At 46.7% G+C, this 71,839-nt stretch overlaps 3 long non-coding RNA genes across 4 annotated transcripts in view; all 3 read left to right on the top strand.

The window, feature by feature from the left end:
• LOC141938704 (uncharacterized) overlaps nucleotides 1-3,814 on the top strand; it is a 10,313-nt gene extending 6,499 nt beyond the window's left edge. The window contains exons 4-5 of one of the 2 annotated variants that reach the window (XR_012627373.1): nucleotides 1,980-2,176; nucleotides 3,781-3,814. This is a non-coding gene — a long non-coding RNA (uncharacterized LOC141938704). Of the gene's footprint in view, nucleotides 1-1,979; nucleotides 2,743-3,780 lie in introns of those variants that run through there. The other variant, XR_012627372.1, reaches the window with a different exon arrangement.
• A 26,560-nt stretch (nucleotides 3,815-30,374) lies between these two features.
• On the top strand, nucleotides 30,375-33,211 carry LOC141938706 (uncharacterized). Its single transcript, XR_012627375.1, has 2 exons — nucleotides 30,375-30,918; nucleotides 31,239-33,211. It is a non-coding gene; the product is annotated as an uncharacterized LOC141938706 (long non-coding RNA).
• Nucleotides 33,212-52,173: 18,962 nt separating this feature from the next.
• LOC141938705 (uncharacterized) lies at nucleotides 52,174-67,049 on the top strand. The gene is made up of 3 exons (XR_012627374.1): nucleotides 52,174-52,700; nucleotides 61,103-61,218; nucleotides 66,197-67,049. It is a non-coding gene; the product is annotated as an uncharacterized LOC141938705 (long non-coding RNA).
• The last annotated feature ends 4,790 nt before the right edge of the window (nucleotides 67,050-71,839 follow it).

Below are 71,839 nucleotides of genomic sequence, written 5' to 3'. Positions count from 1 at the left end.
GTACAGAGCACTACATTAGTGCAAAGTATTTAAATGTAGAACTATGTCTTCTTCCTTTTTCCTTATGCCAGTCTGTGCTGTGACTGAAATCAGTCTGCTTACAATCAAATTTAATAGGGGCAGAGAATATTTTTTTTATGTTTTAACCACAGACTTTCTCATTCAGTGAAAGTAGGGTTCCAGCCTATTTCTCTCTGCAGGAAATTCATATATATATATATTTTTTAATGTTTTAATTGATTAGGTAGTTTTTGCTACTCCTATGAAAACAGTCATGATGTGTCTATCCAGTGCTGTTTGCATTTGCTTCAAAATATGGGAATTAATCCATGCTAAAAATTACTTGGTTTATGTGTGCGTTGTTTAGTTTATATGTTCTGGGAGGATCTAAGGACTGAAAACTGGCAATAATAAGGAGGTCATAAATCAGGCAGCTTTTCTTGGTTTAGGATTTTAGGTCAGGCGTATCAATTCCAGCTTATGCTAGATTGCAGCTGTGCTTGTGAATGGAGACTAGATCATGTCATGTAATTTGTGGGGATTTTCTCACTTGCAATCCATGACCACTGATGCCTCATAACCACTGCAGCAGGGGTAGCTGTACCTTCCTGTCTGGTTTGTGTGCTTGTTCTCTTTCTTTTTTTCTTTCTTTTTTTTTTTTTTTTTTTTTTTCCTTCTAAGAGGAAATGAAATTAAGATAGATGTCTCCTTTGGTATTTTAAGTAAATTTTATAAAGGGAGGAAACGCAAATCAGTTGGTGCTTGCCACATATAGAGCAGTCAGACAAAAAGTATGAGGGGTTGATGTCTTAGCACTATCAGTTCTGTTTTCAGTGGATATACAGAGGTTTTGTAAACAAAAAAGGTATCTCTGTCTCCTGTTGTACAGGAGTTACACAATGCTTTTGTTTTCTTTTCCCGTGTGTGAAATGTCTGGCACCAAAGTAACTCCGAGGCTTCTTTATCTGACTTCTCTGTCAAAATTAAGGATAAATACAGCAAATTTGATTAGCAGTGTTCATGAGATCAAGGAGTCTGTTTTACCATTCTGGGTTAAAAAGAATGATAAATGTGTATAATTAGGACTTTATGTGTGTCAAAATAATGCTTTGGTCCCAAGGTGTTCAGTCATACGTTGTGAGATAATAGAACATCATCTATGCTCTGTGGTACTTGGCATATATGTTTCTTAGACCCTTTCAGGTTAATCATTGATTCAAAGAACTTGTTTCAATGACCCAGATGGTCTCTTTGAGTCTTAAATTCCCATTAGACCAAGTGTGTGTATTAGTTATGTTTTATTGCAAGAAAACAAAGATTTTGGTGACACTAAGGTTCCTGCAGTGAAATGCAAGTTGCCTTCTGTGTGGGAGAGATCCTGGAAGTTCCTTTCTATTGTTTTGGGTTTTTTTCACAGTGTATCTAATGAAAAGACAGAAGTCTGTGTAGTTCTGTTTTTCTTTTTTTGTGTGTACATAGATTGTATTGACCTTGTGAAAACCTGAAAGCACTAAATTGGCCTCTTGAACAAAATGAAATGCATTTCACAGAACAGACTATTCCCTGTAGTATTTATTCTGAAAGGTCACCAGTCACAGAAACATCAGAGGATGTAACTATGGCAAACCAACCCAATGTTAGCATAATGTTTGGTTATTTCCCTTCTTTGTTACTAGGTAATTGGAGCCTTTAGGAACACATTTGTCATTTATAGCACAGCCCCTTCCTACACAAGACTCTGATTCTTTGCAAACATGGATAAAAAAGGTATTTTTAAAAAGATTAGCATTTGAGTTTTATTGTCTGTGGTTTCAGCTTAATTTCACAAGGACATATTAAATGTTGTTCAGCATCAAAAACCTAAGCAAATGTTTGTTTTATCTATCAGAAAGCAAAGTCATGTTGTTCAAGTACTAAAGTCTTAACTCTAGATTAGTTGTGGTGTTTGGACTTAACTCTGTGCTTAAATGCTCTTTCAGACATACACTTCCCTGCTACTGAAGGTGATTGAGGAGCAAAACCAAAGGTGTGGTGTGTTTCTGTTTTGCACCGATTCCCATCAGTGGACTAGTTTGGAAGAAGGAAAATAGAAGCTCTGTGACCTTTCTAGCCTCTGATGGACACTGTGTGTTCCCTCCTGGGTTAGAGGAGTAAGCCAGTTTTGTCTGGTTTGGAGGTATGTATGTCTAGCTAGAATAGTTCAGAGAGATGCTTTTTTTCCCTCTTCCACATACAGACATAGAAAGTCTGGTTCCCTGTTGTAATAAAACATATATGGTATTTGTTATTCAAATCTCAAGGGGAAAAAGAAGTTGTAGTCAGGATGTTGTGGCAGAACAGTTTTGTAATTCTCTTATGTAAATAAGAAATAAGATATATGTATATAGTTTCTATTGTTAAAATCAGTTGTTAGAAGGGAGCTAAAATGGCCCCCATCTCCAAGCCACTACAAAAACACTTGTGCTGAGTCATCCCCCCTTCTGTGACGGAAACCTGAGAAAAGCCCGCAAAAACAGGAGAAAAGCCCGGGAAACTTGTTTACAACTTTGCAGACCCCTCAGGGTACGCCCATCATGAATATGGATGAAGCCTACACTATAAAGGGACTCAGTGCTGTCCTGTAAGGTGTGTGTCTTGGTAGAGCAGAGACTCCCGGCACACCCAGCGCTGTTTTGCTCACTCGCCGCTTGCTAATAAAATTTTATTCATCACTAAAAATTGAGAAGTGGTTATTTCCCACTAAATTACAATTAATCAATAACACCTGTTCTTATCTGATTCATAATCATTAATATCCATGGGAATTTCGTGTCAGCATTTAAACTCTGGGAATACAGACCAACGCAAGTGAAAAACCTCCATGCAGCTGAGTACTGATAGGAGAACCAGTTTCTCCTCCTCTTCAGATGTGGTAGTGCTGAATAAGGAAGAGCGAGTCTTTTGTAATTGTCAGCCATTCTGTTACTGTCTTTCAAAGTGCTTGTTTTGAAGCTGTTACTTCCCTCCTGATGGCATTATGAAGGTCCATATAAAAATGCTGAGTTGGAAAAAAAGTGAAGACATTCAGCCGAGCAAAACCAGTAGTTTACATACATGAGGGTAATTGTCTGTGGGGGAGCAGTCAGGAACAAAGGCTTTTCTCTACCAAGTTCTCTCTACCAAATGCTCTGTCACTTGTTACAATCATTTTTATGATGATGAACAGTAATTCTCAATCTCTGGGTTGTTAACTTGCCTGTTTTTCAATTACATTTTGTATATTTAAGTTTGATAGTTAAAGATAAGCAGCAGTACACTGAGCCAAATACTTAGGTACAAGGTAGACTGGATGGGAGCAAAGGACAGTGTATTTGAAATGAGATTTTTAGCTTTTTTACATACCTAATAGTTTGAATCAATTACCTGGCTTTTCCTTTTTTACAAACTCTCTGCAGAATAGAACTTATGGCATGGAAAAGAGATGATTCACCTCTTAACACCTACTTTATCTTCACTGGCTTGTAATCCTAAGCAATAATCAAGGACTAGATTCTAAATGTTTACTAATTTGTGGAGTTTATTTGAAATGTCTGAACTAAGGCACTGAAGGTTTTTGTTTCCTACCAAAGATGGGCAACCAACAGCTCTGCCAGGGATCAGTTAAAGTTGTGGAGAGTAAATGCACCTGCAAATTAAGTTGTGATTGTCTAGTTGGACACAGAGAAACAGAGGTATCGGCAGGAAAAGCTTTAGAAGGAAAAGGTTCTTGCTGTTTTGTGACTGCTGCATGCTTTTTTTCAGTTGGGATGAAAGACGGCAACCACAATCTCTAACCACATCTCAGCACTGCCAGAGAATAACTGTAGAAACCACTTGGGCCACGACAAAGTCTGGCCGCAGGGATGGGCAGGCTGGTAAGACCAGGATACACCTGTGTACTCTTCTGACTGTTATTCCCTAGTCTTGGCTATTGTTGTTATGTTCTAGTCCAGACAGCTTTTTCCAGGTAGCGTTCATACCTCCTTTCCTGGACATTCAGCTTGGCACTTGGGCCAGGAGATCTATCTATGCCCTATTTGTCATCAGTGAAGTGAAAGAACATGCCTCCTGAGGGCTGTTCAGACTGCCAAAGCTAAACTCCCGCTTAGACAGGAGTGCCTTTCTCCATCTTTCTCATCCTTGATGAAAGTGAAGGGGAGATGAGCTTCAACTCTGTGCAGGGGAACCGGGCTTTTTATTAAATCAACAGGTTTTGTTTAAGTGTCACAGAAGGCATAATTGAAAGGAGCCTGCACTGGGAGGTGGGTGGGGAGAAAAGGAAAGGAACTGATGGTCTCAATATAATCTTTCTTGGCCTCAATCTGTCAAAGATTTAGGCATATGACTAAATTTATGCCCTTCACTTCCTCTATCATCTGCAATCAGTTTCCCCTCTCAGATGCGTTAGTGTTGGGGGAAAGCAGAATTCTCGTGCTAGCTAGCTGTTGTCATAGTAAGGCTTAGCTTTCCTGTGATGGCACTGATAATACTAGAGCACTTTGGGTCCCTTTCTAAGTACTTTGTCATTGCATTTTCCAGATAAGAATTCTACACAGTTTTAGAGCTGGTTTTGTCCCGTTTGATTTACACATTTATCATATGTCATTATATAGTTATGTTTGACTGTTAGTCTTCTAGTCCTGCAATTTAAAGGGAGAAAGAGCATTAAAACATATTTCAAACAGGTGTCTACCTAAGGCTAGTTGTTTTTAGTACGTTTTTTTCCCAGTTCTGAAAAGAAATTAGGAAGAAATACTGAACTCCTAGATGTGGTTCTTTCCTTTTGATACATGTGATATGTGAATATACCTAAGCCAACAGTATCTGATTTTTTGCAAGAAATGCTATTAATATTTTCATGTTACTTTATTAAGCTGTACTGTATTTGCTTTATTTTCAAAGGGGAAAAAATGAATAAGAACTAGTATGACTTTCCTGTAATATAGAAACAGGGTAAACATAGAATAGAAATATAAACAGAAATGGCAGAGTGCCAGCAACCCCTTGAACATAAATCTGCCAGCAGCTGTGCCAGAAGTCTGTTTCATTACACTCTTGGCATTGGTTAATAGAGTTTGTGTAAATTGAGAAGATGTGTACATGCTCCTCATTGCTACTTCTCTCCAAAATACGACCAAAGCTTTGTATCTGCATGGCTTTGAATTAGAATAACACCACTGGTGCTCTGTAAGATTTTTTTTTTGGTTCTTGGGTAATGGATTTACCTGTGGACTGCACCTGTTTGGTGCTTATTTTAGCTTAGTCTCAGACCAGGGACATAGGAGGTCCACAGAATGAGGGAGGACGAGCCTAAAAATTTCAGGCCAGGTTGCCTGTGATAACATGCCTGAAAGGGTGTTTTGGTTTGGTTTGGGTTTTGGGTTTTTTTTTCAGTTCCATTGGTTTTGAAACTGTAAGGGCTGGAGCACAGCATATTTGATCCTGTGGCAGAGTATCTTAACCCCAGGGTAGTCATTAGTTTGCTGAAGCTGACTTGTAGAGTTAGAGAATTGCAGCCTGGCTCTCTGTGTTTATAAACAAATAAATAGAGGTGACAAAAAGCTGGGAGTCTGAAGTGCAGGCGGGGATGGAATAATCCAGGAAGTGTTTGCTGTGCAAATGTGTAATACGCAGTGAGTCAGTGTAGCAGACTTGTTCACTGTTCTGAGTCCATTTGTGTCCTGGATTTCTTCAGCGTACTACGTGTTTGTAGTCCTCTTCCCACCAGATTGCTAGTGAAATATATAGGAAAATATTTTAAAATAAGCAAGTAGTTTCCACCTACTCCTGTTCAGAAAAGAAAACAGAAATCCTGAGTAAACGTTAATATTGAAAGAACTGTAAGCATCCTCAATTTTGTTTGCCAATATTGCATCTCTACCTGGATTGTTGTCTTGCAGGTTAGACTGAAAACTGAAGTGGCTCACAGGGTTTATTTATAAAGTTAGGATAAAAGGAAGAGGAAAACTTCACTTTGGTTGCACCAAAGGGTTAGAAATTCAACCTGTAATACATGCCATGACTTCATTGACGGGTGTTGTAGTTCTACCTAGTTCTTGATTTGCAACAACTTATATATATATAAAATATACAGAAATTAATATAAAGGGATGTAGAGTAGACATTAATATACTGAATGTGTATCTGTGGTATAAAGGCAAGAGAGTGCAGTACCTCTTAAAAACAATACCTGCTTTCAGCCAGTTGTGCTGTGATGCATCATCTCATAAATAGTATGGATAAAAAACCAGCAGACAGCAGGTCTGGAGCCAATGGCTCAACTGTGAGAGTAGCAGGATAGTTTATTTCTGCTTTTTGTCCTGTTTTGAAGAGGTGACATTATCACTTCCATCATATCTCTTCTGGATTGTGTTTTCTAAGACATTCCAGATTTTCAAACACTAAGTATAATGTGAGACCTTCACATCACCAATCTAGCTCCAGTGCAGAATATGAGAAGAGCACAGGGTGTCTACATCAGGCAATGAGTTCATGAAATGCTGTACTGTGGTTCTACCTGTGGCTCACAGCTGATGCAGAATAGGGTGAACAATTCATCTGCTCCCAGTTTCAACTTTATTAATGCAAAAGGCTCAGGTCTTTTTGCCCTGAATGCCAAATGGATTGCACTGTAGTTTGCTTGTGCCCAGAACAAGCAATGCTATATACACCTGAGAACATGAGATTACTTCATTTTAAACCCTTACAGATGATCCCGTAATACATCAAACACTCTAGTTTTATTCCCGTTGTCTTAGTTTACATTGCAGAAGAGCTGAAGAATTCTGAAATCAACTGAAGAGGGTATGTAAAACCTTTCATTTCAAAATTCAACAAGTGTAAACAAAAATTATATGTAAAAGGTGATACTTTGCAGTGCAGAAATCAGTTCATGTGATATTCGCCAGTACAAGAGTCTGAAACTGTTTTGATAAAGCAGCACCTTGGTCTGAAACTTGATATTTCCACAACAATACAAAATGTTAGGAAAGTGTTTTCTTCCATTCGTGCTGGAGAGCTTACAAGATCAGGGAAACTTGCTCACTTAGAGGACTCACTCACAAGGACTCATCTGTCCTTGTACATAAAACCTGTCAACTGATTTGGACCATCTTTAATGTTGCTCTGTTTCTTATTTTCTCCAGCATTATTTGATGTGACATTTGTTGTTGTTATGTGCCATTGGTCTACACTGCCCCTGAACTTTTCAGTGACCTGAGCATAATTGTGCAATATTTACAGCAAAATATTAGGGAAATATTTAATTAGAAATAAAAGATTGGAAAGAACCTCAGTAAGGTGTCTAGGCCATGCCTTTTCCTTGCTTTAAGTCAGGATCAGCTCGACCTAGACTGTTCCTCACAGATATTTAATTTTTCCTAAAAATTTGCGGCAATGGACATTTGAGTCTTCCGGTGCAGTCTAATGCTTGTCTAACTTCATTCTAGGAAATGCCTGAAGTCTAAAGTGAATTTCCCTTACTGCAGTTACTGCTTAGGAATTCCTTCTAGTTTCTCAGCAACTGTGATATATCTCCTTTGCTGTTAGCTGTTCCAGATTTGAATATCTCTTCAAATCTTTCATTTCCTAGACTAAAACTTGATGTTTTCATTTAATCCTTTGTTAGTTATTCCAGAAGTTTACTGCCTGAAATTGAGCACAGCACTTGAAACAGGTACTGTATTCCATTGCAGAGCCAGCGGGCTGCTATCCTACCACGAGGGAATGTAAGCGTGCAGTTAAAGGTGACTTCCTTTTGTTGCACTAAGGTAAAAAGTTGCCACCCTTCAGCTGAGATACAGTAACTGCCTATCTGTCTGCTCTGCAGTTGCAGAGAAAAACAGATTTGCAGGAATGATCCCCTGTTCTGCATCGGGTGGGTTGGTTGTGGAGTCAGTTTCTGTGTCAGACATAGAGAAAGGGGCAACCGTTACCAGCTGGGGACAGAGCAGCAAGGATTCCTCATGCCCTGAGAGGTCTGAATTAACAAGGAAAGTTGGCAAAGCGTAACCAGCCAGCTGCCTAGAACTGCTAACAAGTGGTATGAAGGTCCCTGCCAGTCAAGGCAGCGGCCGCCTTGTTTTTAGTTTAAACATAATTCAGTAAGTTAGGGAGTTCTCAAAGAATTTCACAGGTTTGGAAGCACTACAGCTCCTTCTAGCAGTAAACATACATAGCATGCTTGCCTTCCTGCCCTCTTCAGGGCAATCGCGTTTGGGCTAGCAATTACAACAGTTGCTTATGCATTAGGATATGAGGAAAAGGAAAATTTGGAGTGTTTTAATCATCAGAACACTAGTTACTGGTTTTTAGGGAGAAAATTCTACTTGTTCTTTGTTCTCAAACGTGCTTTCTTCGTTTCCCCAGCTTCATGCGCCTGTTTTTCTGTGGCTTGCTCCCAGTTACCTAAATATAATGTTGTGTCCCTAGCCCAGAAGGGGAGAGAATGTCACATTACCTCTTAGGAAGCAGTTGCTTAATACAATGTCCCTTTCTGGAGGCAATTAGAATAGCTCTTCATTCTTTGTAGGTGTTTTTCAGGGGAGGGCCTGTGTCCTGTACTAATTTTAGGTGTAAGGAGGAGAGACGATGTGACCTGGTTTTAGTTTAAGAACAATCATCCATGTAGGGACTGGCAGTTTGTGTGAAGAAATGACCTTCATGTGCAGGGCCAGAATTCAATTACCGCTTCTTTTCAAGTACACGCATGGCACCACAGCACAGCTCACCCGGTTTTATGTCCACTTGATATTTAATATATTTCACGAGGTCAGACGCATTCAAGGTCACACTAGCCCCACTAAGCTGTTGAGGAAACAACGTGACTACGCAGACAAAAACTTGAACGTTGATGCTGATGCCCAAGTAACTTTTTGTGCGGGGTACAAGGCACACCTCGAGTCACAGGAGCGTGCGGGTGGGTGCCCTGAAGCGAAAATGACCCCGCAGCCGGTTACTGGGGCCAGGGGTGCCGGCTGCCGGGGGGACCGTGCGAGTGGGGGCCGCCCCAGCGCCCCCCGCCCCGGCGCGCTCCCGGAGCCCCGCAGGTGCCGGCGGCGGCCGGGAACGCGCATGTTAGCCAGGCGTTGGGGAGGGGGGGGGTCGCCGCCGTGTCCCCGGCGGAGGACGGCGACCGCCCCTCTGCAGCGCGCTGCGGGCAGGACGCCTGCGCCGTGCGCTGCCGGCGGCGGAGGGCGGGCGCCGCATCCCCAGCGCTCGGAGCTGCGGGCACGGGCGCCGGCATGAGCGGAGGCTCCACCGCGCCCAGCCGGAGCTGAGCCGGGAGACAAAGGGGAGAGGTCTGCCGCCATGGGGGAGCCGTTCCGTGCCCAGGCCGCCGCCCCGGCGGGGCCGCCATCGCCCGCCGCCTCCTGCTCGCTGCTCGGCGGGCTGCTGCAGAACGGCTTCCACCCCCCGAGCCAGCCGCTGAGCCACGGCGGCTGCGGGGAGGCGCTGCACCCGCTGCTGCTCCGCCCGGAGCTGCCGCCGCTCAGCCACGGCTCCGTGGCCAAGAAATGCCGGCTGCGCCGGAGGGTGGACTCGGGCCGGCGGCACAGGCCACGTAAGTGATGAGCGCGGCGGGCTCAGCGCGGCAGCACTGCGGGGCGGCCCCCTCCGTGCGGCGCTGCCGCGGCCCGGCCGGGCCGGCGTCGCCATCGGCCCCGCTGTCAGGCGGCCGTGGGTCCTGCCCTGCAGATCGCCGCCCGGCCGGGGCTGGCGGCCACCCGGCTCCCGCGCCGCGGGCGTTCCCCCCCGCCGGTGGCGGCCCGGGCGGGCGGAGCGAGGGCCCCCGGTGCCGGCCAATGCGGCGGCGGCGCCCGGGCACAGCCCCGCTGCCGCGTGGGCCGGGCCCGCCCTGCGCCAATGGGGCGGCGGCGGGCAGGGAGCGGCGGCCCGGCACAAACGCGGGCGGGCGGCGGGCGGCATCTTCGTGCCGTGCTGTGCCGTGTCCCGCGTCGGGCGGCGCCCAGGGTCCTGCCGGCCTCCGCCGCCTCCTGGACGCGCCCATGAAGCTCATAGAGCCCAAGCAGCGCTGTGAGTAGCGCCTGGGCGGGCGGGGGTCGGCCTGGGTGCCGCTGTGCGGCGGGAGGGCGCAGCGGTCTTGGTACAATGCGCCTTCTTCCCCAGAGGCTGGCAGAATTAAGAAAAAAGTAGACCTGGGAGCTGAGTGCAAATCATTCGGACTGAGGCGGGGGGGGGGGGGGGGAGTATATTGCAAACACGATAAATTTGTAATACACTCCTTACGGTCATTGCTTGTGGCTTTGGTTGGTTTGGGAGATGTTCATGAACTGGCTGCTCATGTTTTGTTGCAAGGCTGTGAGTCTCAGACATCCATATTTGTAATGTACTTAATTGTATAAAGTTTGTTGATTAATGGTATGTTTTACTTACTTGATTACAGCTGACTTCTTACATTTAGGTATGGAGCTATTCAATAATTTCATGGTGAAACTCTACAAGTAAAGCAATCCCATGGAATTGGAGTACTCTGTTTCTTTACAGTCTCACTTTGCTAGCCCTTCAAATAAAGCAAACAAATGTTTTCTTCTTTGTTAAAAGTTCAGCATGTTCCAAAAGGGTAATCAAGGATAGTCAGGATCGCAGCTACCTGCTGCCAAAACTTAAAGATGTTTCTTACTCAGTAGGAAGTAGTGTGCATTCAGCTAGTCTGGATTACTACTTTTTTCTTTCTTTTGAAATGAATACTTAAAAAACTTTTCTGTATAAGTCAGAAGAATAGTCAGAAGGAGCCTTGAAGAGCTGCAGCTTTCACAAGGCTACTTATTAGCCAGTGCCTTCTCTGGCGTTTTTAAATGTTTTTGCTGAGCTACACATGCTATTTTACCTTAGAATGTTCTCAGTATTGATTAATCATACATAGTATTTGTAGATATTTAATTTAGTCTTCTACCAAATTTAGCGTATTGGTGACAAAATCATTCTCTGACACAAACTGGTTTTGTAGTCTTTGTCTAGCTTCACACTTTCATTCAGGAACAAAAACTGCAGAACTTGGACTAACTTATGTTTTGATTTGGTGTAACTAAGAAGGGTCAGCACTTGCATATCAAACTCTTCATAATGTTAAAAACTATTTTGAAACAAAGAACGAGGCTTTTATGTATTCATGTAATCACTTGAATAAGAAAGAATGGGGAATTTGGTATTTCCCTCATGTTACCGAAAAACTCGGAATAAAACTTATCAACACCAATTTGATGCAGATAAGCAGACACTTCTTTATTAACGGCCGGGTGCACGGGTGAATCCTTTCACCAACGACGCACACCATGCACCAAAATCATACATCTTATGTGGAAGTACTCATACATATTCATTAAGTATTCATGCATAAACATAACAATTCCTGGAAATCATTATCATACTCTCCTCCTATTTCCGATTCTGCACAGTAGAGTCCAGAAGCACCTGGAAATGGGTCTGGGGTGTAATGTGAGTCGGTGGGTAATGAGTCGGTGGTCGCGATCTCCCCCTGTCGGAGTTACCTATTGCCTGAGGACACTGTTTCTTGGCTTAAACTTACATGTTGCTTCAGCCGATTTCCCCATTTTCCCATTAATTTGGATTCTGACATCTCTCTGCATTCTTTCAGGTTATTAAATACCTTATAAGTAAAATTATCTTGAATCTTAAGCCTGTTATCTATAGTTCTAAATGTTCCTACTAGGTGATTCTGACCAATTCTTTCGGCCTTGGTACAGGGCTGTACAGGGGAGTTCGTAGTAGCCTCGGTTCCTGTATAGAGTGCAAATGCAGCATAGGATTTTTACTAAATATCTCTTATAATTCTATATTCCTATTAAAATTAAACAAATTAATACTAATCTATATTAAATCAATAACATATCAAATCAGTAACATTGGTATACTGCTGTTGGATTGGGGTGTATTTATTTATTTAAAGTCTCATGAACAGCAGCTTGTAGTTGGCACCACCTGTCAGCTTTTCAGTGACCAGTATAAAAGGAGCTGATGGTTTGTTTCTTTGGGTGGAGGTAAGCCTGGGGTGTTTGTCATCTCTGCTGGAATCTGCTCTTAATACCTGTTTAACAGAGCATCTTGTCTCAGGGACTTCTTTTCTAATGCATATTAGGTGATGATTGCTGGGAGTTCTGTGTTGTTACTTCATATCAAACTAGTTGTCAACAAAATCCCTTTGAATATTGGAGCATTTTTAAGAAAGAAAAGAATGTGGTAGAATTTTCTTCAAGCAATTGCAGTAGAAGCCCTAAAAGCATAGATCTAGAACAAAAAAAAAAAAAATTTTGAAAAACATGGCAAAAAATGAAAGGCGAAGCATTGAAGAAGTGGTCATAGGACTCGGAACTGACCTTGTTTTGGTTCTGTTGTTCTGACTTACCAAAAATATTCTGAAAATAAGAATTCAAAACAGTAAGTGGAAACATGCATATACTGATTATCCTTAAAGATTCTGTAAAATGTAGGGAAATTTTATTACAGCTGTGCTCATAGAACAGGAAGAGGAAGATGTATCCTCAGGATATTTTCCTGCAATTTTGGAGCGTTTTTGCCAGACTTCCAACAGTGATGTGATAAAAGCTTCCAGACCTCTCTGTTTGGAAGAGCTCTGTCTTGGGTAATTTTCCTGCCATCCTCAGCATGGGCCAAGGGGAGCTGGGGGGGCTGAAGCTTTGGCAAGAGCATGGTTTTTTTTTTTCCCCCCTGCAACTTTCTCTGTCAAATGGCCCTCAAGAAAAATAGCCTTCGCTTGTGCCTTAGACCCAGAGCCAGCACATGGTTCATCAAATGCATCTGTTATCTAAGTGCAGTGAAAGGTGGGGAAGGAGGGAAGAAAACAGGTGAAAAAAACCAGAGTTTGTTTTTTGTGGGTTTTTTGTTTGTTTGTTTGTGGTGATGTGGGTGTGTTCGGGGTTTTTTTTAATAACTAATTAAGTTCTCTGATTTGATTTCTTCTATGCCCAGGTAGCACCCATGCCAGCAGGAAAGGGTGAGGGGGCGATGAGGCCCCTGGGTGGGAGAGGAGGCCAGAGCCCACCTGGGGAGGCAGGAGGGGTTGAAGTGTCTCACAACTGTTGGCTGGGGGATTTGGCAGGCCTGACAGCAAACAAAAAGGAAAATCAATATTGTGTTTTGTTTCTACCCTTAAGAAAGGAAATATTTTAAAAGGAAAAAAAAATCAAGAAAAACGATGAATGTATTTCTTTCAGTACTGAAAACAAGAACCAGATTCATACTGCCAGATTCGGTCTGCAATCACCCTTCCTTTACTTTTTGAATATTATTGAGGTACACACGTTTATGACTGATGAGCTTTCTTAATGGAAAGCACCATGTCTGGCAGCAGTGTGACAGCCGCAGGGATTTCCAGCTGGTGCCCTGGCTGAGTAGGTAAATGGCTTAGGACGCAGGTTGCACCCCCCTGCAGATGTTGTTCTGAGCCCTCTGCAGTTCCAGACTGCACTGCACTCTTCGTGCTGGTCTTAGAGCCCTTCCCTCAGCTGGCCTCATGTGAAGGATTGCAGCAGAGGAGTGGGAGGCTCCATGGGAATTTCCTTTGCTGAGCCATCAGGGCTGGTCTGACCTGTGCTGTTGTGTTTTAGGGCACTGCCAAGCACAGGAGTGTTCTTCTGCCTGGCTGGGGCATTCCTGCCACGTAGCATTCCCATTTCTTAGTCTGAAGGACTCTGTTTCAACAACCCAGTGAAGTTTTGTAAGATGTATTTAACACTTAGTAAACAAGCCCTTGAGCTGGCTCGTGTTTTTGCAGTTAATTTAGTACTTTACTAAGCGCAGCTACACTGTTGGTTTCTAAATCTGGTGCATTCGGTGTCTTTTTTTGTCCATACAGCACATTTGAGAAGGGTTTTACTAATTGCAGTTCAGTAGTTCAGACCTGTTGTATGTTGAGATCACTCTAATTGCATTCTCAGAGTATGCATAGAGCTTGATGGTGACGCTTATGACTTTATTTCGTTGAAATTGCTACTCCCATCTCATCCATAGAAATGCTTTCTGTCTGAAACACAGCTGCATTATGATTTGCTGTGATAAATGTTAATTGATAAATGAGAGTCAGCGTCTCTTGTTTGAACCTTATTACAGATTCCAAATTAAAACTCAGAAAGCATTTTTCTGGATGCATGAATGGTAAAAGGTATGGGGAAGAATAGGTTTTGGAAAATATGTAGAAGATCCCACAACTGGACAGGCATCATGTTTTTAGCACGGACTGATTCTTGCATTAATCATTAAAGCGAACACTAAAGTGACTCCCGTGCTAATGGATTAAAGCAATGCACTTAACAATATGTATTCCCTGCTCATTGATGTGTGAAAAATCTTTGTTTCCAGCTTTTGTGAATATATTTAGGAAGGAGGTGATTGATGCTCCTGCTACATGCAGTTTTATTGCAACTCAGAGCTGCAGCTGCCTCAAGTTCAGCAAACAGAATCTCCAAGTAAAGATTAAAAGCAGTTTCCGTCTGTGGGAATACAGTATTTCCTGAACTGGGAGAGGTCTGGGTCCCAGTGCTGGTGACCAGATCTCAAAATCATTGCACTTCAGCCAGCAGTGGGAGCTCTCTGGAGCAGATTTCTGTTTGTGTTCATTTATTAGCTAATGTGTGCAGCTTCATTTTGCATGGATGATGTAGCTGATGCATGTGAGGTCCACAGTGCCTCACAGTCAGGTCTTCACATGTTTATCCGCATTAGGAACCTTGTGGTGGGAGTACAAATGCACCATGATCACTTGGAAGACTTACGAAATGACACAGCAGCTCTGATCTGTCAGTCCAGTTCATGATTTCAGTCATTGTCAGTGCAAGATCTGCTGGATTCATACAAAGGTGTATTTCAACACCAGGTTTGTTTAGAAAGGGTAGGAGAGTGAATTTGTACTGATGTATATTCAAACTGTCCTGGCACCAGACTCTTCTGTTGATTTAACTCACCTTAATGCCATAATTCATTAGAACCAACTCCATGGATACGTGTACAGTAAGTGATGCTTTGTACTGAGCAGTGGCAAAGAGCAAGGGTTGTTTTCTGTTTAACACGTGTACAGCACACACAGGTTTGCTAGTCTAATTCTACGTACGTATGGATCTATCTTAAGGTTAATTTTTTTTTTAGATGAACACCTGTAGTTCTGCATAGTGGAGCCTGTTGACTTCAGAAAGTATAATTGCATGTGAAATGTCACACAACCCTTTCCACTTAGTTCTGTTTAAGAATTTTGCAGTAAGCAGGGTGCTTTATCCCAGCCTGTGAGATAGCGATGTTGGTTTGAGTTTAATAGGAGTGTGTTTAGTGTATGTGTTCAGAATGTAATATGTGTGTTTTTGTGGATGTTGACAGTGCTTATGTATTGTATAATGAGCGTTGTCTGTTTTAAAGATTGGATAGAGGATTGCTAGGTTTTAAGAATGAGGGGGAATTGTTTCTGTTACTATTTGGTGCATCAACGTCCCTTCCTTATGCCTCTGCATTGTCTATGTTTCTCTGTTTTTACTCTCTTCATTTATTGTAGAATGTGCTTCTTCCAAAAATTGTGTTCAGAAGACCGCTTAGAATATGGAATTTAATGGCATAGGAATGAAAGACTAATTAAAATGAATGGATTGTGAGGATGTGGGCTTGGGCTGGAGGAGAAGGAATGGGCGTACGTGGCAGGTGAACAAGGAGGCGGTGGGTGATACGGAGCTGTGGATGAGGTTGTGCTGTTCTGATAATGCCTTCTGTGTCCTTACCATTGATCAAACTGCTGTGGATTTTAGAAGGTGACTCAGGCTTTGTTTCTGTGGTCTAGTCTGTACAGATGTACAAGTGCAGTGTTTGGTTAAATTTGTGCCAGCTCCATGTAGGTGCTGGGATCTGTCCATGGGCAGCTGGCAGGAGGTGGATTGGAGATACCTGAGCTTCAAACATAGAGTGAGGAAAACAGAATTCTGCCTCTGCACTGCTCTGCTAGCAGTAAGGCTTTTGCTTTTTCTCTCTCTCAAATGGTTTCTTCTAATATTCCTCACTCTCCTCTCTGTAAGATCACTTTTGTCTATAAAACTTACTTTGCCTTATCATCATCTTTTTTCCTCTTTTTTTTCCCTCAATCCTCTTCTTTTCCTCAGGATTCTTGTAGGATTCTTAGCTGTAACCTTTCCTGCTGCCTCTGCTGGTTTGGCTTGCAGTCTCGTGATTGATGACTGTGCTTCTGACCTTACTCTTTAATTTCTACAAACCTGTGTGGCACCCCTCAGAAGTGCCTTTGAGTGGCTGGAGCTGAAACCTGGACGAACAGTTCTTACTGAACCTGTTTGCCTTCGGGTGGCCATCATGAGACCGTAGTTGGTGGAACTTGGTCAAGAAACTCTGGTTTTCATTGTAATATCCCTAAATAATTAAGTGTGCACACCAATCTGTGTGGACTAGAAACGCAGCACCATAATTTTCCATACCCTGTTGCTTCATTTATTTATACATTTTTAATTATATTTAAATTTAAAGCTCTGCTTTCTAGGAATACTTTTTCCATGACTTTTTTTTTATATTCCAACTACACTAATTTATTTCTTCATACGCTGTCCCGTTCTGCTTAATTCTGTAGTAAAACCTATGACAGACAACTTGCTTAAGAGCAGTACAGGTAAGGCCGTGTAGTTCAAAAGTAGTTACTTGTTTGAAAAGAATTTGTAACTTGAATGAGTATCATCTGACAGTATGTACAGTAAAACTTTAAGGTGGTTTGCTCTTTCTCTTGTTTGAAGTAGAATAAGATTTTGCTTTAGGAAATTGGCTTCTTTAGAGCAGTTGAGTACTTTCAGAAGTATTCAGTGTGCACATCTATATATTACTGAGAGTGAAGCAGCAATAGGACATTTATCAGCTGACTGATGCTGATTACAGACATCTCGTTCTGCAAATAATTTGTTTTCTTTCAGGTAAAAAATGAGGATACAGTAATTTTTCACCCAGTTAAATCCACAGTGTATTAACTTTCTTTGCCAGTATGGATTTTCTGTATCAATAGCGATTTTGAGACGAGAGACCTTTTATTTGCTCGTGGAAGAGGCCAAGCAGCACACACTGACCCATTCCCTCATTCAGACTGCAGCTGGAATTGGGTAGTGAGGCTTGTAATGGACTAAATGAGCTGTCGGAACTTTGCACTCCCTGAATAAGATTCAGCAAGCTTTTTCCTAGTTTTTAGAAGAAAGAAGATACTGAAAATTGAGATCTTCATGTACTTTGTACAAGAAGTAAATTTAACTTAGGAGATCCACACATAGAGACGTACACGCAGTTGCTGAAGTTTTATTCTTTAACAATGAATGAGTCTGATTCTGAAAATTCCCAAGTTTGTGGGAAATCCCAAATTCTGAAGTTGGAAATGGCTTTAAACTCTGACGCTGTTCTGGTGTTTGACCATCAGCGAGAACCTTGTATAACTTTGTCTGAAGTTACCCTTCTGTAATGTCATTGTCTGTAGGGTGGGTGTGTGGCTCCGGTAACACCTACAAACCACCCAGGGCATTTGGATGAAAAAATTCTGAGAAGTCTTTGGATGATGATGATTTTACAAGGTAGTTTTTAAAATAGCACTTTGAGGTTTGAGTGGTGTGGGTGTTTTTGTTTGTTTGCTTTTTCTTTGTCTCCTCTTGAAACATTGTTTAAAATGGTGATAAAATGTGTTCCTCTGGCCTTGTGCAGTTTTTCTAAGTGTATGGGGTTTGGGGGGTTTTTTTGGTAATGGTCTTTACTGGAGGTTCTTTGTTGCTTGCAAAGTTCATTCTGTATGTCAGTTGAATCTGAATTTAGTTGTAAAACACGAGGCCTTGGTTTGTTCCTGTAAATTGCTGGGTCATCTTGGTTGACTATACTATGAAATCTAGTATTTGGTGAACTCTGTAAGATAACTCTGCGTTAGAACAATTAGAGACAGTGTGGTGCCACTGGATCCTTGTGGACAAGCCCTTTGGAAGCTGCACTTCTGCTTTAGTTCAGGGGGTGGTTAAAGTGCTGCAGAGGCTCAGACAAGGCAAAGGCCTCCCAGGTTCTGCCACACAGTTCACACGATCTGCTACGCGCGGGGTTCTCCATCGTGCAGTGATGCAGTAGGATATTCACATCAACAAGGCTTTATTAAAATACTTGTCATTTGAATCCAAAGGTAACAGACAGACAACCTTCAGTTTTTTCAGGAAAAATATGTGTGGTCGTTTTATTATCAATTTAACATTGTCTTCTAAACCCAGACTCTGTTGTGGATTTAATTTTAAGTTGATCTCTGCTCAGTAAAATACTTAAACCTATGGTAGATTTTTGCTGCAAACAATGGCTTAGGTGAGACTTTTCTTTTTCATAGTTGTTTTCTGTTATGAGAAAGTAGAGATGTAAAGAAAACCAGGGGTGTTCTATGTATTAAAGCATCCCTAACTGTCACACCACCCGGTGGTTCCCTTGTCTGCCTCCTGCAGTTCCAGGTTCTGAGCAGTACCAGGAATTTGGATGTTCAGATTGTCTGACGTGGTAGGAAGGAGTACTTGAGTGTGTGTTTTATCTTTACCACTTACCTGGAGTGAAACAAGAAATTTTTTTTTTTTTTTGCTTGTTCAGATTTATTTGAAGGAATAATGTAATTCTAGTAGTGAATCAAAGGCAATTTTTTTACCCATTTCCTGAAGCCATAGTTATAGGCAAATAATAGTGTTTTTATCTGCAGTGAGAACATGTGTACATTGTGAGTGGTCCTGGTACAATGAAGTGTTGATTTCAACTATTTCACTTGTTCTGATTTCTGCTGTCATTTAGCTTGTGCCTTAAGTACTTAGTGAGCAGCCTTTTATTTATTTATTTTCTAAAAAAGGTACTGTTATACTCTTAAAGACGAAGCATTGCAAGTATTAAGTGATTGTGAATGTAGTGTCAGAGGATTAAAGCCCGGAGCTCACTTTCCCTGTGCAGATACAGTGGTTCCTTGTTCTGGTCAGTGTGATGCCGTGGAAGAGACTGATCACTGCAGTATCTCCCTGCACAAACTGCCCTGAGATCCTGCTGATGGCCAGGCTGCAGCATCAGGCTTCAAGTCTCTTGATGTGAGTCCTTCTGTTTGAAACCCTCAGGGAAGAAGTGTACCTGTGATAGTGCCTGGAAGAGTTAACTTGTTCAGTTTTGAAATTAGGGCAATTTTTCTAATTGTGCTACTTCCAAGAGCTGTTCTGTTGTTGGTTTACCTTTCATATATGGGAGGTTCTGCTTTTGAGAGGCAAAAAAGTTCTGTAGGATTTAAAAAGATCAGTTTTTATAACACCGATTTCTGATCAGGTGTACATAGGGAGGTGGCCAAAGGTAATACCAGCAGTGGTGACTCTGAAAATCTTGGAGTAAAAAGCCTTGTTCACATTTTTTAATATTTGATTAAACAGCTTAGAAGGATTTCCTGGTACAGTTATTTGGGCACTAACAAATGGTCAGGCTATTGTAATATGTATGTTAAGCTCTCTCCAACGTTCAGGTGTAATCAGGATCCTGAACCTGGTATTAGCCCTCTCACTGATCATATGGGCCGGGTATATCGATGGAGTGACACTGAATGTCTGCAGGTGCCTGACTTGTCACACACACGGCACCTCTGGGCATGTGAAGCAGGTGGAGTCTGCAGGTGTGCAAGGGTCAGCAGGTGTGTATTGTATGAAAAAGGACCTGTCAGTCACACAGTGTGTTCCCTGGGTTTCGGTGAGAGCATTTCATGGGTAGAGCATTACACCAATGATCCTTCTCCCAGAGGCAGGGAAGGCGAATCACCGGGACACTGGTACCTGCCTAAAGTCACCAGAGAGTCCGCTGGCAGGAGCTGCCTCTGCATCTCATAAATCTCTTGTCCATTTTATGTCCACACAACCACAAGAAGACATTCGTATTGAATTATTTTCTTAAAAACTCTGGAAGTGCTGCTCTATTGTTACAGGCATTGTATTTCAGAATGCTTTCAGGTGTTTTCAAGCGTTATAATTCTCCATATTCAGAGAAAAGAGGAAAAACGCAGACCCCTTTTTTTTTCTTGCACCGAAAAAGGGTTTCACACCCAGATGCAAAATCCCCTCCCAAAGCAGATTTTACAGCTCAGTTATTAACCCCTGGAAAAGAATTCACACTGGGAGTGCTGACAGTTCCCTAATTACAGAGATTCTAATAGAACCCGTAATAATAAGGTAGCACCCAAGTTCGCTGAGCTGCTGTGTCAGCTGTCGAACCCAAGCTCACAGAAATCTCTTTCTGAGTGGAAATGTGGGGTGGTGCCATTCAGGGCTGGTTTGCATCTGCTGTTCTCGGTGAGCATGCTGGCTGATGTATGAAATGGTGTTTTCCTGCCGTTAGGGCTGCCTGGCCTGCTGCTGGAGGTGTGTCTGAACACAGCTGAGGTTATCTCTGCGCCTTTGAAACGAAACCCAGTGCATTCTTAGACTAGATAAACACCAGTGTTATTCTGGGCAATTGTGGAAGGATTAGCAGTGTTAAAAATGTTAATTTTTCTTTTTCGTTAAAAAGATCCTTAAGGCAGACTTCACTTTGAAGCAGCGGTATTTCAGTTACAGTGCAATAGTCTCCACAGCAACACTTGCCCACATGGGGTGGGAAACTGATACACCAGTGACCCAATTTTTCAAGGTCTGTCCACTTTCCATTCTGCTGTGTCATAAGCTAAAGATTTTTCCAACTTACTTTAGACTATAGAAACTAGTTAATGGAGTTGGACTTGGTGAGAGCAAGGGCCTTGAAGGGGCATTGCATGTGCAGTGCTGGAAGTTCCCCTGCGGAACAAATCCTGTCCCAGGTGAGCTGCCGTCCAGAAGTGAGCACTGGGTCACGCTGGGTGCTGTAGGCAGACCACAGTCTCTAGGAGCAGCTGATACTTGGACTTTTTTTCTGGGCTGTGAACACACTGCCAACACAACACCTGGTAGTGTCAAACCAAACATCTGAGCCTGGGTCCTTCTAAGAATTGACCTGATTGAGCTGTAACTGGTAGTCTGGTGTGCTGCGAGACTTCTGGAGTAGGAGAAAGATAGAAAGGGTTGCTGCTAAAAACAAACATCTTCTGTGCTTGATTTTTAAAACATACTTTCAATATGGGATGAAAAAGTACATTTTTAGAGTAATTTTGTGTAGTAAACAGGCCATTTGAGATAACGGTGATGATAGTGTTGATGTGTCTTCAGGAGCTAATCTTTAACATAACGGCTTCTCTGATGGCTGCTCAGACAATCACATTGATCACTGAGTGCTGCTGAGACACAGACTGTGCTTCCAGCATTGATCCATGACAGCATGAGAATACTTTGGGTAAGTAGTCATGTATAAAATTAACTGCAGTTTTATTTTTCAAGTGATGTAATGTCAGGAAAATTAAAGAAGTCTTCACCCATATCAAAAAAATCAGTTTTATTTCATATTTATTGATTATAGTGTTTTAATCAGCATGACTTCATTTCTAAAAAATTAGCAAAATTGTGTTGCTTTCCTGAAAGTAAGCAGTTAAGTACTAACTGAAACATAGTTAAATTTCTTTGGCTCTTAGAGCTGGAAGGAACAAGTTGTTTTTGCAGGTGGATTCATAAACATGGCTGTAATATCCAATAATGCAAAGTCTCTTTTCTTTTATGTTATAAATTAAGACAAATGCCAGGATCTGGTTTTGGTGCTACTGGATGTCCTCTCCTGCTAACATTCATTTGGGGGAAAAACGACTGGAAAATGCTGAATAAAGCTTGAAGGCCTGAAGCCATAGGCTGGGGCTCTCCCAGACAGCTTCTGCTTCAGCTGCAGCCATTGAGAACCCTCCGCAGAGCCGCCTCGGAAGGGCCAGGCGCTGCCTTGGGCTGGCAGCCGTTTTTAGGCTGTTCTAAAAGCCGGTGGGAGAGCAGTGCTTACCCCTGGAGCCCAGGCTGGGAGCGCTGTGTGCAGGTCATTGCTGCTGACCTAAATCCCAGCCCTGGGGTTCAGTGCTGTGCAGTGTGTGTGCTGCACAGCTCAGGGGGCAGCAGGCAGTCACTGCTAGTGCTTTGGGACTGGTACCACCAAAACTGCAGGTCAGGGGGAGACACGAAGGGAAAAGCTCTGCTGTGCCCTGCAGCCACTTACAGCTGCTGTACAGTTTTCTTACTGTTTCTGTTTGCCATGTCCTGATGGCTGTGGTAGTATGGTGTGTGCTATTTAAAGCTGACTGATAAACCAGAGCCAACCCAAGGTGTTGCAGGATCCCACTTCTCTTGTCCCTTAATCAGCAGACAAGCCATTGCCATAATGTGGTGGGACAAAATTTCTTGTCCTTTCATGTTGCATCACAGCGAGAACAATGCAAGAATAGATCTCTGTCAATTTTTTCAGTACTTCAAGCTAAAATATCTCAGTTATTTTAAAATGTTCATTTTGAGATGTCAGTGATGATCCATGAGGCTGGGAAGATTCTTAATTTATGAAACCAGTTTGGCTGTCACATCTCACTTTTCAAACTTAATGGATTCAAATTCCAAGTTATTTTTCCCTTGCATTCTGAGTCGCTCATTTTATTTTGTTGATCTGTGATAGAGAAGGTGGCTGAAATAAAACTAGAAGAAAAAAAGCAAAAATTATTAATGTCCAGGTGATAAGGATATGTTCTTGCCCTTATCTCTTCTTCTCGACACCCCTCACCACCTTTAGCCTCACTTTTTTCTGCTTTCCATGCTTCCAGTTTGAAACTGGGTTTTTTATCTTTTTGGTCTGCATTTTCTTCCTGTTGCTCTTTGCTGTGCTCAGATCCTGGTTCTAAAGAGATGGTGAGTCTTATTTTCAGCACTCGATGACTGACAGTGGAATTTCTTTGATGAGGCAGACTGTGCCTGTAGAGTCTGTTCTTTGGCTCTGGCACCAGTACAAGCTTTCCAGAGGGCTCGCTGCTGAATGTGATGCTCATCTCTAGTCTAGACAAAACCTTGGCACCTTTGATTCATTTACTGTCTCTTTTACATTTCCTTCCCTGTATATCCAAACACTGATATTGCTTGGAGTCATGTTTAGAATATTTAGTACAAGCAATTAGAGAGCTTTTTGGCTACTGTCTTTTTATTTTTAGAATCTCTGTGAGGCAGAGTGAGGGAGTTACCTCTGGGGAGTGCAGCCGTCAGCATGTGTTTTAGATTCCATCTGTGGCAGAACTGAATTTCTGCATGGCTCACCAGACCAACCTGCAGCCAGAGGACTGGCTCTGAAGAAATCCATGCTTTTGGTTCCTGAGGTCTTTGACTCAGTCCTGAGTATTCTGGCAGTCATAGACAGAACACTTCAGTGTTTTGTGGTGGGTCTTTTTGGTTTGTTTTGCCTTTTTTTCCGCACCAGGAGTGGGACAAATAAAAATGCTATTAAAGAAAAAGTACAAAAAACTTCAGTGCTGGTAGTGGGTCATTACCACAGGTAGTTACAAACTGTAAAACAGAAAGAAATTTGCTTGCTTTTGAAATGTGAACCATCTTCTAAATGTAATAAGGGCACAGAGAAGTACGCTGTGTTGAGAAGTGACCCTACTTGTTTGGAGAGCAAAGCACGGAAAGGCAGCCCTGCAGCTGGGGGTCAGCTGGGACCCACTGAAGCCAGGAGCAGGCTGTTGGGTGCCCGCCGCGGGGGCTGCAGGAGCCGGTGGTGCCGGGGCCAATCCTCCAGCCCAGGGGGGCTCTTGCCAGAGCCAGCAGGTTCTGCGGAGGGCAGCGTGCCTGGGCAGCGAGCTCTGGCCCAGCACTGCTCTGCTCTGGGCAGGGGCAGCTGCTTTTGTAGGACAGTGTCACTGGCACAGAGACTCAGACGGGGCAGATGGCACTTGCTGGATGTTTTCCTGAGATTTCTGGCACAGCAGAAGTTGTCTCCAAGAGTCTGACAAAGTTGCCCGTGTAATCCGTTTGTGTTTGTCAGTGCAAGGAAAACAGATTTTTCAGTGTTTTTAATTTGCCTTTAAATAGAGAATAGGAAAAAAAGATCCTAACTCTGTATTTTTTTGTCAGACAACAGCTTAGAACCAGAGAAGAGATACTTATGAGTAAAATAAAACATTCAAATTACCTTAGTGGATCATTGGCAGCAAATTATGTTTCTGTGTTTAAAAACAATGACATATTTTGATTTTTAATTGGAACTGGGCACGCAACTCCTTGAGGTTTTTTGAAAGCTTCACCATTCCCAAGTGCCACCTTCAGAGATGTACACATTACAGAACAGGTTAAACTGCCCCTTCAGTTTTCTGCTTGAAATGTGTCATAACAGTTCAGTTTATTTTGTTCAAAACCTGTAAATATAAAGGTTGTGATGGTAAGTAACAGAGCTTTGTCTCTCTGCCAAAAAGGCACTCAGTAGCATCTTGCATTGTCACTACAGATTTTGGACATAATAAAAAAGTAAGCAGTACTAATAATGACCATAGCAAAAACTGATCAATAACACCACTCTATAGATATCCTAATAGCAATTAAAGTGGGAAGTTCATGGTAGTTTTTAATTTTGCAAGGGAAAAAGACTCACTGAGTAAATGCTCGCTATTCCTCTGTGAAACTTCTTGTGAAGGGAGAGCAGCACGAGCCAGAACTGTGGCCTGATTTCACATGTACATCCAACTTCCATCGTGGCTTCGAAGTGTAGAACGGAGAGTCACATGCAGCTGGTTTCTCCATAGCTAGAAAAGTTAGAAACAGAGGGATTTCTGTATTTTCAGAATGACCTCTTGTACTAAGCTACACATTTTCCCCAAAGCATTGTTTAATAAATCTGACACACTAATGGAGTAACTTAAGGTCTGCAGGGAAATGAAATAAAACTTGTCATCTTTTAAACTCTTTTAACCCTGATCTACAGCTTCTGAAAGAGCACTGGGGACGGGGGAAACGGATTTTTGTGGGCTTTGCAGTGAAAGAATAGGTAGCATTATCAAATGAAAAGAGCGTGTTTGTGTTGGTCAAAAATAACCATTGCATGCTTGTGGCTAGGCGTGTTCTTAGGAGGATTGATGCTTAAGTCACTGAAAGGAAGGAGAAGAAGAAGTAATGACTAGAGAAGAAGTTAGTATTAAATTGGAATGAAACTAAATAGAAATCATAGGCTACTATAAAGTTAGTCCTCCAGCATTCTGGAAAAGTCCTACTAAACTGAGAGTCCGAGTCCTGTTTCTGTTCTGTTATTTATGTAAGTGAATGGTGTATCTTAATCCAATTTTAAATGAGGGAAGAAACCTCCAGAACTGCTACCAATTTAACTTTATCTTGAAAGTCTTAGTGTGTTTTACCTGAAAATTTGAGTTGCGAAGGAGCCTGGCTGGTGAGCTGCAGGAGGCGTGTAACACTAGCTTCTGGCTGTGCGTCCTTCAGAACGTGTTTAAAACGTGTCTGAGATACAGATGATTGGCCCGTGCTGTGTATTCTCAGTGGGTCAAGGAAAATACTGTTTCCTGAGCAAATTAGTATTTTTGGCTCTTTTTTTGGTGTGAAGAGAGGTGAAGGACTGCTATGTTCCAATGCTGGGTATAAGTTAGATTCCTTTCTGGCTGACACAGATTTTATTAATGACACGTACTTGTAAATCCTGTTCGGGTAAATGGAGCAGTTAGAAGATCAGCATCACAGAACATCACAGCCATCATTTAGATGCCAAGAGGTTTTTCCTTCATAAATAGACAAGAAGGGCAAAAGAGCAGTCCGGGGTCATGAAAGAATACTTGGAGTGATACGTGTTCATATGGTTATCATGGAGCAGTTAGGATCACAGTCTGTATCTCAGTTTCCTGCTCTTTCATAATTACAGTGTGACGTTTAGTTACAAATCCTTATTCATATTGGTATGCTCAGCCATCGTTTACTGAAAGAACCAGGACAGTAATTAAATCAGGCACACTGCCTTTCTTTTCTCCTTTGATTTTATATGTACATTGAAATGAAATGTCTTTTTTAATAATAATATCTGCAAGCAGAAAATAAATGTAATCATAATCATTGTGACAAATCAAAGCATACCATCCTATTTAAAGCAATTCTGCATTTTTAGATGGCAAGGGTTAAGTAGGGTGCCAAGTGCTGCTTTTCTGTCCTGCTTTGTGAGTGTACCGGGTCTGGCTGAGCCAGAATTGGTTTTCCCCTGTAGCAGCCCTCATGGTGCTGTGTTTTATGTTGGGAGCTGGCAGGGTGTTGATAGCACACTGGTGTTGTGGCTACTGCTGAGTGGTGCTTACACAGCACCAAGGCTCTTTCTGACATTTCCCCCCCCCACAGTGGGACGGGGTGGGCAAGATCTTGGGAGGGGACACAACCAGGACAGCTGACCCGAACTGACCAAAGGGATATTCCAGACCATATGACGTCTGCTCAGTATAAAGCTGGGAGAAAGGAGGAAGGGGGTGGGGTCACCCTTGGTCCTCCGAGGCAACCACTACGCGTATCAGAGCCCTGCTTCCTGAGAAGGCTCGACATCGCCTGTTAATGGGAAGTAGAGAATAAATCTGTTTTCCTTTTTTTGCTTCCGCACGCGGACCTTTGCTTCGCTTTGCTTATATTAAAACTGCTGTTGTTTTACCCACAAGGGTTGGGTTTTTTTTTTCCTTTCTTATTTTCTTTCCCGTCTTTGCCCTGTTGAGAAAAAAAGGGGAAGGGGGGGGGGAAGTGATAGAGCGACTTGGTGGGTACCTGGCATTTAGCCAAGGTCAAACCACCAGAGTCTTTTTTGGCGCCCAACGTGGGGCGGGACAACGGCAGTTTATATTAATTGTGCTATAGCTATAGCAGTTAGTAAGCGACAAGCTCTTGTGCTGGTCACGGGTTTGTTTATTGCTCTGCTTTTCTTTATTTTGCTAAGCTCAGGAACATGCTGGAAGAAATTGGGAACATCATGAGTGGTTTTATTCTGCAAGCTCCTGAAGTACTTATTAATTCTTATGTTAGCTCTTTGATACTGTTCATTGATGCTATTTGCCTATTGTGGGCTGTGTGGAGCTCATTAGGTTTTTGGTGTAAGAGAAGGCAAATTTTGGGTGAGAGAATACCAAAATGTGCCCTGAGGCGGCCTGTCCCTGGGTGGCAGGGGGAGTGGAAGGATTTGGGCAGATTCCTAGGACGGTTATCACCTCCTGTAGCCTGGGATCTTACCCCTGAACAGGCAAGCAACCCTGCAAAATTGACACAACACCTGATAGAAGGGTGCCTTGTCTATCCCGATGAAAATCAGCAACTCCTAGCGCTGTACTGGGGCCTGGCCTGTGCTTATCGAGCTGCAGTTCAGTGCTCTCAAAGGACTGTGGTGGAGATGGGGACTCAAACAAAAACAATAACAGCAGAGATTGCCCCAGTAGTAAAAAAGAAACAGTGGACAAGGAGAACAACAGGTCCATACCCTCAATTAATAAGGGACGAAAAAGAAGAGGAAGAAGCGGGTCCTTCAGCAAAGGGGTCAGAAGAGGGAATAACGGAGCTCAAACAGGAGGCAGAAACTACCCGGTCCCTGACATCATCAGAACTGCGAGATCTGCGGAAAGACTATAGCCGCCAGCCGGGTGAGCGGATTGCTGCCTGGCTGCTTCAATGCTGGGATAATGGGGCTGATGCTCAGCAGCTGGAAGGTAAGGAAGCCCAACAGCTGGGTTCCCTTGCTAGAGATCGAGGAATTGAAAGGGGAATTGGAAAAGAAACAGGAATTTGCAGTCTGTTGAGACGGTTCCTTTCAAGTGTTAAAGCAAGATATCCCTTCAAGGAAGATCTTACGGACAACTCCCCAGGGAAGTGGACTACTGCAGATGAAGGTGTGCAGTACCTGAGAGAATTAGCAGTGCTGGAAGTCATCTATGGTGATCCAGATAATGATGAAGCCCCTAAAAATCCAGAGGATGTCCTGTGCACACGGGCCATGTGGAGGAAGGTGATTAAAGGTGCACCATCCTCGTATTCTGCTGGCTTGGCTGCGATGTACTATCCAGAAATGGATGTGGGAGAAGGACTAAGATGTACGCCAACTGTGGAGGCAGTCTCTTCCTGGCTTCAGAACTTTGAAGAGAGTCTTGGTACCTCCTCATCTCTACGGGCGAGTGCCTTAAATGTCAGGAGCACCCCAAGAAATCAGTTCTCTTCCACCCCAGTCAGAGGGAAAGGGAAACCTAGGCGCATGACACGTGGCGAACTTTGGTTCTTCCTGCGTGACCAGGGGGAGGACATGAGGAAGTGGGATGGTCAACTCACCTTCAAGTTGGAAGCTCGTGTACATGAATTGCGAGGAAAGACCCCTGCCAAGAAGACATCCAAGAAGGTTGTTAATGTAGCTGGTGTGAAACCGCAAGAAAGTAATCAGCGATCTCCCAGATACAGGAAGACTGAGATCACCTCCCTTGGCCCTGATGAAGGAGTCTCTGGCCTGGCACGGCAAGGGTCAGACAGTGAATACTCTGACCAAGAACAGGAATAGAGGGCCCCTGCCTCCAGCCAGGAGGAGGAAAGGGATGATCGGGTGTATTGGACAGTGTGGATTCGATGGCCTGGCACATCAAATCCACAGAAGTACCAGGCTTTAATCGACACCGGGGCACAGTGTACATTAATGCCATCAGGTTATAGAGGGGCAGAACCTATCTGGATCTCAGGAGTGACAGGTGGATATCAAGAACTGTCAGTACTGGAAGCCGAGGTTAGCTTGACCGGGGACGAGTGGGAAAAACGTCCCATTGTAACTGGCCCAGAAGCCCCTTGTATCTTGGGCATTGACTACCTCAAGAGGGGGTATTTCAAAGACCCAAAAGGATACCGATGGGCTTTTGGTGTGGCCAGTGTGAACACAGAGAAAGTCAAACAGTTGTCTAATCTGCCTGGCCTCTCGGAAGATCCTTTTGTTGTAGGACTGTTGCGAGTTGAAGAACAACAGGTGCCAATTGCTACGAGGACCATGCACCGACGGCAGTATCGCACGAACCGAGACTCTCTGGCTCCCATCCAAGAACTGATCCGTCAACTGGAGACCCAAGGTGTCATCAGTAAGACACATTCGCCTTTTAATAGCCCAATATGGCCAGTGCGAAAGTCTGACGGAGGGTGGAGGTTGACAGCAGACTATCGTGGCCTGAACGAAGTGACGCCACCACTGAGTGCTGCTGTACCAGATATGTTAGAGCTCCAATATGAACTGGAGTCAAAGGCAGCCAAGTGGTACACCACAATCGACATCGCCAATGCATTCTTTTCAATTCCTTTGGCAGAAGAGTGCAGGCCACAGTTTGCTTTCACGTGGAGGGGTGTCCAATATACCTGGAATCGACTGCCCCAGGGGTGGAAGCACAGCCCCACTATTTGTCATGGACTAATTCAAACTGCACTGGAAAAGGGTGATGCCCCTGAACATCTACAGTACATCGATGACATCATTGTGTGAGGCAACAAGGCAGAAGAAGTGTTCAAGAAAGGACGAAAAGTAATTGAGATTCTTCTGAGAGCTGGGTTTGCCATAAAGAAAAGCAAGATCAAGGGACCAGCACAGGAGATTCAGTTCTTGGGAATAAAATGGCAAGATGGACGCCACAGGGTTAATTCTACTCAAAATTATGCCTCCTCAGAGTGCTATGAGTGATAGTTTCTTGGTGCTTGAGGCTATAGCCAGAAAACTTGAGGTGTAGCAGGTAAGTCTCCCTTTGTTTGTAAGTGGGAATGGTGTCGGGCTGTCATTGTCACTTGATGTATTTTCTTTCTTGGTAACAGGCAGATGCTGGAATAAGCCCGCATGTTTTCCCCTCAGCTCGTCCAGGCTCAGCCACTAAAGATGCTGGAGCAGGGATGAGGCGGTCAGGCTCCTGTGAACGGTGACTGCTTCCAGTCCTTGTGTGGTACCATGTCTGCTGCCTCCCGCCATGGTTCCCAAGGGACACACGGCTCATTCTGTAGTGCTGTTACTTCCTTTAAGGATCTGTTCCTAAGATAATTCTTCAGTTCCCTTTCTCTTATTTTTCAGTTATTATTCCTTATTCTCATTGTTCTTTTACAGGGCTGTGTCAAACTATACAAAACCCATTACTGTTGTATGGTTTTACAAAATATTTTTTCAGCTACATTTGAATTTTATTCTTTCCTTCTACCATTTGTTTGTGGTCTAATTTTTTTTAATGGCAGGGTAATATTTCTTGATGTATTAACAGTCCTCCTCTAACCAGTCAGAGTAGCGCATATTCATTTTGTTGTAACGCTTTTGCTCTGCTTCCTTAATTTTTTTGTTTTTGATTGTATTTTAATCCCTTTCCCTTTGTCCCGCTTTTGATGTTATTTAAATTTTGAGCTGTCCGTTGTAAACAGTTGTCTATTATGTTGTTAGTCTTTTGTTTTTGGGGAGCTGTAATGGATTATTTATGCCTCCTATGTATCTCTGGGACTCTCTGCTTCTACTTTTTCCACAGAAGTAGATTTGAATTCTGTTTTCACTTATTTCTGAATTATTTTCCCCACATGTACTTGAAATCCAAGAGGCTCAAAGTCTTCTGTTGTATGGGTTCAATGACAGTACAGTATCTCTTGGTCAGCAACCTTTGTTACTTTTCAATTCCATACCTTTCTCTATTAGTAAGAGGTTATTTAGAATTTATTTTCCTTTTTATGGATTTACCATACTTATATTCTGCAACTCCCCCTTCAGCCATAGATTCTTTCAGTATTAGCCTTTTTATTAAAGAAACTGAAAGCTTAGAATTCAGCTAGCGATTGTGAACATGTAAACTCTGATTTGAATTTTTGGTTCTTCTGTAGGTTTGTGAAATCTTGGATCAAATTGCTAAACTTGTCAGAGGGTGCTATGCAAGTTGAGCACAAACTAAAGCACTTTGAATTCAGACGATCTTTCTTAGTCTCAATTCCTCACCTGTAAAATAGGGTGAGTATTTCTAAACTTTGTAGTCAGACTTTATGGCTTTTAAGCAAGAATTCTTCTAGGAATTTATACTAAATTTATACATCTGTTGTGTCCTCTAAAACCAATTCAGGGATTTTTGATTTGCTGATTTTCCCTTTTTTTTTTAATGATTGTGCATGTAAATCTGCTAACAGGACTTCTAAATGATTTTTTTATTTGCCTTGTAAAATGTAGGGCTTAATCCGTTATCAGGCGTTCAGTACATATTTGTAAACTACAGGCTAGAACTAAAATACTGTATTTGTATCACTACTTTTTTTTTAACTGTTGTAAATTCACAGGGAATTGTGAAGAGAGGTGAAGTTGTGTTCGAGGCTGCCAGAAGCCGCAGAATCCCAATCCTGATGGGAACACCTGGAGGTGACCAGAAGAGGACAGTGCGGATTGTTGCCGATTCCATCCCCGACTTGCCTGACCTGGGGCTTATTGACAAGGAGCTGGCAACCAGTGGAGCTGGAAATCCCAAGGTAGAACAGATGATTAGAGACTCTACTAAAGCCTTAAGCAACTTGTCACTGCAATGACAACTTACTGCATTTTAGGAAGCAGCTTCCTGGTTTAGGAGCAGGAAGTCTCCATATCATTATCAGGGTTAATATAACATATTTAAAAAGGACTCAACGTGCCAGTAAAATAACAGAGTAGAGATAATATGCAGTCACAGAATAATTGTGTCTAATTTCTGAAGCTACCTTGAGCAAAGGCAACAAGTCCTTCTAAGGTATTTGAGACATACACTCAGGGGTACTGTCTTTCAGTTTATAATATTACTGTAGAAAACTCTGATTGCTTCTCTTATTGTTATGGGTTGTCTGTTATGTTGAAAGAACTACGTAGCTGGTATCCAAAGACTGTCCCAGACCTATTTCAGATGATGCAGTTCAGACTGTGGTGGGAGAAAGGACTAAACTACTGGCATTTTTTTTAGATACTGCATTTTATTGATTGCTTTTTTTATTGCAATATTTTTATAAAATGGGTTCTGTGCGGGCTTCAACTGTCAGTTCAATACTAAAGTTCAGTGCAATACTATAAAAAACAGTTCAGTTGGTAGGCTTTTTAAGCCATAGCCTATTAGAATGAAAGTTCATTAATTTATACTTTATTCCTGTTGTTGATAGTGACTTAAATCCTGCTTATAAACACCTTGAGAAATAAAATATGAACTGCCTTTGGCTCCATATGCAAATGAGCCATAAGGGCTCAGCATTAGCAGTCTAGTTTTTGCCTCCTGCATATAAAAGGCAATAGTTACTTGTAAATCACAGAGTAAAGAAACTACAATAAAATGAAAAGTGGTTTTAGAGTTCTGCAAATTCCTGCAGAAAACCTGTAGAACTATAGGGTATCTTTTATTATTGCCAGCTTGTCATGTATAAAACAAGGAAGAGTAAATCTTGATTTTTTTTTTTTTTTCCCCCCAACTAGTGCTGTGTTTTTCACTTGCCTGAAGAGTAATGGTACTCATAGTTGCAGTCATAGTTTGTAACCAAATTGTTCATATTTACAGATAAAAATACAGTGAAATTTCTACATTAAGTTAATGTGCTAACTTTATATGGGAGCTTCTAGGAGGACTTCGGAACAAAATAGTGTATTCAAAAGCAAATTCAGTACACTAACTGTAAAGTTTGGGTTTATTTAAGCTGGTATATTTTGCATTAGGTACTGTTTGTAGCATTGGGTTGTAAACATACTAAACTGTATATTTTTCAAGAGCTTTTTTAAATTCCAAGTATTCACTGGTTTGTAGTGTAAGTTTCACGTCATATTTAGGTTTGAGCCTTTCTATGAAGGAGCACCAGTATTTTCCTTGCAGTAGAATTGGTGTGTAAGCTGTTTAAGGAATGTTTAATTCTAATTAGAATACTTACCTCACTTAGTGTTAATTTTTAGATTGGGCTTTGTTGATTGTAAGAACTTGCATAATTGCTATAAATATCTGCTTTAAAACAGATTTGACATATTGCACTAATCTTGAGTTGTAACACTGTTATTGAAAAGCACTTTTAAATTTCTTACTAGAAGGACCATCAGAGTACAACTAATGTTGAGATTTATTTTTTCTATACTGTCTGATGTTACTGAAAGATGTTATTCTTTCATATATTTTTTATAAAATTATAAATTACATTTCTATAAACTAAAACCCTGTCATAGTACCATATGGTCTTTTCCAAAACATTTTCTGTTTGTGTTAACATGTTTATATTATTTTCCCTTGGTGGAGATTAAAATGATGTTGAACAATGCTGACTGACTTTCACTTTCTTTTCACTTCCCGTGTATCTTGGCTGTCAAAAACTTCAAATGGAACAGTTTATTGGAAAGACAAGGAGATGTGTTTTTCATAGTTAATGTAACTGATACTGCAGTGAGTCTTAAGGGTGAGTAGTACAAGGTTTGTCAACGGCGAATGACTTCTCTAAGAGTTAATGTGTTGACCTCTTAAGGTGAGCTTGGAAGTTCTGTATCCAAATACTTTTTAAGATGTCATCGTAAGGGGTTAAAGTCACTTTATAATTCCAAGTTATGTGCCATTACCTATGTTGTTGAAAGTCCTGTTTTAAGTATTTTATTGTTACAAGGTGTTAAACTGTAAACTAAGTGTCTGTTAAGGCTGCGGTAGTTTGTTAGAGGTCTTTTATAGATCAGCATCTCAGAGAACCAAACGTTTGCAGCAGAGCCTGCTAGTTTTCAGACTCACCTGTAAAATTTGTGATTGTTAAGCAACAGCCACACTGACTGCATTTTCAGTGTTCATTGTAAAGTTAGAATTGGTGAACAGGTAACTCCTCCTTCGTACTTTTCAAAAATTTTGATTTAGTGTCATATTTGACTTGGTTGTTAAAACCAAAATATTAATTTCTACACATTAACAAACTGGTCCAAGATAAATGTGTACTATGTTTCAAAAAGAAGTGGTGAAACCATTTCTAAGTTGAATTTAGACCACAGATACTGTACGATTCACAGTTCAGCTTTATTGAGATTGCCTGGCTGTAAAAGGAAGGAAATTGATGTAACATGTACTTGGATCCATTTATGTTTAAGGGGAAAAAAACCCAGTTATTCTTTCTTAAGATGGAATAAATCAGTGATCATTAGGCAAAGTTCACTGAAAATTTCATCATGGAAACCTTGCCTTGACCTACCACCATCAAAATTTTTAGCTTTGACAAGAACTTTTGTGGAACACGAAGACCTATGAAAGTCTCCTAGGAGAATGCCATATAGCCACAAACTTTATGGGGGAAAAGGGTTTTGTTGTTTTTTTTTTAATTGCAGTGGTAACTATAAAATCCTCCCATAATAGGAAGGAGTGTTTCAGAACTGATGCCCTAACTTACAACCAAAAAATTATCTCGAGGAAAGATCTAGTAGGTCTTGTCTTTCATAATAAGGCATTAGTTTGACTCAAATTACTTAGAAAACAGAGAGGATTGTTCAATAGCTTATAGTTAATGTATGAACATGCATTTCTTGCTAGTCATCCATGAGTGAAATTTATTTAAAAAATAAACTGAAAAGTTGGTGTTTTCGTCTATTTGATTTGACAGTTGGCGCATCGAGCTCCAGCCCCCCTTGCCTCTCTGACAGCTGACACGCAGTGTAGAGCTTGGCACTGGAAACACTGGGTGTTGTGCTTACACTGGCTAAATCCTAGCTTTAGATGGTAATAGCAATCTCTTTCATGCTGAAGGTATGATTTTTTTTTTGTTTGTTTGTTTGACTTTGGTGTTTTCATTGTGAAGTCCCAGACTTGTATCATGAATACAAGGAAGAATTTGAGTCACACTTTTAACCGTTGAGCATGCCTTCATTCATCCCCTGATGACATCTGTACTTTGTTGAAATCCCCTTTGCAGTTCCCCTTTGTTATCTCCAAGGTTTCTTTGGTCTCCAAGGCCCGCTCAGGACTCCTCCGCTCCCATTGCCGAGCTCTCGTGAGGGCTCTTTGAGCTCCTTTTTTCCATTTGGAACCCTTCCTGCATCCGCATCTGTTACCCCAGTCGGTCTTTCTGTCCTCCCATCCATTCGGTGCACCTCCATTCAGTTCCCCAGCCCCCTGAGGACATCTCTACTTTGTTCGATTCCCTTTTGAATTCGTTGCACCCCCGAGACTTCTTTGGTCTCTCTAATCCCCGTGACAATGCCTCTCGTTTTGCCAGAACCTTTTCTGAAACCATCTTTGTGCTCCAGAGCCATCTATTTGTTTTCCATCTTATCACATGTCTTTATTTGGTATCTGGTATCCCAAAGACGTGTGTCGTCAGCGTAGATCGCTTCCTGAGTTTTTCAGAGAAGAGGATCACCTTCATATGTTATCGATAAATCTCCTGTGGGGGTGTTTGTCATGTTTTGCAATTTATTTTTGTTCTAGCAACTTAGGTGTTAGTTAGGCTGGTTCATACAGTTTCTGATACATGTCATGCAATTCCGTGGTTTTTTGTCTATTCTGTCCTTTGGGACTCTTAGGGGAGTTAGTCAGAATGTCAAGGTCACTCTGAATTGTTGGCAATGTACAGTAAATAATTTATATTGCAGCCTGTGGTATTTCTGAGAAGGAAATCTTATAGGATCTAATTCTGCTTTGTTCTTTACTCCTATCTAGAACATGGTTTTGTTAGAAGTTAGGTCGCGTGCGTGGTCTTGCTAGAAAAGAAGCGAACCCAGTAGCATTTTTGTTTTTCACCGGAAACTAAAGCACATCATTTAGGATAATGATATCGCTATTGCATGTAGTCAACTACTTCCCGACATCACCCCCCCAAGAGAGATGACAACGACAGCACCGCCACAACACAGACGATGACATGGGCCCACGCCCCACCCCCGACAGGCGACGACTTCGGCCCACCCCCCCCCAAGAGAGGCGACAACCTCACCCCCCCGCCCCCAAAACCAGGCGATGACACCGCCCCCCCCCCCCAATAGAGGCGACATCGCCCCCCCCAACACAAGCGACGACTTTGCCCCACCCAAAGACAGGCAACGACCTTGCGCCCCCCCCCCCCCCCCAAGAGAGGCGACACCGCGCACCCCCCCCACTCATCAAGACAGAGGACATCACCCCCCCCACCCCACGAAATGCGACGACCTCGCCCATCCCCCCCCCCCCAGAAGACAGGCGACCTTGCCCCCCCCCACACCTGAAGAGAGGCAACGTTGTCCCCCCCCCCGTCCCCCCCCCAAGACAGGTGACGACCTCACCCCACCCCCCCTCCCCGCAAAAGACAAACGACATCGGCACCCCCCTCCCCAAGACAGGCGACGACTTCGACCCCCACCCCCCCCCAAGACAGGCGACGATTTCAACCCCCCACCCCCACCCCCGGATAGACGACGACCTCGCCCCCCCCCCCACCCAAGACAAGCGACGACCTCGGCACACCCCCCCCCCCCAAGACAGGCAACATCGGCACCCACCCCCCCCAAGACAGGCAACGACATCGCCCCCCCCACCCCACCCAAGACAGGCGACGCCTTCAGCCCCCACCCCCCCCCCCCCCAGGATAGACGACGACCTCGCCCCCCCCCCCCAACACAGGCGACGACTTCACCCCCCCCACCCCAAGACAGGCGACAATTTCAGCCCCCCTCCCCCAGGATAGGTGACGATTTCAGCCCCCCCCCCACCAAGGATAGACAATGACCTCGCCCCCGCCACCCAAGACAGGCGACGACGTCGACCCCCCCCCACGACAGACGACGACCTCGCCCCCCCCCCCAAGACAGACGATGACCTCGCCCCCCCCAAGACATGCAACGACATCGCCCCCCCCACCCCAGACAGACGACGACATCGCCCCCCCTCCCCAAGACAAGCGACGATCTCGCACCCCACCCCTCCCCCCAAGACAGGCGACGACATCGCCCCCCCCCAAAGACAAGCGACGAACTTGCCCCCCCCACAAGACAGACGACGACATCGCCCCCCCCCCCAACACAGGCAACGACATCGCCCCCCCCCCCCCCAAGACAGGCGACGACCTCGACCCCCCCCCACCCCAAGACAGGCGATGATTTCAGGCCCCCCCTGCAGGATAGGCGACGATTTCAGCCCCCCCCCCCCCCCCAAGCATAGAGGATGACCTCGCCCCTGCCCCCCAAGACAGACGACGACCTCGAACCCCCCCTAAGACAGACGATGACCTCGCCCCCCCCCAAGACAGACGACGACATCGGCGCCCCCCGCCCCCCCCAAGACAGACGCCGACATCGCCCCCCCCAAGACAGGCGACGACCTCGACCACCCCTCCCCAAGACAGGCGACGACCTCGCCCCTCCACCCCCCCCAAGACAGGTGACGATATCGCCCCCCACCCCCCCCCCAAGACAGGCGACGACCTCGGACCCCCCCCCCCCACCCAAGACAGGCGACGACCTCGCCCCCCCCCCCAACCCCAGACAGACGACGACATCGGCGCCCCCCGCCAAGACAGGCGACGACCTCGCCCCCCCCCCCAAGACAGACGACGACATCGCCTTCCCCCCCCCAAGACAAGCAACGACCTCGCCCCCGCCCCAAGAGAGGCGACATTGACCCCCCCCCCAAGACAGAGGACAGCGCCCCCTCCCCCCCAAGAAATGCGACGACCTCGCCCACCCCCCCCGAAGACAGGCGACCTTGACCCCCCCCGGAAGAGAGGCGACTTTGCCCCCCCCCAAAGACAAGCGACAACATCGCCTTCCCCCCCCCAAGACAGGTGACAACATCGCCCCCCGCCCCCCCAAAAGACAAACGACATCGGCGCCCCCCCCAAGACAGGCGACGACCTCGCGCCCCCGCCCCAAGACAGGCGACGACCTCGCCCCCCCACCCCCCCCAAGACAGGTGACGATATCGCTCCCCCCCCCCCCCAAAAGACAAACGACATCGGCGCCCCCCCCAGACAGATGAAGACCTCGACCCCCCCCAAGACAGACGATGACCTCGCCCCCCCCCCCCCCAAGACAGACGACGACATCGCCCCCCCCAAGACAGGCGACGACATCGACCACCCCTCCCCAAGACAAGCGACGATCTCGCCCCCCACCCCCCCCCCCCAAGACAGGCGACGACCTCGGACCCCCCCCCCCATCCAAGACAGGCGACGACCTCGCCCCCCACCGCCCCCACGACAGGCGACCTTGCCCCCCACCCCCCCCCCCCCAAGACAGGCGACGACATCGCCCCCCACCCTCCAAGACAGGCGACATCGTCACCCACCCCCCCCCCAAGACAGGCGACGACATCGCCCCCCCCACCCCACCCAAGACAGGCGACGCCTTCAGCCCCCACCCCCCCCCCCCCAGGATAGACGACGACCTCGCCCCCCCCCCCCAACACAGGCGACGACTTCACCCCCCCCACCCCAAGACAGGCGACAATTTCAGCCCCCCTCCCCCAGGATAGGCGACGATTTCAGCCCCCCCCCCACCAAGGATAGACAATGACCTCGCCCCCCCCCCCAAGACAGGCGACGACTTCGCCCCCCCCACCCCAAGACAGGCGACGATTTCAACCCCCCACCCCCCCCCCAGGATAGACGACGACCTCGTCCCCCCCCACCCAAGACAAGCGACGACCTCGGCACCACCCCCCCTCCAAGACAGGCGACGTCGCCCCCCCCCCCCTCCAAGACAGGCGAGGACTTCGCCCCCCAAACCCCCCCCAAGACAGGCGACGACTTCGCCCCCCCCACCCCAAGACAGGCGACAATTTCAGCCCCCCTTCCCCAGGATAGGCGACGATTTCAGCCCCCCCCCCCACCAAGAATAGACAATGACCTCGCCCCCCCCCCCCAAGACAGACGCCGACATCGCCCCCCCCAAGACAGGCGACGACCTCGCCCCTCCACCCCCCCCAAGACAGGTGACGATATCGCCCCCCACCCCCCCCCCCCAAGACAGGCGACGACCTCGCCCCCCCCCACCCAAGACAAGCGACGACTTCGATCCGCCCCCCCACGACAGACGACGACCTCGACACCTCCCCCCCAAGACAGGCGACGACGTCGCGCTCCCCCCGCCCACCCCGAAAGGCGATGACCTCGCCCCCCCCCAAGACAGGCGACGATTTCAGGCCCACCCCGCAGGATAGGCGACGATTTCAGCCCCCCACCCCCCACCCCAGGATAGACGATGACCTCGCCCCCGCCCCCCAAGACAGGCGACGACATCGCCCCCCACCCTCCAAGACAGGCGACATCGGCACCCACCCCCCCCCAAGACAGGCGACGACATCGCCCCCCCCACCCCACCCAAGACAGGCGACGACTTCAGCCCCCACCCACCCCCCCCCGGGATAGACGACGACATCGCCCCCCCTCCCCCAACACAGGCGACGACTTCACCCCCCCCACCCCAAGACAGGCGACAATTTCAGCCCCCCTCCCCCAGGATAGGCGACGATTTCAGCCCCCCCCCCACCAAGGATAGACAATGACCTCGCCCCCGCCACCCAAGACAGGCGATGACCTCGCCCCCCCCTAAGACATGCAACGACATCGCCCCCCCCACCCCAGACAGACGACGACATCGCCCCCCCTCCCCAAGACAAGCGACGATCTCGCACCCCACCCCTCCCCCCAAGACAGGCGACGACATCGCCCCCCCCCAAAGACAAGCGACGAACTTGCCCCCCCCACAAGACAGACGACGACATCGCCCCACCCCCCAACACAGGCGACGACATCGCCCCTGCCCCCCAAGACAGACGACGACCTCGAACCCCCCCTAACACAGACGATGACCTCCCCCCCAAGACAGACGACGACATCGGCGCCCCCCGCTCCCCCCAAGACAGACGCCGACATCGCCCCCCCCAAGACAGGCGACGACATCGACCACCCCTCCCCAAGACAAGCGACGATCTCGCCCCCCACCCCCCCCCCCAAGACAGGCGACGACCTCGGACCCCCCCCCCCACCCAAGACAGGCGACGACCTCGCCCCCCACCCCCCCCACGACAGGCGACGACATCGCCCCCCCCCCCTCCAAGACAGGCGACATCGGCACCCACCCCCCCCAAGACAGGCGAGGAATTCGGCCCCCACCCCCCCCCCAGGATAGACGACGACCTCGCCCCCCCCCCCAACACAGGCGACGACTTCACCCCCCCCACCCCAAGACAGGCGACAATTTCAGCCCCCCCCCCCAGGATAGGCGACGATTTCAGCCCCCCCCCCCCCCAAGGATAGACAATGACCTCGCCCCTGCCCCCCAAGACAGGCGACGACCTCGACCCCCCTCCAAAGACAGACGACGACCTCGCCCACCCCCCCAAGACAGACGACGACCTTGCCCCCCACCAAAGACAAGCGACGAACTTGCCCCCCCCCAAGACAGGCGACGACTTCGCCCCGCCCCCCCCAAAGACAGGCGACGACTTCGCCCCCCCCACCCCAAGACAGGCGACGATTTCAGGCCCCCCCCGCAGGATAGGTGACGATTTCAGCCCCCCCCCCCCACCCCAGGATAGACGATGACCTCGCCCCCGCCCCCCAAGACAGGCGATGACTTCGATCCGCCCCCCCACGACAGACGACGACCTCGACGCCCCCCCCCAAGACAGGCGACGACGTCGCGCAGCCCCCGCCCACCCCCGAAAGGCGATGACCTCGCCCCCCCCCCAAGACAGGCGACGACCTTGCCCCTCCCCAAAGACAGAATACGACATCGCCCGCCCCCCAAGACAGGCGACATCGCCCTCCCCCCCCGCCGAAGACAGGCGACCTTGCCCCCCCTCCCCAAGACAGGTGACGACATCGCCCCCCCCCCCCACCCCAGACAGATTACGACATCGGCGCCCCCCCGAAGACAGGCGACGACCTCGCGCCCCCGCCCCAAGACAGGCGACGACCTCGCCCCCCCACCCCCCCCAAGACAGGTGATGATATCGCCCCCCCCCCCCAAGACAGGCGAGGAGCTCGCCCCCCCCCCAAGACAGACGATGACCTCACCCCCCCCAAGACAGACGACGACCTCGCCCTCCCCCCCCCAAGACAGGCGACGACTTCGCCCCCCCACCCCCCCCAAGACAGGCGACGATTTCAGCCCCCCCCCCCACGCCAGGATACACGACGACCTCGCCCCCCCCCCCCAAGACAGCCGACGACCTCGACCCCCCCCCCAAGACAGCCGACGACCTCGACCCCCCCCTCAAGACAGGCGACGACCTCGACCCCCCCTCCCCAAGACAGGTGACGATTTCAGCCCCCCCCGCAGGATAGGCGACGATTTCAGCCCCCCTCCCCCCAAGGACAGACGACGACCTCGACCCCCCCACCCAAGACAGACGACGACATCGCCCCCCCCCCAAGACAGGCGACGACCTCGTGCCCCCGCCCCAAGACAGGCGACGAGCTCGCCCCCCCCCAAGACAGACGATGACCTCGCCCCCCCCAAGACAGACGACGACATCGGCGCCCCCCGCCCCCCCCAAGACAGACGCCGACATCGCCCCCCCCAAGACAGGCGACGACCTCGCCCCTCCACCCCCCCCAAGACAGGTGACGATATCGCCCCCCACCCCCCCCCCAAGACAGGCGACGACCTCGGACCCCCCCCCCCACCCAAGACAGGCGACGACCTCGCCCCCCACCCCCCCCACGACAGGCGACCTTGCCCCCCCCCCCCCCCCAAGACAGGCGACGACATCGCCCCCCCCCCAAGACAGACGACGACATCGCCTTCCCCCCCCCAAGACAAGCAACGACCTCGCCCCCGCCCCAAGAGAGGCGACATTGACCCCCCCCCCAAGACAGAGGACAGCGCCCCCTCCCCCCCAAGAAATGCGACGACCTCGCCCACCCCCCCCGAAGACAGGCGACCTTGACCCCCCCGGAAGAGAGGCGACTTTGCCCCCCCCCAAAGACAAGCGACGACATCGCCTTCCCCCCCCCCAAGACAGGTGACAACATCGCCCCCCGCCCCCCCAAAAGACAAACGACATCGGCGCCCCCCCAAGACAGACGAAGACCTCGACCCCCCCCCCCAAGACAGACGACGACATCGGCGCCCCCCGCCCCCCCCCAAGACAGACGCCGACATCGCCCCCCCCAAGACAAGCGACGACATCGCCCCCCACCCTCCAAGACAGGCGACATCGGCACCCACCCCCCCCAAGACAGGCGACGATTTCAACCCCCCCACCCCCCCCCCCAGGATAGACGACGACCTCGCCCCCCCCACCCAAGACAAGCGACGACTTCACCCCCCCCCACCCCAAGACAGGCGACAATTTCAGCCCCCCCCCCCCCCAAGGATAGACGATGACCTCGCCCCTGCCCCCCAAGACAGGCAACGACCTCGACCCCCCCCCCCCAAGACAGACGACGACCTTGTCCACCCCCCAAGACAGACGACGACCTTGTCCACCCCCCAAGACAGACGACGACCTCGCCCCCCCCCCCAAGACAGGCGACGACCTCGACCCCCCCTCCCCAAGACAAGCGACGATCTCGCCCCCCCTCCCCCCCCAAGAAAGGCGACGACCTCGCCCCCCACCCCCCCCACGACAGGCGACCTTGCCCCCCCCCCCCCCCCCCAAGACAGGCGACGACATCGCCCCCCACCCTCCAAGACAGGCAACATCGGCACACACTCCCCCCCAAGACAGGCGAGGAATTCGGCCCCCACCCCCCCCAAGACAGGCGACGATTTCAACCCCCCACCCCCCACCCCAGGATAGACGACGACCTCGCCCCCCCCCACCCAAGACAAGCGACGACCTCGACCCCCCCTCCCCAAGACAGGCGATGACTTCGATCCGCCCCCCCACGACAGACGACGACCTCGACACCTCCCCCCCAAGACAGGCGACGACGTCGCGCTCCCCCCGCCCACCCCGAAAGGCGATGACCTCGCCCCCCCCCAAGACAGGCGACGACCTTGCCCCTCCCCAAAGACAGAATACGACATCGCCGGCCCCCCAAGACAGGCGACATCGCCCTCCCCCCCCGCCGAAGACAGGCGACCTTGCCCCCCCTCCCCAAGACAAGCGACGATCTCGCCCCCCACCCCCCCCCCCAAGACAGGCGACGACCTCGGACCCCCCCCCCCATCCAAGACAGGCGACGACCTCGCCCCCCACCCCCCCCACGACAGGCGACCTTGCCCCCCCCCCCCAAGACAGGCGACGATATCGCCCCCCCCCCCCAAGACAGGCGACGACTTCGCCCCCCCCACCCCAAGACAGGCGACGATTTCAACCCCCCACCCCCCCCCCAGGATAGACGACGACCTCGCCCCCCCCCACCCAAGACAAGCGACAACCTCGGCACCACCCCCAAGACAGGCGACGACCTTGCCCCTCCCCAAAGACAGAATACGACATCGCCCGCCCCCCAAGACAGGCGACATCGCCCTCCCCCCCCGCCGAAGACAGGCGACCTTGCCCCCCCTCCCCAAGACAGGCGACGACTTCGCCCCCACCCCCAAGACAGGCAACGACATCGCCCCCCCCCCCACCCAAGACAGGCGACGATATCGCCCCCCGCTCCAAGACAGTCGAGGACTTCGCCCCCCCCACCCCCAACACAGGCGACGACTTCCCCCCCCCCACCCCAAGACAGGTGACAATTTCAGCCCCCCTCCCAGGATAGGCAACGATTTCAGCCCCCCCCCCCCAAGGATAGACGACGACCTCGCCCCCGCCCCCCAAGACAGGCGACGACCTCGACCCCCCTCCAAAGACAGACGACGACCTCGACCCCCCCCCAAGACAGACGATGACCTCGCCCCCCCCCCCAAGACAGACGACGACCTTGCCCCCCCCCAAAGACAAGCGACGAAGTTGCCCCCCCCCCAAGACAGGCGACGACTTCGCCCCGCCCCCCCCAAAGACAGGCGACGACTTCAGCCCCCGCCCCCCCCCCAGGATAGACGACGACCTCGCCCCCCACCCCAACACAGGCGACGACTTCACCCCCCCCACCCCAAGACAGGCGACAATTTCAGGCCCCCCCCCCAGGATAGGCGACGATTTCAGCCCCCCCCCCCCAAGGATAGACAATGACCTCGCCCCTGCCCCCCAAGACAGGCGACGACCTCGCACCCCACCCCTCCCCCCAAGACAGGCGACGACCTCGCCCCTCCCCAAATGCAAGCGACGAACTTGCCCCCCCCCACAAGACAGACGACGACTTCGCCCCCCCCCACCCCAAGACAGGCGACGATTTCAGGCCCCCCCCGCTGGATAGGCGACGATTTCAGCCCCCCCCCCCCCCCCCCCCCCCCAGGATAGACGATGACCTCGCCCCCACCCCCCAAGACAGGCGACGACATCCCCCCCACCCCAAGACAGGCGATGACTTCGATCCGCCCCCCCACGACAGACGACGACCTCGACGCCCCCCCCCAAGACAGGCGACGACGTCGCGCTCCCCCCGCCCACCCCCGAAAGGCGATGACCTCGCCCCCCCCCCAAGACAGGCGACGACCTTGCCCCTCCCCAAAGACAGAATACGACATCGCCCGCCCCCCAAGACAGGCGACATCGCCCTCCCCCCCCGCCGAAGACAGGCGACCTTGCCCCCCCTCCCCAAGACAGGCGACGACTTCGCCCCCCCACCCCCCCCAAGACAGGCGACGATTTCAGCCCCCCCCCCCCACGCCAGGATACACGACGACCTCGCCCCCCCCCCCCAAGACAGCCGACGACCTCGACCCCCCCCCCAAGACAGACGATGACCTCGCCCCCCCCCTCAAGACAGGCGACGACCTCGACCCCCCCTCCCCAAGACAGGCGACGACCTCGGACCCCCCCCCCCCAAGACAGGCGACGACCTCGCCCCCCCCCTCAAGACATGCAACGACATCACCCCCGCCCCCCCAAAGATAAAAGACATCGGCGCCCTCCCCCACAAGACAGACGACAACATCGCCCCCCCCCCCCCCAAGACAGGCTACGACTTCGCCCCCCCCACCCCAAGACAGGTGACGATTTCAGCCCCCCCCGCAGGATAGGCGACGATTTCAGCCCCCCTCCCCCCAAGGACAGACGACGACCTCGACCCCCCCACCCAAGACAGACGACGACATCGCCCCCCCCCCAAGACAGGCGACGACCTCGTGCCCCCGCCCCAAGACAGGCGACGAGCTCGCCCCCCCCAAGACAGACGATGACCTCGCCCCCCCCCAAGACAGACGACAACATCGGCGCCCCCCGCCCCCCCCTAGACAGACGATGACATCGCCCCCCCACCCCAAGACTGGCGACGACCTCGCGCCGCCCCCCCCCAAGACAGGCGACGAATTCGCCCCCACCCCCCCCAAGACAGGCGACGACTTCAACCCCCCCACACACTCCAGGATACACGACGACCTCGCCCCCCCCCCCCCAAGACAGGTGACGACCTCGGACACCCCCCCCCAAGACAGGTGACGACCTCGCCCACCCCCCCCAAGACAGGCGATGACCTCTCCCCCCCCCCCCAAAAGACAAACGACATCGGCACACACCCCCCCCCAACACAGGCGACGATATCGCCCCCCCCCCCAAGAGAGGCAACCACATCTCCCCACCCCCCCGCAAGACAGGCGACGACCTCGCCCCCCCCCACCCCAGACAGACGATGACTTCGGCTGAGGGCAGAAAGTTATTCTGTGAATGTCTGCACCAGACAAAGGCCACAAGACGGTCACGGAACAAGTGACTTCATGAGAGCGGTACCAAGCAGTGACTTGCTTAGGTACTACAGCACGCAGGTCTGCAGTCACTGTTCAAGATGTGTTCAGATACAAGGATTCCTGCAGCTGACAAACCCAGGCAGGAGTCACATGAGTACTTTTACTTGCCATTTTCCAGATTGCTTGTCTCATGCCCACTTCTTTTTTGGTTTGCAACAAGGCATTTAGTCTGCTGACATGATTCACACCGTGAACTACCCCATACCCATCCCTCTGTAGAAAGCCAGCTGGTCAGAGCTGGGAGGAGTCAGCAAGGGCACTGCCTTTACTGCCCCTCTGCACAGTCCTTGTGAGATAAGTGCTGTTCCAGCAGGCTACCCTGCTCCACAGCACAGGTTTAGAAAGGGGTGTCCCTGACGTTCCCATGCCTGCCAGGCTGCCTGGGGGCTTATTTTCCTGTAAGCTCCCATTTTACTGCAGCGTCTTCTCCTGGGATAGGCTGTGGTCAGGCCGTTTAATTACAGCTTCCTAAATACACTATAAGGTACAAATAACCTTGTGAAATAGCATGGTCACAGGTCCCTGGAGAAGTTATCCTATTCCAAAGGAAGAAAAAAATATTTCTCACTTAAAAGAAAAAATGTAAAACGCTTACCTCAACGCCATCAAACTTGTCAACTGGTACGTACGCATCTTCAACTGGCTGTAAAGGAACAGATAACTGTGTAAGAAAATGTTTTTTGCTACTTTCATGTTCTTCCTAAACTGTGATAAACTACAGATTTTACACTGCTAAACTACTTAGTATAAACACTGAGTTGCTTCTGAACCAAAACAAATTGTTAGTAAGCTGCAAGCAGTATGGCACTAATACGGTGCTAACACTGGCTTTAAAGAGTTCCTTAGCCAAGAGATTCAGAGGCTGATCCTGTGCTGTAATGAACCAGCGGTGCACAACGAGCCATCAGTGCTGGTAAGGCACTTCCCTTGGCCGTGAGGAAGAAAAGTAAGAGATTTCTGTAGCTATCTTACCACTGGTTAACATCCAGAGAAATCGAAAAAGTTCTGTCCACATCTGACAGCGGGCACTAGTCTTCCTTATTTTGATTTTCTACCGTGCCCGAGGGGCTGTCAGATACCTTATGGGACAGTTTTCAGTGCTGCAGACCCCTTGTCAGAACGGTGCCGCAGCCCACTGAGAGTCTGGTCTCAGGTGACAGTCATTTCAGCAAAGGCTCATTCGCTGTGCACATGAAGTCTGTCCAAATGTCTGCACGAGGAAGACCAGGCTAAGAGAAACACTTCTCAGGAGCTTAGTTTCACACACGAGGTGCACAATAGATGCACCTGGGGGTGATTTTACAAAGCAGTTTTGTACGTTCACAGCGCAGCCCCTACTCACTTGATGTCAAGCTGACAGCGTGCGTCCCTTCCGCAACGTCTGGGGCTGAGTGGCCAGAGAGGAACAGGACCAGGGCAGAATGAACTAGAGGTTCTAAAGCACATCCAGAGGGACACCACGGCAAAGGCGCTGACAGAAGCCTTTCCACATCCCCTTCAACTGCCTTAGCTTTCAGGCTGCCCCTTCCTCTTCCTGCCCCTTACTAGACCTAAGATTAAGGCAAGGCTCCTAGGGACAACCTTGCTTTCTGATACAGCTGACTCATTCTCAAACCACGGGCAGGGGAGAAGTGTACCACAAAGATTCTTATGTGATGTACAGTCACTGCAGAAAGGAACCAAAAGCCTGACTTCTCATGCTGCAGGAAACAGTATTTTAGAAGGTGCTCAGAAACAATTCCTTCTTAAATTTTGGCTTGTAAGACATCCACTACCAATATGAGTCTTTAACATGAATATTCTTTTTGTAAAAGTTGCACAATTATCAAGGAGAGAGCTCAGTCACTCTTAAGATTTTTTATTTCCTCCTGATGTTTTAGTTTTTCAAAGAATGACTGAAAAGTATCTGATCTTTCTACATGTCTAGGAGCAACAGAAACAGCATCTCTGTCAGCACCTGCAAAGAGATTCCATTTCTTCTGTTATTGCTGGAAGTCACTTTCAAACATTAGAACTATCACCAGACAATGAAAGTTCCACCTTTACTGTGTACTCTGAGTCAGTAAGATCCAAATGTAAATATTTTGCCACCAACGTTTGCTACTGCTGAAGGGGGAAGACTCTGTGGTTAGAAGAGTTTACTTTAGAAGATAAGATACACATTGATCTATGTGCAAGTTCAGGCAGCGTACAAGTTTTTTAGAAAGACTACAAGAGCCTCCATAAAAAATGTATTCTCACTCCCTACTGAATTGTTAGTCTAATAGACTGCTACTGTTTTTCTGGAGTGCTTGCAACTCGGAAAAAAAAAAAAAAAAAAAAGATGAGTAATGTAGCACTCCTTTCATTAATTTACAGAAATTAAGACGCATTATTAGTCTCCCCCACAGCAGACATACATAAATTAACACAATCTAAGAGCTATACAAAGGGCAAATCTAGTGTAATCATTTCTAACTAGATTGGGGGCTGCAGGCTGTTTGGGGCAAGATTAGTGCCACTGACCATCTATCTCACCCCACAATAAGTTGTTTCAGCTTTGTTAACTGCTACAAGTCAACTGAGAGAGCCACTTCACACATCTATTCAGTGCCCCAAAGACTTCAAGATCTTGAACTGAAGTATCTTTTATACCTTATTGCAATGGCAGTTACTACAGCTCTACTCAATACTTAAGAAGTTAAAAGTTGAACTTCATCAATCCTAGTAGTATGGCCTTTGAAAGAAATAAAAAGGCTTCAGCTGTTTTGATAAGAACATATGAAAAAAATCCTTACCTTGCTCTCACCAAGTTCTGAAATCTATTCATTGACTAAATTATTCAGTTTACCAAGAACAACCAGCTTGTAAAGAAAACTCATATTAAGCTTGCCCTAAAAACCCAAGAGGTTAACAAATGTGACAGCCTTGTTATACCTGTGATTCAGTTCTTCCCCATCTTTCAATACCCCAGATGGCTTCATCGCTTCAACCAGCTTCTGAGTATGGATGCAGTCTATAGCCTTAGGAGGAGCCAAGCTAATCGGAGAAGTAATTCCATAATGCCTTTGAGGCTGGTTCTGCAGCTTAGAATTACTGTGGGAGAAAATAAAATACTGAAGACTTCACAGAAGAAAAAAACCCACAACCTTACTGGAAAACATCCTTCAGTTTACAGGTTTCCAAATCAATGTCTGTTCTTTTACCCAGCATTAATATAAATGAGAAAAAAATTGTCCTGCTTATGATTTTTAGATAACTTGACCTAACTTAGAAGTCACAACTACTTTTTCAAAAATATCTGTGGATGTAAGAAAACATCTAAGTTGCTACCAACTTACTTGCATTGCTCTAGACAGTTAGAACCGATCACCAGGAAATGAAAAGGTTTGAAATCCACTAAGGGTGACGCTACACACAGCAGAAGTTTTGGACACATTTCGGTTTCATATCAGTTTTGATTTAAGGATATTCCCATCAGCTTCCTGCTAACATTAAATAAGACCATTTAACACTGGCTTCTTTTAGTTAAATGTATTTGCTGTGCTTCTGATTCTGGAAGGGCATTGCAGTTGGTTGTAGAGGAAGGACATATAACAAAGTGATCTGTTAAAGAGCTGATGCAGTAAATCCAGCATTGCCTTGTTTTTGTTTATGGAAGAGAGTATGAATGAAAATATCAACCAATCTGCACCTAATTTTGCTAGGAGAGCCTCATGCACTTAACACAGTGTTCAATTTTTAGAGTTCAGAGGCTTAGCTGTACATACATCTGTTTGGTCTAAACCCAAGAGATGTACATCAGCATATTAAGCTTCGTATGCAGAGGGTGCTCAAACCTGGCTTAGCCAGCTCACTGCCCAGTTAGGCTGAGCAGGACACCAGGCACCTGGGTTTGGAGCCCCCGTAACTCCAATTATAGCAAGGCATAATTTGTGCCTGCAACCCTCTGCTTGCCCTGCGTGTTTAGACTTATTTTCAATCAGAAGCAGCACAGGGCTGACATGGCAGGACAACATTAAATTAAAGGCAGCATTCACATTTTCTTTACGCCACAGAACCCTTGCTTTAGAAAGGGAAAAATGGAGAAGAAACCCTACTTTGCATTACCAGCTGAAACCAGGAGAGAGAAAGGAGCGGGACAGGAGGGAAGCACTGTACTTAACGATCAAGGGTCTCTACAGAAACACCAGTAGCAAAAGGGGGAAGACGCATTAAAAGGTCTGTACAACTCATCACACTTGTCAGACCCTAAGGCTAAAGGGATTAATGATGCCATTATTCAAACTGGCTCTTTTTCTACTTCACAGCCAGCCAGCCTCAAATATTAGATGGGTTAGTCACAGAATCATAGAATGGTTTGGGCTGGAATGGACCTTAAAGATCATCTAGTTCCAACCCCCTGCCATGGGCACGGACACCTTGCACTAGCCCAGGTTGCCCAAAGCCCCGTCCAACCTGGCCTTGAACCCTTCCAGGGAGGGGGCAGCCACAGCTTCTCTGGGCAACCTGTGCCAGTGTCTCACCACCCTCACAGGGAAGAATTTCTTTCTTACATCTAACCTAAATCTGCCCTCTTTCAGTTTGAAACTCTCACCCCTCATCCTATCACTACACTCCCTGATAAAGAGTCACTCACAGGAGCCCCTCCCCTGCTACCCCCCCCCCCCCCCCCCATACAGCTGTGAAGGGTTTTAATATCGATACAAGCTGTTGATTCTTGGTTTGTTGGTCAAAGATCTGCTGGCATAAGAAACATTTCAAAGCAATCTCCTGCTTTGGCTTCGATGAAGAATTATGCTTCAACCATACAAATGAACTAAGAGGAATGGGCAATACAACCCATTTTCTGTGCAAACCTTAGCAAAGCCCAACTCTGACCCCATCTGCATATTTTTACAGTGGAATCGTCCTGACTCTTCCACCCAAAGAAAGTGACTATAGAAGTTAATGCTGACTTGCAGAAAAAAGAACTTTACAACTTTGGGGTTGTAAAGCAGGTATGTTTATTCAGCGCTGGGCGCATGGGGGATCGCTCCTCCACAAGCATGCGCGCCTTTCTGTAGTTATTCCCTTGCTTTTATGGTACAAAGTATTGTATATTCATAAGACGCCTATACATATTCATAGCCTATCACCGCCTCCCCTTGCTTCTCATGGTAATTAGGTCTCCTCCCCTTGCGCCTGCGCATTGAGCTCCTCAAGTCCTGGGCAGTGGTCGTAAATTCCTGGGCGGGGGTCGTATAGATGAAGTATCTCCTCTTCCTCGCTGGTGAACTTTTCACCCAGTCGTTCTGCGCAGCCTCAGTCATTCCCTGTTCCCTGGCCAAACTGCCAGGCCAGTTTGCACCGGAATCCGGGGTAATCTTGCTGCTGACCCACACATCTTCAAGGCTTCTGCCCGGACCAGGAGATAGTAGCCTAGCAACACTATCAGCACCTGGTATGTCTCTGCACGTAGCCCTCCCTGCCTCTGCACGAGTCCCTCTGTCTTGTGCCGTCTAACTACAATTTGTTTGCATTCCCTGTCTCAATGCAGCAGGATAGAGAAACACTGGGATTGACCCAGGCATCATGAAAACAAGGAACCTGGAACAGAATTCACCAAGGAGACAGGAACTGCTAGACAGCAGCTAGACTGCTACTGAAAAAACATTTCAAGGTCCACAATAAGTACGAACTAGCACTTCACACTCAGTCACCAGCTCTCCCCTGAACGACTCCAGGGCAGTGATAAACAAGCACACGGAATCAAATGCCGCCTGACCTACAAACTAAAGATTGCCCATCGGTGTCACCGCACGGGCAGAGCAGGTACTGGGGAAGAACATTTGTGTGACTGCCCATCGATTTACTGCCGCAGGGTCAGGATACACCGGCTGGAAGGGGGAAAGGACGTGAACTTCACTTTGCTTAGACAGCCCAGCAAAACTGGCCCAGCAGTTCAGCCACTTTTAGAAGTCTTTCAGCATCTATTTCCAACTGCCAATCTTCACTTCTCAGGAAAAAAACTGGGGGTTTTGAGAGAGACCTTACAAAATTATCCCTCGCACAGTAACCTGATCAGGAACATTCAGAGAAAGCCACATTTCCCCCTCCCCCCCATTTAAGCTGGATACCCACCCTCATCCCAGGGTAGAGCCTCAGCCGGCGGCAGCCTGCAGCCAGCCAGGCCGCTGGGAGGGTGCCGGGACACCCCAGCGCAGAGCCCAGCACAGAGCCGCCCCCAGAACCACCCCAAAACCAGGGGCTGCGACCCCCGGGGCTGAGCCCCAGACCCTCCAGCCGCGCCCGCTCCCTGCCTGCCCCTGGCAGAGGCCGGGCAGTTCTGGAGAGGAGCTTTCCCCGGCGGGGGGCGGGTTCCCCCCAGGGCCCTGCCCGGCCCCTCACGGGGCTGCGCGGGAAAAGCCCTCGGGCAGACGCGCCGCCGCCCCCCCCCCCGCCCCTCTCCTTCAGGGCGCGGACCCGCAGCTGCCGGCGGGGGCTGTTGGCGGCGGCGGCGGCGGATCCACCCCCCCCTCCCTCCAGCGGGACTGACGGGCCGCGCTCGCCAGCTCGGGAGCTGTGGGAAACGCTCCTCGGGCGGCCGCTGCCCCGCCGGGCCCTCGGCGCGGGGAGCCCGGCGCTGAGGGAGCCCTTGCAGCGGGGCCGGGCCGAGCTGCCCGTGGGCAGGGCCCGCCAAAGGTGGCCCCACCGGCAGCCCTGTCCCTGCTCCAGCCGGGGGACGTTCCCGGGCACAGGGCGAGGAGAAGAGCCCATCACCCTCCCGTCAGCTCGTTCTCACCCAGGTAGTGCTGAGGAGCCGGCCAAGTGTCGCTTGACTGATGGTGGGACTGGGTGATCTTCAAGGTCTTTTCCAACCTGGACGATTCTGTGACTTCAGCTGGTACTGGGAGCCCTTCGCACACGCGGTTAATGGCGGCAGATGGATTCGAGCACTCACCACAGCTCACTGCCATGTGGATTTTGGGCCAACAGAGTCTATCACAAGCCAGGTCCTAAAGCTACCGAAAGACCCTGAGGCTACTCTGCACCGTGGCGTTTAGATGGCAGTGCCCCGCTAACATCCCAGATGCAGAAAGTTTAAGGTAAAACCATAATGCTTTTGTAAAGTTGAATACATCTTTGGAAAAAAGCTTGCTTCCCAACTGTCTTGATGTCTTGTAATATCAGAGCCTTTCTCTGAGATTAGCACGTACATCATTTCTGTACTTTTCTGGGTTGTCTGTCTGTATTGCCTTTGTTGAAGGAAAATAGATTTTTCTCTTGCAAGATACTTTGAAGGAACACAAACTGAACTTTTGTCCTGAAGCTTCAACAAACTCAGAAAACCAACGTTTGCTGTTCAGACACAAAGGTACTTTTAGCAGGACAGTCTTATCTAACCTAATCAAATACCTTCATACTATGGAAGTTTAAAAGTGACTTTATTTATTTGTTGAATATGCGTGACAGTACTTGTGCTAACACTTCAAAGTCTGAAAATCAGATGCTTCTCTAGGAGGTTGTGGTGGTAAAGCCAAAAAAGAAGAAAAAAAGTTTTCAAGCAGATTTGTTGAGAGTTTTTTTTAAACCTCTGGTCATGCTCTTGTTATTTGCAGAAGTTCATCGTGGCTTTTAACACTTTATGATCCTCACAGCACTGCTGTGATCCTAGAATCAGGAAAACTGTTGTTTGTATGCTGCTTCTGTGCTTTTCTCTCAGGTTGATAACCATCTATTTGATGTGAGGAAAATACCGGCCTTTATTTTTTTCCAAGTTTAGATGGCTAATTAGCCAATTTTTTAAAAAATCTGTTTCTGCTGCGTGCTTTGGTATTGCAAGGCTAGCTGTATTTGCCTACAGATGGGATGAAAGTTTTTTCATGGAGAGGTGATACCTTTCTTTAAATCACCTACAACTTTCAGGAGAAAACAGCTCTTCAAGCAGGAAGGTTTTCCTCAGGTGCAATTCTAATGTTAAATGGAAATGAAGAGTAATCAAGCTTATCTTGATTGCTTCAATCACGTAAACTATTGAAAAGGGTGGGGGTGCCTGAGAAACAAGGGCTGTTACTGATGGTTGAAGCGAGATGGTCAGGTCGTGAGTTCTTATAGTGACTAGAGCTCAAATAGAGAAAAAAGAGTATTTTTTGTCTGGAGAAGAGACAGTTCTGAAGTGCTATGAGAGCAGTAGTTCAGCAGAAACACTGTTGAACTTTTGCTCGAGTTTATGAATTCTAGTTTCCGATATTATTGTTATAAATGCAGAGGCAGAGCTGCAAATATCTTTTATAAATTTATTTGCAATACGAACAAGTAAAAAAAAGTGTGGCACGCCGGGGGGCAGGGGGGGCTTTCTGCTCCCCACCGACGAGCACCAGGTAGTGCTGCGTCACTCCCTTTCATAGTCCCATCTTCACATGCGCAGCAGGGTCCCTTAAACTTTCCCGGGCTTTCTGGTGTTGCTGGGGCTCCTGGCAGGGGTTCCTCCAATCAGCAGAGCCCCCTAAACTTTCCCGGGCTTTCTGATGTTGCTGGGGATCCTGGCAGGGGTTCCTCCAATCATTTTTCACCTGCGCAGTCCGGTGTTGCTGGGGTCTTCTGACGGGGGTCCTGCCAGTAATTTTCCACCTGCTTAACAACAGTCACTGAGGAAAAAAAACCTCCAAACCCCTTTTAACCATAAAGCCATGATAAATCTCCTTTAACTTATGTACATGGCAAACACCAACAAAGTCACCATATTTTTAACACAAATCACCACCATATTCTTCACATTATCTTCTTTATTTGAGAGTGTTTCTTGAAGGAGAGAACTGAGAAGACAGATTGGGATGGCCACTCTGTGAGTAATATGTTTTCCTAGAAAACAAGGTTCTTTTGGTTTTTGCTAGCTATTTACATAAAATTCTTTCTAAGATGTGACTTGCATTTCACCTACATCATTTCCATAGTATTATGTGTAGCAGTGATTAAAGCCGATTATGTTTCAGAATGTGTAGAATGTGAGAAGAGTTTGTTTCAAGGTAATGCTTTCCTTTGCTGTGTGTATTCTGTTAACTTTAAAACAGTTCTGTGTAGTGCCTGGGTTATAGAAAAGCCCAATAACCAATTAAATATTGTAGTTGGGGCTCTTTTTTTGATGTGCATATGTGTTATCCGGATAGCATATTGAAAAAGTGAAATCTGTGTTCTTAGAGTCATATAGGGTGGGGGGGTGTTCTGGGTTTGTTTGCTTAGCTTTATAAATTGCTGGTATGTTCTAAAGGAATAAATATTCTCTGTAATATAAATGAGGTGATACCTGAGTACTTCTAGTCTGTTAGAGGGTATCACTGATTTTATGGAGATGGGCTTTATAAATACATAGGCTGTGTGTTTTCTTGTGTTATAGTCTGTGCATCTTGTATTTTAATCTTGTCTGTAGAGTTAATGGTAGGGTGATGTGTTTTAGAAAACACTTCTGGGAGAGCTTGTGTTTGATAAACTTACAAAATTCAACAGTCTGAATGCTTATTCTTGGCTAGAAAGTTGTTTTTGTACTCGCTGTAGGCTTTGCTGTCATTTTTTACCCCTTTTCAGCTGCTGCCCCTGTATTCCACAGGGGATATTTGCTTGTAAATGCCTGTCCCTTTTCAGTAGAAGGTGACAATCTTGTCTTATTTTTCACCCCTTACAAACTCTTCTTGTCTATTCAAAGTGGGCTAACTTTCTGCTCAGTGCACAATTCCTGTAAGTTGTTTAGGCTAATCTTTTAAATTTCTTTGCTGTGTCAAGTTTTGGCTCGATAAGTCAGTTCAAGTGTCTGATCATGTAGCTGTGGTCAGAAATACTGACCCAAGGGAAGAAGAAAGAACATGTTGTGAGGAGAGAAGAGGATGAGATGGTTTCTTTCAATATCCCCGAGGTAAATCCTGTACCTTATACAGATCAGATCCTTCTCGCTTACTTAAACTGTATTTTCATAGAGTAGTTCTGTGGCAATTAAACCGGTCTAACCCAGGCTGAGGTGACTTTCTCCTTTCGCTCAGAGTCTGTGCTGAATTGGTGTTGAGCTAGATGGGTTTCCTGACTGTTGGAATATGTGCAGGCTCCTGAACACTGCTGGGGGTGCAGGGGAGAAGCAGAGCCACAGCTGTGGAGGGGAGAGGTGGGATGACAGACAGCAGTCTGGATTTAGATTGGTTTACAATGTACCCAAGAACTTGCATCCTTTTCCAGTATATCAGTTGGTTTAAGAAAGTTTACAATCTGTCTACAGTTTCTCTGCTTTTATTCTCCTTCTGCATTGTGAAATGTGTACAGCTGGGTGTGCATGTCTGCCTGTCAGAGTTGTACACAGGCATACCCGTAACCGCGTAGATGAATGCGGATTCTAGTGAAGTACTTCGAGTTTCTATATTGGCGAGATAGCTTGGAGGTTTTCTGATGGGGAGAATACAACTATCAGCTTTATAGGATCAGCTCTTATCCATAGAGGGATGCACATTAATATTACCACAGTTAAATATTTTCATGATGCCTGTGTCACAGGCTGAACTCTGTATCTTAGGGGTATGGGGAAGATTATACGTTCAGATCTGGGCTTTAACACCTGTCCCATCTGTCGGCTGACCTTCTGGCACTGTTGGTTGTCTGTCTGTGTTTGTTTGAGAGAGTTCTTTTACTAAGTGGGGTGTCTCTGAGGGGCTGATATTTATGAGGAAGTGTGTTGCTGGAGTCATACAACAATGCTAACAATAAGCAATGTGCCTATGTGAATGGAAAAAGTGTGATATTTTAGTCTGTCGTTTTCTTACCGTGTAGCTTTTTCTCAGATGAATTATGTCTTGCAAGCTATTAAAAACTTCATCCAGAAGGATTTTTATTGTATTTTATTTGGCAAAGTGCTTCATGACTCTTGTTAGAATGTTAGAATATTAAAATGTAATGATTAAAGGAGAGTGAAACTTTAAACAGATTTTTGAAGGCAGTTTTGAGGAACTTTTTGTATATGCATGAAAAGTTATGTACCAACTATTGTACCTGAACCTTTCTGCATCAACATACAAAATCTACTGAAAGGTGAAACTGCTACAGAGAAAATATAGGTGTGATACTCAAATATTATCCCCAGAACAGAGAAAAACTTATCAAAATTATTTTCATCAAACTTTGGATTTTTCTTACAAATGTGGAGGATCTTATCTGTGTAATGTACACTATTTCACTAGAGAGAGATTTTTGTCAGCAATAAGTTGTATATATGCATGTAGGCCCTGAAGAATATCAGCTAACAATAACATGAAATTCAATACTGGAAAGCTGCATTTTGTAGTAAATGTTCTCAAGATTTACTGATACATCGCATTATGTGGGCAGGTATATGGTAAGAGATAACAGTGACCAGTAGAAGGTGGGGCTGCTGAAGACAGATTTCAGATGGATGGATTTAAACAAATAGTGGTTGAAGGGTTTTTTTAGTTGGTTGTTTGTGGTTTTGTGTTTTTCCTTTATCTCTGAATCTCATCGATTTACTTAAGGGACATAATTCTATAGAATGTTGGTATTTGTAACCTAACAAGCTACTCTGAAATGTGAATGCATAAACCATTCATATTTTCAGTTGGTCCAGACTGTTGCTGCTGAAGCACTAAGCTTGCCTTGGCGGGCATGACTCTGGCACTGTGGTGTTGCTCTGTGTCTTTCTCGGCTGGCTCGCTGCTGATGGCTCTTAGCTCCTGGTGCTGCCAGTTGTAGTGGGCTCCTGGCTTCCCTGCAATCACCTGGTAGGATTTCAACTGGCCACTGTCTGTTGAGCCAGCAAAACAGTACTTCTGCTCTGCTGCTTTCCCAGGGAAGTCTTGAATGTTTGTGCCCCTTAATGGGAAATGAGTCACAGCTCATCACCAGGACACTGCCACCAAAAGACTAGAGATAAACTTGCACTGGCTTGTAGGGCAGGTGCGGTATCATCAGGAGGTGGACAGGTTTCACCTCAAATTGAAGCTAAGGTTAATTATGGTGTTACCAGCTTCTGAAACAGGTCAGTTAATGGGAACTAACTGCAGGCTTGCTGAAGCAGCACTAATGTGGCTGCTCTCAATGAAGTGTGTCTCTGATCAGCTCATTTTCTCTCAGCAGGCTGAAAAATAGCCCCAGTATGAGTGCTTAGTCTACAGTCATGTTGATTTTGCTTTAGGTTTGTCTTTACCTGTTGGAGATTAATGAATCAAAATGGTGTTTGAATTTACAACCAGTCCTCATCACTTGGCAGTGTTATTTCTAGCTGTTCTCTGCTTGGCTTACCTGAGCCCATCAGCTGAAGGACTCTGCTATTCTGCCATGTGGGAGTGGGGTGCAGCCTTCAATGTCTAGGAACTAGTGAGGTGATAGCAGAGGGTGTTGAAACCTTTTTTACTTTTCCAACTGTGTAAGTACTGTGCTGTGTATTTGTTGCAACCATGTCCAAATCCACCAGTGGCCTTTCCTCTTCACCCATTTTTGCCCATACCACAATCTTCCCTGACCCCAGAAGAGGAGCCTCCTTTGATTCCACCAGCAGCCATCAGACACAGCGACAGTATGTTGGGGATAGTCACTGATGTGGAAGTGCAGACAGGACCTTAGATGCTTGATAGCGAAGCACAAGCAAAGGGTCTGCTTAGCAAGGTCTGTGTGTGCTGGTGTTTGGATAAGCAGCTGGCGTATGGATCGCAGGTTTCTTCAAGGGGAAAGCTAAGGTGGTGAGTTTGAGTGTCCCTCTGAAGTGTTGATCTCCTATAGACAGCCTAGATATTTTGGTTCTGTAAAGATTTGATTTGAACTCTGGTCCCTCTAGAGGTATTACACACATAATATTCTTTGCACAGCAGTTTACCATTAAGGTGTTTCCTTTTGGGGAAGAAAGTTGAGTGGAAAGTGCACTTGTTCTAGAGAAACAATCTTAAATTAAAAGAACAGTGATCTCTGCTAGCTAACACCTGAAGAAGGAAAAAACCTTTTGTGGTAGGTGTTGGTTCAGAAGTCTCTTGGGTCAGAAATAGTTGCCAGGAAGGTATTACCCAAATTCAGTGGGATATGCCTCCTGTAGTTCTTTTTTTTTTTTTTTTTCTTTACAATACTACCTTCATTTTATAGGTAATATTTATTTTATAGGAAGTGCTGAAGAGGTGTAACTTGTTGATGTTTAAAAAGGGTTTTCTCTGACCTGAATAGAAGCTTCTACAGATGAATGTGTTGTATCTTTGTTATGAATAGCTTTAAACAGAGAGCATAAACACTTTTCTCTTGATAGAGAAAGAGAATTAACCTGTTTAATCTTTGCATTGTTCTTAAGTTTTATTTTGGGTGGGGGTGGGGACCCAACTCCTTGGACAGTTGATGTTGTGTAGCACTGTTATTTGTTCTAGTTCCATTATGGCTCGAACATGGCTGTGAGACTGGTTTTGGGCATTAAAGCCTGATCCTAATACCCTCAATGCACTATCTCTTATCATGCTGAGGAGTCTTTGCCATTAATTCATTCATTTCTTGCAGAGATCGCATCTAGTTCTATTGCTTGCAGGGAAACTCGAAAGAGAGGAATGGATACTGATAATTGCTGAAACACCTCAATTCTGTGTGAGAGCTGGGAGAAATGTTCATATCCATTGGCTTTGTAGTAAGACCTTGCTGAAGTTTTTTCTCGCCTTTTTACACAATAGCATGATGTTCAGCTTCATGCGGAAACTTAACATCCATCAGAAAATAGTCAATTTGAATTGTAAACTTGAGCCCATGGCAGGGAACCCTTAGCTGGTCTCCTGTGCTTGAGGAGGCAGAGGCTCACCCCTTTAGCTGGCAGGGCTCTAGGGAGGGTGTGTAGGTGTGCTTGTTTTTAACCCGTTCTTGATAGGGCCCATTGTTTGAAGGGAAACAAAAAATAAATAATTCTGCTCTAACATAAAACACAAGTAAATTACATTGATCCTTTTAATAATTGCTCCTTTGATGGCAGCATGGCTAGGCAGTGCATCCAGACATGGATAACAGCTGTCTGGGTGGAGCTGTGCTCTTGTGGAGACCCGCTGTCTCCGGGAGCTGAGCAAGGACAAGGCTGTTTGTTCTGCTGCTGTTTGTTCACAGTCGCTATTTTCCCATAGTCTGTGTGTTCCCATAGTCCTTACACTGAAATGGGGAGAGAAAAATTGAAAGCTAAAGAAACTCTCCTGATGTTCTCTCTATGCTTGCTTCCATTCTGGGCTTCCCTTCTGATATTTGTATATTTGTGCTGTTCTTCCTGGGTAATTATGAAGGGGCAACTCACAGGAGATACATGAACTCTGTTACAGAATGGAGAAGGGGATGAGAGCTTTGAAAGATACAGCGTGACATAAACACTGTTTTGTCTTTTCCACTGTATCTTCTTATATCTTCAAATTTAGAGGAAAAAAAATACTTAAAATTAACTAAAGCCTACCACCATATTCTGAAGCAAAAATGTAATTTAGAGTAGTTGGAAAGGAGCTGTGAAAGAAGAGTACAGTCATAGCTAGATCTCATCTTCTTTTATAGAGCTTTGTGATTTTTGGCACCTGTACTCAGCCTGGTGCATTGTTCATGGGGCTTCTTTGTTGTAGTTGATAAAGTAGACTATAAATAATTGTTCTTTTCTGTTTGAACAGTTGCCCAGTCAGGGAATTGGCATGTGCAAGGTAAGCAAGGAAGTAATGCTGACTTTATCATAACAACCTGAAAAAGAAAAGATGAAGCATAGGAGAATGACAAGTAATGGGCTGAGAAGTTTGGAAAAGATGAGGAGCGTTACAGAACAAAGTTATTACAATTCTGTAGTTTATGTGAGTATCCTTTAGGATTTCTCGCATATCAGTGTTTGTACATGTGATTATGCATAGTCAGTCATTTTTGCCTTGATGACTGGCAAACAAATGTATGGGACAGAATCAACATCCCATACAAATATGAAAGTGCTTCCAATGACATTAAAATTGTTCTAACACACCTATTACGTATTCTCTCAGCTACAGGTAAAACTTGAGTGAGAGAATAGAAAGCAAGAGCGAGAGAGGAACAAAAATGAACAGTGGAAAAGATGAGCGTGGTGTTCATGCAACTGCTTGTAAATAAGGCAGTTCAGGGGCTGCCTGCAGGAATATATGGCCTGGGATGGGTGTTCCAGGGTGTGGGGAAACACTGACAGGTTTTGAGCGGCTGAATACAGGGTTTATTCTCAGGTACATCGTCTACTAAAATACAAACGGTTTCCAGGTGGTATAAATGTAATTTACTCTTTTTTTTTTTCTTTATGTTTTCTTTATGCTGTGAGAAAAGAAGAAAATGGCAATTGTGCAAATAAGCCCACAGTCTGTGGGAGCTCACAATTCTTACTGTATATCTAGCAGTCACATTTATGTCTTTATTGTACTTTCACCTACCAGGTTCTTCTTAGATAATGTATATTTAGTCTTTTTCTATTAATAAATTTCATTTTAGTCTGAAAGATCTTTCTTTTGCTTGCTGTCTGCAGCAATGTAATGAAAGGGAGGTGCTCAGAGGGAAGATGGCTGTGAAGATTTGACATGTGTACTGTGTTACTGTCTTCTGAGATGATTGAAAATTGGTGCAGTAGGAATTTGTTGCCAGGTAAGTTTTCCATCTTTGAAGCACACTCTTTTCCCTGAGGAGCTCTTGTTTAATCAATGATAACTAGATATGGTAACCCCTTTCTGGGATGGCTCAGTCTACTCTTCAAAGAGAAGTTTCTAGGCGGTGTTCTTTGCTATTTTGTGCAGGAATATTTAATTATTTCAGGTATTTAGGAAATAATACTACTTTCTGCAAGGTTGCTTTTAATTATACTCTCATCTGCCAAACTTCAGGAATATTTAATCCTAGTGTGAAACCAGGGACAAGCGTGAGCCCAAAAAGTCATTCTTTAATGCTTAGTGTTACATGATTTGCTGTATCACCTGAGCAAATGACCAGCACTTAAAGAGATGAAAGAGTTACACAGCTAAAATCATGCACATCTTGAGAAATAAAAGAAGTCTGGTCATTTCAACATGGCTGTGAAAATAGTGTGCCATTTTAAGATAACTGAGATAACAGAAAACTGGGTGGGGAAAAAAAAAATGTTCAGTTACAACTGTTGGGGGGAAGTGGAGGGAAGAATGGTGGTCTTCGTGTGCCTGTAAATTTGCCAGGTAGCCCCATAAGTGCAAGTATGCTTTTTGTTAAACTCCTGGTTCCTTCCCTTGATGGATGACCAGCAGGTTCTTAATGTTTCTGGGGACTGTTGCGTAAAGTATATGGATAATGACACTGAATGCGCTCTACAGTCTGGGTAAATACAATTTGTTGCAATGATCCTAGAAAGCAGTGGGTATTGTTGAGCAGAACTTTTTGTTCATGAATCATCATCATCAGCTTGAGTTAGGTTTTGGTGGTTGGTATACTGTAACTGTCACTTCAGTGTGATGCTGCTGAAATGCAGATTCTTGTATAAACTTGAGGCTTATGCAGGGCTTTCTAGCAGGCATGAGATCTTTCTACATGTGCCATACTGTATGAAGTGGACTCTGCTGTGTCGCTCTACATTCTCTAACCTTTCTTTTGCATGTGTCCTCCTGGCTATGGTATTTCAAGGTCACCTGCCTGAGGAGCATAGTAAGAGAAGAGCTCAGTTCTGAAGCTCAGGGCTGTGATTTTCTAGCAGCAAAACTACAGTGATCTTGCTGCTGTGAGAATTGTCCTCGATGCGGCATCCACGTGTGCAGCAGTATCTATGAATTGTCTGCTTTTGCTTTAGGGTTTCTTTCACTGCTCATAATTTCTTGAGGCAAAAAACCAGGAAGTAAAATTAATTTTTTGAAACATAAATAATGTGATTAGGCATTTAGATGTTTCTGTGGTGTGTGATCTGTACCCCTAGTTAGTCAAGCCTGCAGGAAGAACCTACTGGCCAAATACTTGGTTCATAACTGTGCTGTGCAAATCTTGTTATCATGTAATGGTCTGAGGTAGAATGTCGCTTCTGAGTGAAGGTTCCTCAGAAAGGCTGGGTCTAAAGTGATAACGTAGACACAGATCTGGAACTGTTACTCTGCAGCATAGTAGTTGTACTCTCAGGTGCCTCAAATACTACATTCAACAGTAGCATGTTTCTATCATTATTTTCACCTGTAAGAAAAACAGAATGGGAAAAGCAAAGGCAGTTAAAATGATCTAAAATATTTCCAGACTGGAAAGGTAAAATGAGACTCCCTGCCTGGGAACACCTCTTTTCAAAGACTGTTTCCCTGAGGAGAAGGTGTGGTGAGGGCTCTGCAGTTCAGGAGGGAACAGAAATGCCTTTTGGAAACCGTGTAGGATGATGGAGAAGTAGGGTTGTGTCATCACTGTGTTTTAAGAGACAAAAAATAGCTATTTAGCGATTTTGAATAGAAGTTGTTGTTCCTCTCCCCTGAGTTGGCCATGAGGAAGCATAACAAGCCTACTGCACCCTTTTTTCTTAATTTAAAGCCGTTGCAGAGCACTGCAGAGAGGCTTTGGCTCTGGAGAGCTGGAATAAAGCACATGCTAGCGAAGGTTTGCTCTAGGGCCTTGTTCAAGCCCGTTCCTGTGACTGCCCTGACCCCTAGTGACTGCAGAAACAGTTAAATAATTAACAGATTCAATTGTTTTAAAAAAATATATATCTTTACATAACGTCTTGCTTTACAAGGGAGCTTTTATCAGCAAGTGTCTTCATTAGGAGGAAATTGTCAACATCCTTCTATTTTAAGCAATCTCTAAGTTCCCAGAGAAGTTTTGCTCAGTTTTTATTTTACAACCAATTTCTTTCTCATTTGAGTGTTGACTTGAGATGGATTTTGCTACCTTAATTAGTAAATAGCTTCATTAAAATATCAGTGCTGCTAAGATGTTGGGAGTTGATGGTTTAAATTTAGCCATATAAATTTGTTCAGGAATGCTGGATCTCAGGCTGGAAGCTTTGCAAACTTTTAATACAATACAGGTGGTACCACTGTTAATCTGTTCGAGATCTGATATGATGCACCTACAGGAGATGTCTGATGATCTTGAGAAGTACCATCTGGAAAAACATTAGTATGTTTTAACAGGTGTAAGGTGAAAGCAACAAATCCTTTCTTTCCCTTGGGCCTTTCAATTCAGCAGCAGACGATGTATGTGCACACGTAATACCAAGGCAAGTTCAGCTCTCCTTCAGTAGCCCTCTGCCTTGGATCTTTGGCTTGTTATCTCAGGACTTATTTTCAAGTAGTGTTAGTTTCAACCAGTGTGGGGGATTTGTCATGCAGGGAGTATGTGAAAACACAGAAATACAGTCTTTAGGGCCCCGCTGCATGAATGTAGAATATCCTCAATTTTCTTTGACTCCCCTTTGGGGCCCTAATGACAGAGACAACCAGACAGAAGATGACTAAGAAACATAGTAGGGGATGCACCCATGATCTATAAAGCACACGTATGTTTTTAATATTTTTATGGATCTTAGTGCTGTTGAGGCTGTGAAAAGGAAATGTTAGATAAGGATTTGATTACACAAAGCACCGATCCCTGTGTGTTCCTCTGATTTCAGTCAAGAGCAGTTCACACCTCACAGGAACTGCTAATATCTCATTGACCCATGTATTTATTGTACAGTGATGAAGTATTTCTTACTAACTATGACTTTCTGGACTGAGCAATTGATGACTCAAGAGAACAGGATTTGTAATTTCTCTGCAGGAAGCTCCAGTGAAGAGGGAGGAGATAATGTACTGAGGTTGTGGTTCCACAACAATCCAGGACCAGCCAAGTGTTGCCCCCATGGCCGTGTCCTTCTCCTCCTGCTTTTGTCTGTCTTTCCCTTGAGCTGGGCCTCTCACTCAGCCCGATCCTGTGCTGGGCATATCGGCATGTCAAGATGCTAGAAGATTATTTTCTTTTGGCTTTGGCTTGTTGGGGTGGCTTTTTGGGGTGGGGAGGTGGGTGAAAGTGCATCGGGAGGTGCTAGTTCTTTATGATCCCAGTTTGGAAAGGCACTCGGATTGTGTAAAGCATCTCTTCAGGTGCTGGTTTTCTGAGATCGCATTTAAAAGGAAAGGAGGACAGTGTAGATAATCCTACAACCATTCAGATGCTGGGAGCCCCAAGTTGTGCAGCACTGAATGGGCCTGCGACTATGGCCCAAGCACACCCTGCACCTCCCGTCCATGGAAAAGTCACCCCGTTTTGGTCATTGGAGCTCTTACAGGACTTTCCCAAAGAAGCCAACTCTATTCCTCATTTCCACTGTCAGACAAAAAGGACGTTCACCTGAGAACCTGTCGCTGCGCTCTTAGGTAGCGGCTAGGCCAGGCCTTATCTAACGGGACACAGTATCCCTCTGAGTACGATTTTAAATTGCCTCAGGCAGACAACGTAGACCGTGTTGCCGCAAGGCATCGGGTACTACAATTTGAAACTGCGATGTCTAGTTAGAGGGGAGGCGAGACGCTTAGTCCTTGATTTCAAAAAGGTGTTTCTTGTCTGTTTTTTTACATTTTCTAACTCTCAGCTAAACCAGATACTCTAGATTTTTCTATTCTTCTCTCAGTTAAGGAAAGTGAGGCCTAACTTCATGCATGTTTACAATCACTATAGCCTCTATAAATTTCACAGAATCCCAGAATCGTTCAGGTTGAAAAAACCCCTTGGGATCATCGAGTCCAACCCTCAGCCTACTCTGCAAAGTTCTCCCCTACACCACATCCCGCAACATCGCATCCAAACGACCCTTAAACACATCCAGGGATGGTGACTCCACCACCTCCCTGGGCAGCCTATTCCACCGTCTGACCACTCTTTCTGTGAAAAATTTTGTCCTAATGTCCAGTCTGAACCTCCCCTGTTGCACTTGAAAGCCATTCCCTCTTGTTCTATCGCTAATGACCTGTGAGAAGAGACCAGCACCAACCTCTCTACAAGACGTAGTTGTAGAGAGTGATGAGGTGTCCCCTTAGCCTTCTCCTCCTCGGACTAAAGAGTCCCCATTCAAATGATTAAAAATTAGGTTTCCAAATAGAAAAAAAATTACATCATGACCACCTGAGGTTTATGCAAGATACTCTCCATAAAGTAGGGTAGAGAGCTGTATGACTGTATTTCTCCTAGAACGATAGAATCATTTCAGCTCGAAGGCACCCTGAAAGGTGTCTGATCCATCCCCGTGTTCTAGACAGTCACAATGAAGAAAAAGCTCCAAGGAAGAAAAACACTTTTACATTCACAGTTACAGGTGCCACCCAGATAAGTGCTGGATCCCAGAGCTACAGAAAGAAGTTTGAAGGGGTCTCCTCGCAAACCGATGATGTTCTGAGAATGACCAAAGGTCAGGTAAATGCGAAAAGGGGAAAATGCCTGAGACAAAGATAGAAATCACATCTAGGTAACAGCTGGGTGTGAGGTTGGTTTCTTCAGAAGGCAATATGAAAGTATCCTTCTTCTCAGTCTTCCTCTCACTTTGATCTTGGTCTTTACCCAATCTTTGATACTGGAAAAAGGAAGTTAAGAAAGATGAAACAGAAACCGAATGAGATATTAACTTGGAGCGAGGGTTATGTTTGTGTTTTCACAGATGCCAGCTCTCGCTGGGTTCCTGCTCGGTGTTTGGCCTGTGTTGGAACCTGTCTCAGGGTGAAGGATGGGTGGTCTCACAACCAAACGCCACCGGAAGCCCTGAAAATCCGTTCTCTACGTGCTTGGTAGAAATACCTGTGGATACATGGCCGAATCCACTGCAGTTTTGGCTTAGCAAACAAACTAATGCTACTTCTTTAGCTTTAAGTGGTCTTTTAACTGATGCCGATAGTGTTAGACATGCTATGTTACAAAATAGAGCTGCCATTGATTTTTGCTTTTAGCACAAGGGCATGGATGTGAAGATCTTGAAGGAATGCCTTATCTGAATGGTTTGACTCCCTGGGAATTACAGGATGGTTAAAAGAATTGTTAAAAGGAGGAATCATTGTAATTATTGTGATTATTGTGTTTGCTATTATTTTGCCATGCTTAATTACCTGTATTGGACAATCGTTGCAAAAAGGCTTACAAGGAGTTTAGATTGCTTAAAAACAAAAAGAGGGATATGTGGGGATTCTAAAGGAGTCCCTGCGAGAAAATGGACCTGTGAGCAATCCTGCATATGAGCAAGACTGGTAAAGCCTCAGCGTCGGCAAGGACATAACCCGGAAAGAATGAAGAAGAACACAGGAAGTTAAACAACTTCAGGGTGTGGGTTTGGGCAGAGAAGGAAGTTTGTACAATGTCAATGTGGCAGTTTTCATCCAATCAGAAGAAAGAGCTTAAGGAGCTTGTGCAAAGCTAACTGTCCAGTCAGAAAGAATTATACCATGTGATTATATCATGTGATTCTCACTAGCATTATAAAAGGCTTGCTTCACCGCAATAAAATTGACATTGCTTAATCATGTTGATTGTCGGCATGTCCGTATCTCCCACACCTGTGTCATTGTAGTCTTTAGTCTTTCACAGTGTTTTGTCTCCATTACTCACTGAGGTGTTATCGCCCATATATCATCCACCGTTCTGGCATTCTCACATGGCAGGCCACACCTGGGCATCTGCGTCACATCACCTCAGCATCGTTGTGTGTACTGTCAGGCTGTGTCTCTTGGTCTGGCATTAACTCTACCCTGTGTGGTACTCTTGCATCCTTAGGTCATGTTTGTGAGCATGTAGACGTGTGTGTTTGAGGTGGAGCTGCTTTGTGTGTTTGTAGCCATTCTGGATGGGGTGGAATGGTCCCAGAAGGGGATGATGATTTGTCGGTGAGCGTGGCCTGTTCGGGTGGAGATTGTGTAGGTTGGTTTTGGGGATAGGCAGTAGTTATCGGTAAGCAGGCTCTAGAGTTCCTTCTTTTGTCTTTTGCAGGTACAATAGGGCCACCGGGAATCCAGAAGCAAATGCTTCCATGAAGTTTTCCAGAGTGTACAAAATGAAGCAAAGAAGGACCAGGAGCAGTGCACAGAGGGGAACATATTCCTCTTCTTCCAACTATGAGGGCCTGCGGTGTGGAATCATATGAAGTGGTTGTGATGGCTTGAGGTGCATGATGATGCAGTTGGGGTGATCTGCCACTCCGGGAGGTGATGGTTAGATAGAGTAGATACTGAATGAGTGTTAGTTTTGGAAGGCATCTATCCTTGTATGTGAGGATGTTTTTCATTTCAGGGTATATTGAATTTAGAGAAAGTTAATGTGTCTTTTAAAAATAAAGAAACTCTTGAGCAGGGGGATTTCTTTATCTCCCTGACCTGGTTTATTGTCGCTTAGTCCTGGCCGCTCTGTCAGGTGATGTTCATGGCCAGCGTTTGGGTGGAGGTTAGGCTCAGGCCGTGGCGTTTGCAGGCAGGGTGATTTTTAGAGGCCTTCAGGAACCACGTTCCAAGGAGTGCCACAGCAGTGGGTCAAGGAAGTGTTGTGGGGGTCAGGTGGCCGGGTGGGTTTCCTGAGAGCAGGGGGTGGTTAGTGGGGTAGCTGAATGAGTGGTGTGTTTAGTATGTGTCTGCCTGTGCATGAGTGTTTAATGTTTTTTTTTTCTTGCAGGTGGAGTTGAATTTTTTGAGTAGTTAGGGGGAAAAAAAAAAACAAAACAAAAACAGCCGGGGAATTCTTTTTTTTTTTTTCCCCCAGCTGGGTTTTTTTCCCCGGTCCTGGCCACTCTGCGAGGCGACAATCATCGCCAATGTTTGGACACGGAGAGGTCTAGGGCCGGGGTTTTTGCAGGCAGGGCGATTTTGGAGGCCTCCGGGAACAGTGTTCCCGAGGAGCCATGCAGCCATGGGGTGAGGGACATGTCGTGGTGGTCCTGTACTGGGATGGCTTTGAGAGCAGGGGGTGGTTAGTGGGGTAGCTGAATGTGTGGTGTGTTTAAAACGTGTTTGCCTGTGCATGGCTGTTTAATGTAATGTAGGGGTTTTTCTGTTGTTGCAGGTGGAGTGTTTTGAGTAGTCAGAAAAAAACCAAAAAAACAACCCAGCTGGGGGATTTATTTTTCACCCTGGTCCTGGCCACTCTGCAAGGTGATGATTGTTACCAGTGTTTGGATGCGGAGCAGTCTAGGGATGGAGTTTTTGGCAGGCAGGGTGATTTTTGAGGTCCTTGGGAATGGTGTTCCTGGACTCACGTATGTCATAGTAGTCTCTAAACAGTTATGAATGTAGTTAGTATGCCCTACGTACAGACATGATCCTAATGGGCATGTGTGAAATGACCATAAATGCTGAGAGGGGTAATAGTGGTAGGTAAAGCACTTGTAATGGTTTTGGGGTTTTTGAATTCCATAAGTTTTTGTGTAGTGTAGGTTCAATAAAGGTGTATTTGCTGTTGGTTCCAAGGTTTAATAAGGATGTAAAAGGTGGTTTGTAATGTGGATTTAGTGAAGGTGTACTTGCAGTGCTTGTAAGGTTTCCAAAGTAAATAAAAGCTTTGTGCAAGGTAGGCTCAATGAAGCTGTATTTGCTCTTGGTTCTAACTTTATTAAGTAAGTAAAAGCTGTTCTGTAATGCAGTTCTAACAAAGGTGTATTTGTTGGGGTTGGCTCTTGTGTGGTTTCTCTGGATGTGTAAGTTTGTCTCTATGTGTTTGCCGTTTGTCTCTCTCGCCATGTGTCTGACTTTGTCTCTCTGATTTTGTCTCTCTGTGTCTCTCTCGGACTTGGACTTTGTGTCTGTATTTCTCTCTTTGTCTCTTTTAGTTAATTGGTAATTAGCAGTACTAGAACATGGCTGTTGCCAGGGAGTAATCATTAAAAAAAAAATTTAAACTACATTACTCCCTGGTAATTTGGCCATGTTCTACTGCTGCACCACACTTACTATTTTTATTCTTTTACTGTATAATATTAATACTACACCACACACCTGACACCAATGAATAAACCCCTACCCCCCCATAACACCCACCACCACACAACAACATAACATCCTCCACCTACACTCACTCCATCACAACCTATACCAATAACAACAAGTAGGTGTGGCTATGGTTAGTAGGTGGGGCTGGGGGTAGGGTTAGGATTACTGGGGTTAGGGCCAGGGGTGGGACTAGGGTTACTAGGCAGAGCTGGAGATGGGGCTACAGTCACTAGGTGGGGCTGGGGGCTGGGTCAAGGGTTACTAGGTGGGGCTGGGGGCTGGGTGAAGGGTTACTAGGTGGGGCTGGGGGTGGGGTTAGGGTTACTAGGCAGGGCGAGGGGTGTGGTTACGGTTAGAGGGTGGACTCAGCGGCAGGATTAGGGGTTGGGATTAGGGGTTACGAGTTGGGGGTAGGGCAGTTAGGGTTAGGGCAATACGGGTTAGGCATTATGGTGATTAGGGTTGGGGTTAGGGGTTTGAGTTAGGGTTAGGGTTAGTGTGTCGGATGAGGGCTAGGGTGTCAGGTTAGGGGTTAGGGTGAGGGTTAGGGTTGGGGGTAGATTTACATGTTAGGGTTAGGGGAGGGTTAGGGTTAGGGTTAGGGTTAGGATTAGGGTTAGGGTAGGGGAAGGGGTTAGGGTTAGTGGTTAAGATTAGGGTGAGGGTTAGGGGTTATGGTTAGGGTTAGGTTTTAATGTTGGGGGTTAAGGGTTGGGGTTAGGGTTAAGGTTATGGGTTTGGGTTAGTGTTTAGGGGTAGGGCTTAAGTGTTAGGGGTTGGGGGTTGGGTTAGGATTGAGGGTGAGGGTGAGTTAGGGGTAGGTTTAGGGGTTAGGGTTGGGTTAGGTTTCAGATTAGGGTTAGGTTTACATGTTAGGGTTAGGGTCAAGGGAAGGTTAGGGATTAGGATTAGGGTTAGGGTAGGGGAAGGAGTTAGGGTTAGGGATTAGGGTGAGAGTTAAGGTTAGGGGTAGGGTTTAGGTGTTGGGGCTTTGGGTTTAGAGTTTAGGGTTAGGTCTTGGGGTTAGGGTTAGGAGTTAGGGGACAGTGTTATGGACGGGGTTAGGGGTTAGGTCTAGGTGTTGGAGGTTAGGGATAGGGTTAGGGGTTAGAGGTTAGGGTTAGGGGTTAGGGTTAGGTTTTAGGGGTTAAGGGTTGGTGTTAGGGGTTGGGTTAGGGGTTAAGGGTTGGTGTTAGGGGTTAGGGGTGTTAGGGTTAGGGCTGGGGGTTAAGGGTTAGGGATTAGAGTTAGGGGTTAGGGTTAGGGTTTGGATTTAGAGGTTAGGTTTAGGGGTTAGGGTTATGCATTAGGGTTAGGGTTATTGTTAGGGGTTAGGTATTGGGATTAGGGGTTGGGGATTGGGGTTAGGGCTGGGGGTAAGGGATTAGGTTTAGGGGGTAGGGTTAGGAGTTAGTGTTAGGGGTTAGGGTTTAGGGGTATGCATTAGGGGTTAGGGGTAGCGGGTTAGGGGTAGGAGTTGTTAGGGTTTTGGGTTTAGAGTTTAGGATTAGGGTTTAAGGGGAGGGGTTAGGGTTTAGGGTTAGCGATTAGGGGTTTGGGGTTAGGGTAAGGGGTTAAGAGTCAGTGTTAGGGTTAGGGGTTAGAGGTTAGGGTAAGGTTGTAGGGCTTGGGGGTTAGGGTTAGCGGTTGGGGGTTGGGGTTAGGGCTTGGGCTTAGGGTTAGTGATTAGCGGTTGGGTTTAGGGTTAGTGATTAGGGGTTGGGTTCAGGGGTTAGTGTTAGGCTTTAGGGGTTGGGATTGGGGGTTAGGCGTTGGGGTTAGTGATTAGGGGTAGGGCTTAGGGGTTGGGGTTAGTGATTGGGGGTAGGGTTTAGGGGTTGGGGTTGGGGGTAGGGTTTAGGGGCTGGGGTTAGGGTTAGTGATTAGGGGTAGGGCTTAGGGGTTGGGGGTAGGGCTTAGGGGTTGGGGTTAGTGATTAGGGGTAGGGCTTAGGGGCGGGGGGTAGGGTTAGTGATTAGGGGTTGGGGTTAGGGTTAGTAATTAGGGGTAGGGCTTAGGGGTTTGGGTTGGGGTTAGTAGGGGTAGGGCTTGGGGGTTGGGGTTAAGGTTTGGGGTTAGGGTTGGGGCTTAGGGGTTGGGGTTAGGGTTGGGACATTGGGGCTTAGAGGTTGGGGTTTAGGGGTTGGGGGTTGGGATTAGGGTTAGTGATTAGGGGTTGGGGTTAGGGTTAGTGATTAGGGGTTAGGGCTTAGGCGTTGGGGTTAGTTGTTGGTGTTAGGGATTGGGGTTAGGGTTATGGGTTATGGTTAGGGGTTAGGGTTATGAGTTAGTGTTTAGTGGTTAGGAGTTAGGTGTTAGGGTTAAGGATTAGTGGTTAGGTC

This window comes from Strix uralensis, unplaced genomic scaffold (assembly GCF_047716275.1).
Source record: "Strix uralensis isolate ZFMK-TIS-50842 unplaced genomic scaffold, bStrUra1 scaffold_247, whole genome shotgun sequence".
Taxonomy (NCBI): Eukaryota; Metazoa; Chordata; class Aves; order Strigiformes; family Strigidae; genus Strix; species Strix uralensis.
Note: the sequence above shows the minus strand (reverse complement) of the source record. Positions and strands in the feature narration are given on the sequence as shown.